The sequence below is a fragment of the Xenopus tropicalis genome, chromosome 1 (assembly GCF_000004195.4).
Source record: "Xenopus tropicalis strain Nigerian chromosome 1, UCB_Xtro_10.0, whole genome shotgun sequence".
NCBI lineage: Eukaryota > Metazoa > Chordata > Amphibia > Anura > Pipidae > Xenopus > Xenopus tropicalis.
In genome coordinates, this window is record NC_030677.2 from 105,526,225 (window position 1) to 105,598,313 (window position 72,089).

A 72,089-nucleotide genomic window follows, 5' to 3' on the forward strand; every position below is an offset into this window, starting at 1 on the left:
ACTATAGTAACTCAGTTGTTGGGATATTCATACAAATATGTCAATATATGAGTTTATTGTGGATGACTGGCTGTTGTAATCAGGGCCGCCGCTCCCTATAAGCAGAGTACTCAGTCTGCATAGGGCACCAACTCCCAGGGGGGCACCATCCCAGCTGCTCCAAAAAAAACAAATCTTTCTATATTATAACATACCCCCCAACACTGTCCCGCCGGTTTTTATAGCACATCCCGCTGTCCCGGATAGTTCAATCAATCTATGGGGGCTATTGGGGGCACTTACTATGGGGGCATTGTCTATGGGGGCAATTGGGGGCACTGTGTGTGGGGCCCCTATAGTAGGTGTTTTTTTTATTATTTTATTTTTACTTCCGTAATATTTGGGGGAGGGGGCACAAAAGTAAATTTCAGCTTAGGGCACCCATTTGGCCAGCAGCTGCCCTGGTTGTAATATTTGTTTAAACCTTAATTTTGATTCATATTCTTGTAAAATAAATCAATATATATAAGATTAATTAAAGCAATTAAAACAAGCTTTGTGGAGTGTGTTATGGATTGAGGATAGATGACAGACCAAGAATTTTTTACTATTTCCACATTTACATGTGAAAGCTAGGGGGACCTTCACTTTGTTTAACACCACCCAGTCTTCCCAAAATTTAACCAAATAAACATTGTTTGTGCTGTTTAGTTGCCCCTCCCAATGCAGTCACCACTCACTCAGACAGCTGCTTTTCATTGCACACTCTTAACATAATTCTATCAAAGCTCATATCAGCGTGGTTGGTTTGGGGTATCAAAACGCATGCAGATAAGCATTAGGTGGTTATTTCATTTGAATACACGCAGGTAGGTATCAAGCGTTTGTTGCTATTCCACCAGTTTAAACAAATATTACAACAGCCAGTCATCTACCATAAACTCACACACATTTTCTCCACATTTTATGTGACTCTTGTGGAAACTATATTATATATAAATTGGTTCTAGCATGACCAGCGCAGTGGTTGGTTTACTACTGGAATTATATAACTTCAAGGTGCAGGGCTCACTCTCTTTCATTTAGCATTTAATAAAGTAAAACAGCAGGCTTTAAAAACTAAATTGGGCAAATGCATAAATAAGAATGGAAAGTCAGGGTTGTGATCAGTGAAATAAAATTTATTTTCCCAGGACCCTAGCAAAATAAACAGTTTCAGGCTTCCTCAACCCTGGCTCAACCTGTTCAACGTGCACTTGGGGACCAGACCCACAACTCTAGGAACCATTGTTCAGCTGGTGCTTGTCAGGCACCTTCTTCCCCTGGGGCCGCCCATAGTCATGGAATCTGTCCTCCCTTCCAGTAGTTACACCACTATTTTTGGTGCACAAAGAGATTAGTGGTAGCATAACGATGGAGAGTCACTGCTGACAGAATCACATGGACACCTATTTTACTTGGTTAGAGAGGTTCTGTGCTAGTCAATCTTTGATTTTTTTTACTGGAGCAGATTTAGCTGCAGTATGCCAGCTCCTAATTGCCAAATATGTAGAGAGGGAATGCACTGCGCACACAATAAGCTTTCCTAGTTAATAACTGAAAGAAAGCACAGTTTATAATTGTGTTTTCCATCAAATTAGCAATTTTATGGCTTCTTCCTACAACACATGCAGCATTGGAGAAAGAACCTGGTGAGATGGGAGTTGCAGGAGGTTAAGCTGGTTTGCTAACTGGGTCATACTCTTGAATTGGTAACAGCTGGAACTACAGTGGTCATGCTGGGAGCTTTAGTTCTGAAACTACTGGAGCACCAAAGACGGCCAATCTCTGTCATCACTGTGTGACTCATTGCAACTTGTGACTCATTGTGAGGATGTTCGCAACAATTCATAATTTATAACACTATTGTCCATGGGACAATTTATGCAACCATCCAGGGAGTTTACAGTGGGGAAGGTTGTATTTGTCATTTTTTTGTGTAAGTGCAGCCAAAGGTCATATTTATTTCTAATTGTTTCTGTTTTCTTAGAGATCACCCTTTGTTATCTAGCCCTTGCTTGCACTATATAACAGCAGGAGGTCCCTGGAGATATGTTTCTCTGTAAGTATAAGAAATAGATCACCCAGCTTCATATATGTTCAGTGTATTTGCCAATACACTCTGCAAAGGATCCAACTTTGTAATTTTAAACCATAAGTACAAATATAATCCAAATTTGTATAACAGAAAACATTATTCTTGGGTCTTAGGGCATGGCATACAAGGGTGCCAGGTTTCATGCTGAAGAGAAGCATGGCCAGCATGCAGCCAGGTATTTTTGCTAATGTTAATGTAATCTGCCTGTCTGTCTCCAGCAATGACAGAAAACAAGGTGATGAAGCGTGAATACTTATTCCTACACTTTTCATCTGACCAAATGAATTTGCCCAAGAGACTGGTACATGGTTTAGGACAAAAAGGGTAAAGGATGCTAAGATGTTTAAATTAGTAATATTTGGTGGTATGCCTTCTTCTAGAGCAGGGGCTCCCCAAATTGTGGAAGGTTTTATCTGAGAACAGTTAAGGTGGGATTTGGGAAGAATGTATTTTTCCTCTGCTATAAACCCATGAAAGTCCAGCCTGAAGGTATATGTGATTCAGGTTGTAAGGATAAAATGGAACCTTGTTATCTAGTTTTTCGGGATAGCTGGGAGATAAAGTGTTCCCTGTTGAGTATGTTACTAAACTGTCATTGATCAGTTGCTGTCTTTGCAAACTTTCGAAAAAAAATGTAGTTATAGGTAAATAGCACACAGCAAAACTCAAATATTAACCGCTTTGCCTCCATGTAAAGCTTGGTCTAATTCCCACCTTTCTTTCTGAAAGCAGTAGCTAGCTTGAAGGTAGCAGACATGGTATTTCTGTGGCAGACAGCATTTATAAAAAGAAAGGATGAGAAAAAAGAAACCATAGTCTCATAACAGATCACAAAATAGAAGTGGATTCACTGAATCATATCCTATGCCTTCATATTCTTAAAACAATGCACCACTCGAGAGGCTCCTCTTTAATAACCAAAATAGAACACGCAGAACTTAAACTTCATGTACAGACAATGCTTAAAAGAGCGTTTATGCATTATACTGAGTAAATCTAAGTTACGTCTTGTATTTTACATTTAACCCTACTTCTGCAAAGTTGGTCTGCAATACATTGTCAGTCCATTGGCTAGAGAGGAAGTTAAAGCAGTCTTCATAAACAAAATAAATCAATAAATGGTTGATCCCAGTCTCGGGTCACTGTAACTTGTCCTGCAAGCTAATTGACACCCCCTTGTGGTGAAATAGAGTAAGGGAGCTGTAGTAGGAATAAGGATCTCCTAGGCCAGGTGGGAGAGTGGGATCCATTTCAGTCTCCTTCCATCAAAGTCTCTGGGGCAGCTCCACTCTTTTTTATCTTATTGTAGGTTCCACTCTGCCATTGGTCTAACCCTGGGTTTTGGAGGGATGAACTGTGTTTTTTTGGGGGGGGGGTTGCATCCCCAAAGTTTCATGAAGAATCAATGGCAGAATCAATGGAGAATATCCCATATTTGGATGGTATTCATGCGATTATCCCACCTTAAAGAGAAAACCAGAAAAATATTTAGCCTATAACTGGCTCTACTGTTTTGAAAGCTGTCATCCAGTACTATTATTTATTATTATTTTCCTTTTACCAACAGAAATTTTTCACAACCCTAGGAAAATACATGTCAGTTAGGGGGTGATCTTATAAATGCTCTAGCACTTACTTCCTCTTCATCACATCTACATTTTAAAGGGGTTCTTCACCTTTAAGTAAACTTTTAGTATTTGGCTGCTAGCGTCCAAGTTACCTTAGCAACCAGGGGGTGGTTAGGACGAGAGACTAATGTATGAATAGGAGAGGGCCTGAATAGAAAATAAAGTTACAAAAAGTAACAATACTAATAAAACTGTAGCCTCACAGAGCGATTGTTTTTTACTGCTGGGGTCAGATAAAAAATGCTAAGAGTTGGAAGAAGAAGGCAAATAATTCAAAAACTATAACAAATAAATAATGAAGAATAATTCAAAAGTTGCTCAGAATTGGGCATTCTATAACATATTAAAAGTTAACTTAAATGTGAACTACCCCTTTAACATTCTTTCTGGTACCATTCATCTTTTCATCTCATGCCCTTTTTGTTTGGAATTTTTGTCTTTTTTTTTTTTTTAAGAGAACTTTTAGTGGAGCAGGATATTTAACTATATAAACATATATGTTTTAGGGCAGGGATCCCCAGCTAGTCACATTCAGATGTAAAAAGTGTTGGGGAGCCACACAAGCATGAAAAATGTTTTTTTGGGTACTCCAAATAGTGATGTGTAAAATTATGAGGCTGCGATTTCCTGGAGATGCTTTATCCAAAAGATTGGTTTGATAATTGTAGCTACTAAAGGTTTCTTGGCAAAAGTTGAAATACGCACCTTTGTTATTTATTTTACGCTCTGTACATCAATTTTTAACATAAATAATTTTACATAGCCTGATATATCCTTATCTAGCTCTTACTAATCTCTAAGTTATATCATTCTGCTTCTCCATATTTAAACCTTCTTCATTCCCACTTACATTAGTGGTGATATTAGCAGCCACAAGTGCACTCCAGTGCAAGTGTGCCCATTGATGCTGAGGAATTCTAGAACTCCCACCACTCTGAACATGGCAGTAATTCCAGGGTTCTAACAGCTGGTTGCATTATTAGGAACAGCAGACTTTCCCCTAAAGAATCATATGCCAATGTCATATTTAAACCTAAAGTGATACTACCTATATTACTACCATGTTCCCAGCATTGATACTGTATCTCACACTACAGCTCTATCTAACCTCCTCTTTTCATACCCCTGACCAACTTACCTTCTTTTGATGCCACTTTACGTGGCACAACCTGCCTTAAGTGCAGTTCACTCTCAGCTGCTAAAATCGGTTGCTGATTGTGCAAATGATAGGAGATCAGGTGACTGATGCTTTCAAATAACACATCTTTTGTCCTTACCTGAAGGGAGGAAATATAAAGATATGTGACAAACTGATGCTGTGCTATAGCAGGGTTTCTTAATTGTTTTTTCTGTGGGGACACAAAGTCTGAGAGTTAACTTTGTAACTCAGAAACTGGTTTAAAACGATTTACTCTGATTGAAATACCATTTGCAGGATATTTCACTGTGTATATGAAAGCAATAAAGAACACAAGGACCCATTTTGGGGACCAGACCTAGCTTTTAAGAATCACTGTGCTATAGCTTTTAAATAAACTGGTTTCCCATATACCTTACCATACCTCTGTGCCACCCTGTAGAGGAAAGAAATACCTGCTTACTTTTTTAATCCTTCTTTTGTGTGAATTACATACAGAATCTATTTGGCAATGTACAGTTGCAGGTAATGATGCAAAATAATGTGTTTGGGGTTGATTTAATTTTAGTGGTATACAAGAAGAGAAGTATTTGTTTGTAATTAAAATGCACACTGATTTTGACCTATTTAGATATCAAATTATTGTGTGCTTAAGCAAATAGTTTCATATTGCCAGCACCAGATTTGTCCGATGAGCGCCCAGAGGCTGCCCCCTGCCAGCCGCCCCACCCCCAGAAGCACATCTTGCACGCAGAGCACTGGGGACAGGACAGGCAGAAATCTCCAGTGCTTAGACCCCAGTACTCCATATGTAAGCGAAATTCAAGCATGGCTGGACAGCATGGCGCCCATAAATTTGTGCACCCTAAGCGAAGGCCTTTGTGGCCTTGCCACAAATCCGGGACTGCATATTGCAGTGCCACTAGCACCAGTAGATGATACTGTTAGTGCACTGCCCTGGTAAGAAATATTGCTTATATGGATACACTGGGGCTCATTTACAGAGACTGAGCAAACTGACAGTAGTAGCAAACAATCTACAATAAGCTTTGAGTTGTGCGCTAAAGATATAAAAATGAAGCAAATCTCTAAATTGTTACTATATGTTACTGTGTAATAGGCAGTTTTCCCAGTGTTTAGTTATTGAGCCCTACTGACCTTCATTACAAATTACCTGCATTGCCTGACTGTGCCTTTTAATGTGTGGAATCTGCCTTGCATTTTGTTCTGACAAGTTAATCAGTGGCTTACGATAATGTGTCTTGATTTAAAAAAAACTTATACAAGCACCAACACCATAACCTTCAAGATTGTACTCCTTTAGTACTTGTATATCTGTAAACACCCATTGATTCTCTGGTTCATTAGGGTAGAGGAAAAATGCAATATACACCAATTCCTCTATATCTGTATAATAATGAAAAAGTCTCTTACCACGCCCTCTGGATCCACCAAGAGAAGATGTTTGGGTTGCCCTTTGTGCATACCCGTCAGGACATACTGCCCAGGGTTTGTTATGCTATCACGCACTAGGAAATCTCCATCTCGCTGTAGCAACTTTTCAGCCTCCCTTCTGCTCATCTTCCCTTGGTACCATGGTTCCCCTCTCAGCTGTTCCTCTGTGGGAGCCACCGGCGCTCTTCTGGTTGGGGGGCTTGGCCACTGATCTTCTAAACTTTGAGATGCTGATAAAGAAGACTCATGCAGCTTTAGAGCATCTTCAAATGGTCCTTAAGCAAATGGAGATAAATAAGAAAACAGGGCTACCATGTTATCTTAACACATCTGATTCAGACACTGGTAAAATCTTAAAGCTAATATTTTACCAATTGGCAACTTTCATAAGCACTTGGTAAGAAATTACAGAGCAATCATAAATCAGCTCAGAATATGAAATATTCTTTTAAGCCCCACACCCCGCCCCAAGCCCATATACAGTATATACATCTTATAATGGTTCTTTATTACAGAGTCAACCATCATTCCCAGTGAACAACCAAGTTTTATTTCAGGTATTGAAAATGCTAATATTCCTCCTTCCCTATATACACTTACTCATGTCAAAGAGATCCTTCTTGGGACTATCCTCTGGAATCATGTATGGTTCCTTGTCAGCAACAAGACCATCAAGGTTCTGTGTATTTACATACATGTGTTCTTCATAATCGCGTACACCAAAGGCCCGACCATTAGTCAGTGGAAACCCTTCGCTGGCCTGTGCTGAGGCAGAAAGAATTCAGTAATGAACAAACTGGTGCTATTCAGGTGCTGTTCAGCCCTGCACTCAGGGCTATTGACAATACACCATTTATACCAGAGATCCCCAACCTTTTTTACTTGTGAGCCACATTCAAATGTTAAAAGACTTGGGGAGCAACACAAGCATAAAACATGTTCCGGGGGTGCCAAATAAGGATTGTTATTGGTTATTTGGTAGCCCCTATGTGGACTAGTAGCCTACAGGAGGTTCTGTTTGGCAGTAAACCTGGTTTTTATGCAACCAAAACTTGCCTCCAAGCAAAGAATTCAAAAATGAGCAATTGCTCTGAGGCCACTGGGAGCAACATCCAAGGGGTTGGAGAGCAACATGTTGCTCACGAGCCACTGGTTGGGGATCACTGATTTATACTATACCTACCTTGGTCCTCAAGGTCCCACTGTGAACAAGAATGTGATACAGCAGGCTTTCTAGCTGGAGATCCAACCTGAAATGGGAGAAATGGCAGATCTTTATATGTAAGCCTTTCAATTTAACTGTTTGTAGTTAATGTAGAAAGGGGGGGAGGGGGGAGAAATAATAAGGAAAAAGGTAAAATACATACCTGGGACCACTGCCCATTTATATTGATTTGGGTGCTAAGCTGTCCAGTGGCTCCTGCTTCCCTTATTCGACTGTCTTGCAGCCCCCCCAGTGGGGGTTCTTTGCCAGGGATGCTGTTGTAATAATTATGTTCTTGCTCTTCTTCTCCACCCCATGCTGGCTCCTCTGTCCCCACAAGCAACCTATGGAGAGTTGTGTGATAGATGAAACATTCTTTATGGAATACCTAGTAACGTAGCAATATTTTCACAACAGTTATTGTTTTTTAGTCATTATAGTAATGAATAAATTAACTTTATTGAACCCTCTGGGTTTCATGTGAACTGAGCTCCCAAGGTAATAAACTGGAGAACTTCCATGTGAATGTGCTTTCTGCTAATAGAAATAAATGCACTTGAGATGACGTTGCTGCCCAGGAGAAGTAGTAATGAATGACGAGGGTAGAGATGAGAAAAACCAGAACACAGTCAAACTAGCTGTTTATTAGATCAGTGTCACATGATTACTGTAAACAGGAGCTATTATAGAAGCAGAGCCCTATTAAATGTACTGTTTAAATATGTAGAGACAATTTTCTCTTTCCAGAATGACTCCCCATAGAAAAGAAACCAACGTGTAACAATGAAAAAGTGTCATTACCTTAAATATCCTATATTACTGTATTTATTAAAAATATATTTTCTAGCTGCACATTAAAGTCTAATTTGCCTTATTGTGTTGTGTATATATATATATCACAGGTCTACAGAATTATGGAACGTTTATAATGAGCGCTAAGGTAGTAACATCATAAATTCAACAGCATGTGTAAAAGACAAAAAATATTTCATATGGAAACATATGAAATGCAACAAAATATTTGCGTTGAACAGCAGACTAGTAAATAGATTCCCCAATAATAAAATAGTAAATTCTAACTTTTCAGAGATTAACTGTACCTTGAATGTTTTGTGCAGAACACTGCACATATGGCAAATGACCATGACAAAGTTACTTCATACCCCTATATACCACTCATTAAAGTAATATCATTACAGGCTAATCAATCTTTGTTTTGCATTCAAATTTCACAGACGTACTACTAAAAGTCACAAAACCTTGTAGAGAGATAGGCTGGCACAAACCAGACTTCGGTAGAAAGAAATGCACTTAAAAGTTTTATTAAAGCTTAATAAATACAGTTAATAAATAGTGTGTGTCATAATTCTCATTAGCCTATGATTAACTGCCCTGTTGTGGCACAAAACATGGTATTTTTTTTTTTTTTGTACCGTGAATAAGATGTAAAAAGTCTTGTAAAACTGTAAAGAAGTATTTTTTTCAACTGAGGTCTGGTTTGTGCCAGCCTGTCTCTCTACAAGGCCTTGTCACCCATCAATCTGCCCACATCGCAATCAGTTTTTCAGCACACAAAACATTTTTGTACACATAGACATCAATACCTGAGAGAGAACTCAGAGAGCTCCTTGCTGAAGTGCATGATATTTAAAGTTCAACAGCTCATGATTAGTTCTTATGATTTTCTTGACAAGAATATTGCATTATTGGAAGCAGAAACAACAGAGTATTTAAGATAAGAAAGGGTGATTGTGAATAATGGGCATATGTTGAGCAAACCAATCTGGAAAATAATGCAGAATATCAGAATATAAAATAGTGAAAAAGAGTGCAAAGGACAAGCAGCTCCATCTGTTGTATCTGGTGAAGCAGATTGCAAGTCCCTATTATCTGCAAATGGTTTCAGCAAAAGATACCATAGAATCTTGCTGATAGTAATGGATATTGTTTAACTGGATGCACAAAAATGAACACCTAATTAAAAATTTGCAAAAAATACGAATATAAAGTGTAAAAAGGATAAGGGAGGTTTTCTGTCATACCTGTCTGGGGGTGCTGCCACTTTTGGGGGACTGTGCAGGAACTGTTTGAACCTCAACTCAAAGGCTTGTCCTACAGTGCTGATCACACTCTGAGCCAGCCCCTCACAACACTCCAGAATGTGACAGGCTGTGAATAATGGTAGGGTGGAATTTGGGATAACAAGGGGACCAATGGGTAGGCAGGATGGTTTAAATAGGAGAGACAAGGGTGGAGTGAGAGACAAGAACAAACATTAACACACTGAAACGATGTCCACAAATGGTGTGGAGTATGGGCGAAGAAGGGAATAGTGAGTAATAATAAGATTTATACCATGAAACATACAAGCGTTGTTTGCTGAATCTTAGAACCCCACAGGATAGCAGTAAAGAAGGTAAGTTTTTAACATATCTGCTTACACACATAATATTTAAATGAATGCCCGAAGTAGTGTAATCAACTGTAGAATAGGGAAAATTGTTACCAAGTCTACTGAGAAGTTCAGTCCAGAAATCTAATAGTCAAATATAACAGCTTTCCTTTGATAACAGGGATTGTGCTCTGCATCATCATCCTTAATTATTTATCTAGGTTTTAAATTTGCCCCCCCCCCCCGAATTCTCAAAGATAACAAATTATTCACTTATGGGGGTATGTAGAATGTATTGCTAACGGGAAAAAAAAGTCGCAATTGGACCAAAATGGTGCTTTACATCAAATTGTGAGCAAAAAAAACCCCATTAGCAAACCCTTTGCATTTCTTGCAACAAGTTTGCGATTCAGAATATTTAACATTGCGCACATCAACAGTGAATGTAATAAAACTTCTTAAAGTGGACCTGTCACTCAGACATAAAAAGCTGTATAATAAAAGTCCTTTTCAAATTAAACAAGAAACCCGAATTCATTTTTATATTAACACATCCAAACCCATTATAAAGGCATTTAAAAATCCCAGCTGTCAATCATATATTGCCTGCTCCGCCTCTATGCCTTAGGCATAGAGGCGCGGCCAGACAAGTACTTTAACTTTCAATTCAGTTATAACTTTCCCCCTCCCTCCTAACCATCTAATTGTGTAGCCAGTGCATGGGCATCTGGTCCCCCGTTCTGGCACATACACAAGATTTTGGGGTAATACCAAGATTGCCTTAATAACAATGTCCACAAAATGGCACCTGCCTATTTGATGTGATTGTGTAATTCCAGGACTGAAGGAAACAAGATTTATATTATTTATATAATGTAAATGAAGTTTATTTTGCTTAACAAACACAGAAGAAAAGAATTTCAGATTATTTCTTAGAGAGACAGGTCCTCTTTAATGAAAAAGTCACGCTTACAATTACGCCATCTTCAAGCAGGTGTTAAATATTTGCAATAAATGTTTAGTGAACAGTAGTAAATTGCAAACAGTGCTAAACATTTGCAAAAATGCCTTTTTTTTAATTTTTATTACAATCCTCCATCAGACTGCTATCTGCCTGAGGGGCTCATCTGAGTAAAGCAATGAGTTGAAAGCTTTCTGCTAGCAATACGCTAAACAGAGCAGTCAGGCGATAATTATAAACCCTTTATTCATTTTATGCAAATGATTTTCCTTTGGGGCTGAGGTTAAGGTATAACAGTAATACACATTGCCTTATAACCACATAAGTGGCAGAGTACTAACATTCTTATAGAGGCCAGTATTGGAAAAATGTTTTTACAGTTGTAGTACTGAATTCAGAAGTGGTCACAGACAATTAATTTGCCATCATTGACAATGACCCTCCTGTTTTCCACTGTCGAGGCCCAATTATAACTCCACATCACTTTGTGACTTAAATGAATATCTATGGCAACAATCAATGTCCTCCATGCAATGTCAGTCTCCAAGACAACTATTAGTAGGCTAGTTTATACCTTAGTATACCATACTCATGATTCTTCATATAAGCACTCACTGTATGCTTACACTTTTTGGTTCATGCCCTTTGTCTTATCCTTTGCATTTTTAACACCCTTAAGCTGGTCAATCATGTACCAATAAAATGTTTTTCAGTACGTGTATTTTGGGCCAAAAGTCCTGAACAATATCCATGTACAGTGGATATTGGTCGATCAGGCAAAAAATGTCATCATTTGATGCACCATGTAGCCCAGTGAGGTGCATGTAGCCCTCTTCCCTTCCTGCTGTTCTGATTATTCTGATTCATAGAATGAGTGACACATTTGAAATGTTGCCATACAGTGAGTGTATAGTTCGTCATTTTATATCTGTCGGTTTGGGCCTCAGAGTCAGCCATGTATGGCTGCCTTTAGACTGAGGAACTCAAAAATACATTTGTTAAATCTATAAACTGAACAAAATATTAAAAACTAATTGTGAAACATTTATTAAATATTCATTTTATAATAGCAACAGTCCCTTTTTAATAGCAAATGACTTGACTGCCCACTGAAGGACTTTGTTCTTATGATGCCCTCAACCTACCCATTTTTTAACTCCTTATCTCCTTCCATTCCAGACAATGCAGTGGGCATGCGAACTGGAGGGTTGTACCAGAATATATAGTGAATAAGTACCCTGCATTGTAAAATACAAGGATATTATAAATTACCAAGGATCTCTATAACCATATGAAGGCACAAGGCTGAGCGCTTTACTAAACATCATGGAATTCCAAGGTGATTTCTAATATACTCATATTTTACAACAGAGGGTACTTTTTTTAGTATAATGCACAATGTTTAGTTTGACACAAATGACTAAGAACCGTTTATAGGGATATAATTTACAGGATATTTATGGCTCTTGTGTATTATAACCACATTAATTCAGAGAGCCACAGCATTAGCAACATGTTTATATTTATGGTGTATTCAGCCATAAATGTTATATTGTGAGCCCCCACCCATGGGCATTTAATTAACTGTATTAGAAATTAGAAGAAACAGTTGGTAACAAACAGCCTGGGAAGGAAACCAAGCTTTTCTTAATTTTTTCTGTTTTCATGGAATAAGCTATAAGATGAAGCCCTAGTGGGGATCCCCTCTTTATTTGTAAAAAGGTGGAATTCTATAAAAATATGAAACTTTTTCAGAAATCTTTGATGCAAAACATGGCTTCCTTTTAGATGTACTGAGATTCAAAATAGGCCTTGGCATTTTATGTACACAGAGGCCCAAACAGCCCCCACAGGTGATATCAATAATGACTTTCTGTGGCATCTTTCAGCAGCCCCTCTGGCATTTGCCAAAATCTACAGATTCCCAGTCCAACCCTGCTTTCTTTTGATGCTATTTTTACAGCTGGAATGTGTTCAGCACCTACTCTGGTTCTGTTTTAAAAACCTATTTTTCATGTTATCTGTTGTTCTGTGAAAATTGAAAACTTGAAGCAAAATTAGGTTTCCTTGCCAGGATTCCTACTTGTGTACAATTGAGGTAGGACTCTTCACTACAATGTTCCCTTCATGGTTAATGTTTTAATTTTAGACCTGGTGTGAAATGGGATTATTTCATTATATCAAAAACATAATAATGGCATCTCATTACCTCGCTGATTTATAGGGTCCTTAGCCACATATGCCACATAATCTGTTGTGTCCTATGGGAGGAAAGAGTTGCGTAAGTACTTAGGATAAGTAGTATAAGAGCCAATTAGAAAACTTCTACTGTACTTACTGCATCTCCACCAGAGGCAAACGATATGGCCTGCATATGGTGATTGGCAATTACCTGTAAAAAATAAAATAAAATTACCTGTAAAAAAAATATATATATATATATTTTTTTATTTTCAGAAACACATATTTATTACTAGGGATGAAGGAACTTTTTCGGCCAGAACAGTTTTGTGGCAAAATTTTCACAAATTGCCTTACAGTCTGTTTTACTGGAGAAATATTGTGGTTTATTGCACAGGGAAAAAAACACAGATGTCATTATCTGCCCCTTGTTTTCTACATTAACTAAAGGGATCAGATCCCTCTCCCTATGGAGCACTCCTGTGGTCTGTGTGTTTGGAAGAAATTAGCAGCATGGAAGCCTCTATATTTTTTGAAGAACAGTTGTAGCATAAGGGCAAAGGAGCTTCTCTAACAAGGTAAGCAATGTATATGCGATTGCAGTGCTAATATTGTCTTAAAGAATACGATACCTTTCTATCTGCATTCAGATTTATTTTGTTTCTCTGTTACAGCCTGTTCCACTACAGTTCTTATAATGACTTCCTTGTCTAGTGTGAATCTCCACCCCTTTTGCTTTCTGAGCACTACTTCTCTCTGACTATGATGACCTCAAAGAGGTGCCTATTGTGCATGCCTGAATCACTTCATTTTAAGCAGAGGCAGCGATGCATGCCTAGTAGGCTCCTCTTTGAGGTCTTTATAGTGGGAGAGAGGAGTGCTTAGAAAACAAAATGAGGTGGCGCTTTATGTTAGACAGTAAGTCAGTAAGAGAGCTGCCGTTGAGCAGCTTGTAATAGAGAAACTAAATAAATCTGCATGCAGAGAGATGCTTATTCCGGGAGCTGTACAGAGTTTTAAATAAAAGGCTTACTTTTCCTTTAACATCAATGTAATTTTGCCTTTCCATTGACTCCAGTGAACCTTGGCACAATTCAGCAGTATTGCAAACTTTTATGCAAAGTAAAACCCTGTAGTTTTACTCATCATTACTTGATACTGTTAAAGGAGAAGGAAAGGTAAAACCTAAGTAAGCTTTAGCAGAAAGAGTCCTCTATCAAAAGAAACATAGGACTTTCGGTATCAGACTTCCTCTCGCAGAAAAATCCTTCATTCCCGACTGGAGTCTGCACAGCTCTCTCCTCTATCCCTTCTCCTGCTCCCCCCTCCCATAAGAATTCATAAAAATTCACTCCCCCTCCCATCAGAATGTGTGATGTGAGCTACCAAAGGCTAGAGCTGCAGCACAGAAGCTACTGAGATCACGCTAAAACGGCAGCTGCTATGCTAAACAAACAGATGGAGTTTCTAGGGCTGATTACTCAGGTATGGTAAAGCTTTCTGCGGAATAAATATAGCATTCTAACTTGCACTAATGTGGCTAATCTATTGGCAGTAAAATGCCTTTCCTTCTTCTTTAAGAACCATAAAAAGAAATACCACCATGGTAATACTGTATTAGTAGTGACATATCAGAAAAGTGCAGAAAGATGAAGCTACAAACAAAGTAAATTAATTATATGTGGGTTGTAGGTCTACTTTATGTTCTGATAACACTTTAAACATTAGGTTTCTGATGATGTACTAAAAATAAAATATGGTAATATTACTCTACTGTGCTTGCCAGTGTAATAAGATAGAACAGCTTAGTTGCCTGCTACTGTAATTTGATATTGGATCAATGGGGCACTATGGAGATGGGATGTTTATAATAAAAACAAAACTCACACAGAGCAATTTCTCTAGATGAATAGGGTTTGACTGTAGGACATTTATGATACAGAGCTGCATAGTCAGATAGTTAAAACGCCACACAATCCTGCACTTGCAGAACAATAACTTATGTACTGCGCCTATTTATTAAGCTATGCACAAAAGAAAACACTTAGTGGTTGTGTTACATAGTATAGCAGTGACATTATGTCCAATACTGTGCAGGAGAACTGATAATCATAGTGATGCAAGGCAATCATGAAAATGGTGTGCATGACTTGCTGCATCTCTGTGGTATAAATACTCTGTGAGTAATGTTGATGGGTCACCAGCTAGCAATATGTACAAAAAAACTTCACCTTAACATTAGTATGTTATAGATACTGTATGTCCTAATCCTAGCAACTTTGCTTTGCTTTGTTTTTTGTTTATTCTTAATAGTTTTCAAATTATTTGCCTTTCACTTCTACATCTTTCCAGCTTTCAAGTGAGGGTCGCTGACCACGACAGCCAAAAACCATTTCTTTGTGAGCTTTCAATTTTAATATTAATGTTACTATTTATTATTTTTTTTCCATTCATTTCAGTCCCTCTCCGATTCATATTCCAGTCTCTCATGTAAACCACTGCCTGGTTGCTAAAACCCTAGTAATCAGCTGCTGAAATTCCAAACTGGAGAGCCGCTGAACAGAAAGCTAAATAACTGAAAAACTACAAAAAAAATAAAACATGAAGACTAACAGCAAATTGTCTCAGAATATCACTGTCTACACCTTACTTAATGTTGATGTAAATATGGACAACCCCTTTAAGTATTACTGAATTCTAGGTTAGGTTATGATGGAGAAGCTGTTTTCTGAGCATCTGGTACACATATCGCTTCATTTAAGTGGTAAAAATAATATGCCCAAATGTGGCAATTAACAATAGTTTATCTTGTCGATCCAAGTCTAATGCTTTGCCTGTGAATATGTATATCCTGTGGCTTCTGTAGATTGTAGTCATTTTAAAATTCTAACAGGTTCTTACCTGCCGGGATGTCGGAATACTTAGATTCAGTCCTTCAGTAGATATATTTACAGCAATACTTATTCCAGCAAAGCGAAGATTACTCCGGCCCAAGATGGATGCCAAGGATTTATTGGGAGCCTGGATTTTAAGAAAAAGAATAAAATATTTTGAGCTTCTAACAGGAGAAGCCATGGAATAATATAGCGCGGAACAACTGAATTCTGTGTGTATTGGACCATACTTTAAACCTTAATTACAGATGGGTTTTTAGGAATCACAAATGAACTAACTCACCTTTTTCTTCCATGTTCCTCTAACACCAGGAACAGTCTCGTACAGTCTGTTGATTGCCTCCCTGTGATGCAGAGCATTGGCATTTAGTAAATGAGACATAGAAGCGTGTCTCTGTAAGAGTTCATATAGATGCGCAAGCATGTTTTATTTACTTGCTTCTGTTTATAGGTTTGAGCTGCACTCATCACTCACCTTGTCACCTGGGTCCGTGTGTTGAAATCCAGAGACCTCATGGATCGCAAAACTTCAATGCAGCCCATGTACTGGAAGGAGGCAGAAAACAAAGTAAGATTAATATCGTTGGATGGTACAGCACAGTACAGCAGTGATGCAGACTGAATACAGAATATATGCAGAATGCAGTAGTGAAATGTTTTAGTCAGTGCTAAATACCGAATTAAAAACAGAAAGAAAAATGTCACAAAGACACAAATACAGACTTTGACTGAATAACAGTGACAGACAGAGACATTGATGCCCACAAAGTGATCAGATGCAGTGACAAGGGCCGACATGTGAAGAGCTCTAGACTGACTAATGGGCAATCATCAAAAAAATCAATGCAGTTGGAAAGGGACCAATTAACTGATGCTATTTAAAGGCAATCTGTGCCCATGAACTGGTGTGGCTCTTGTCTGTGTAGTCAAAATAATTGTGTAGGCATAGGTGGTTTGGTTCTATACAGAAGAAAAACAGCAGGCTTAAAAAATCAACAAGCAAGCATGTTGTTGCAAGATCTAAATAAAATGCTATATCTTTAAATACACCATCATTTTTTGTTGCTTATGCAAATAAAATGTGGCAAGATGACTTACAGAAATACGAAAAAGCATATGTGGTGTCAAATTCATAATATGCAAAATAATTTGTAGTACCTATGATTGCAAAACTTGTCACTGTAGTAAATAAACTTACTGCATCCAGGGACTCATTTACCAAAGAAGTATAAAATGCAAATAATGAGCACAATTAGGTGATTTTTTTAACCACAATGCAATATTCCTTCTCAAAATCTCAATTGTTGAGCCTGATGCTAAAGGTTAGTACCATTTAATCTATTTAGCAGAAAAAGGAAGCCTGCAAAGAAAAAGCCAGCATGCAGGGGAACATAGGTGCCGTTGGGGCATGAAACCCATAAGGCATAGACTGTGGGGTTCGTATATAATTTAAATTATGTTATAGTAAAGACTTTTTGTACTTTTTAATATTTTGGAGTGCAAAATGAATCTTTATATCTGTATGTTGTGACTTGTGTCACTTGCACCACAGTAAGCACAATCAGCAAACTCAAACATATTACCATTACAGACAATCCCAGGTTAGTGCAAGCCAAAAAAAACTATTGCTGTTATTTTAACTTCTAAAAAATGGAAAGGCAATTTTCCCTTGTGCATAATCACCATTGTTAAATAAGTCCCTGAATCTGGTGCTGGTTATTAAACACCCGCAGGTAGTGCTGGGACCCAGGAAAAAAAAGGACAGAGGAGAAAAGAAAGGCAGGGGAACTAGAAAATGAAGAAGAGGGGAGGAAAACTGGAAAGAAGAGAGTAAGCAGAAGGAGAGAGGAATAACAAATAGAAGAGAGATAGTAAGCAATAAGAGTGCCAAAATGCTGATCCTAGAAACATTAAGAGCCTCATTTCTACTTTTTTAACCAGAAATTTGATTGAATGCAGTCGGCAGTAGCCCTAGAACTGCTGTAGTAGCAAGTGACTATGACAATCATATTTTAATGTATCCGTTACCATATTATCAATGAGTGGGGCCTTAAGCAACTTTTTACAAACATGAGTCTGAAAACCTCTGGTCAATATAAATGCTGAGTATTATTTCTATTTTACTTAATAGGGCTCATTTAAAACTGGGAAGGCAGTGTGCAATAAATAGGTGTAATCTGCCATTTTTTCCACTTATCACCTTCCTTGCTGCCTAAATGGATTTCCACATGTCTCTGCACTATGTATGGAAGCACTGAGACTTGCAGTGGCCTGTGAATTCAGTAGTGTCTGCGTTCAACCTGCTTTCTGCATGAGCACTATGGGGCATGCTCTTGCACCTCTTACCAGGGTCATCAACCTCTTACTCAGGGTCATCATAAATTACAACTAATAGTATTACAAAATGATGTAGCAATTGTTTGCAGAGAATGTCAGGAAAGCAATTTCATTTGAAAGTAATATCCTTTGGAAAAGGTTTATATTGGAAGCTAGGCCACCTACATATGCATAGTATATAGTATATAATGTATTAATGCTATATAATGACAGTTACGGAATTTGCAAAACATACAATGAGCTCCAGTGGACTACTGATTCACTCTTTGGCAGTGATCCTACAGACTGGCTGCATATAAACTCTTAATATTAGTTGGCAACTGCAACCTTCCTTCATTTGACCAGTACTATCACAGCAAACTATTAAGCAAGTCCTAACTACATGCTACAAGTATCGTGTAATTATGCAACTATCTGTTTCTGTCCACATAATAAATATTTTTTTTGTGACCTGAGTCAGCCCACATACCCCTTATTAAAGAGGTGGCTCATCTGTAAAGGGATTCTGTCATAATTTTTATGGTGTACTTTCTAATTTCTAAATTACACTGTTTACACAGTATATAATTCAATCTACCATTTAAAAGGAACAGAAACACCAAAATATTAAAGTGTTTTCATGCAATTAAATATAATATGTTACCCTGCACTTATAAAAAATTGTATGTTTGCTCAGAAACAAAGCTATAGTTTATATTAATAAAATGCTGTGTAGACATAGGAGCAGCAATTCAAGCTATATAGGGCAATACAGATAACAGATAAGATATGTAGAATGCAAATGTTTAAGTTTTAGAAAGGAAGACAAATAGGGTCAATGCAATATATGGCTTTTTACAAAACTATAAAATGAAAACCTCTATAATATAAAATAAAGTGGCTTTTGCCAAGAATCAACAGATACAAACATCTTGTATGTTTAGATATAATTATAATTTTTTACATTACTCGTTCTTTTAATGCAATTTCCTACCATAGGCCTTTGTGAAGGACATTGGCAGGCCACTAAGAAAGACCAGCTTCTCAAATTAGACCACTGCTGGTAGAGTTACTGACATTATCATGAAGTTAATAGCAAACTATAAAAGAAAGATTATACATTAATCTTTAAAAAAATTTCTTTAACCATAAAAAATGGAAAATATAAAAAATGTACAGAGGCCCTTTAATACAGAACCTTTTCAATCCACCACTAAGGTTGCTTTTATCAGCTAATGTTATTATCTTCCTAGGTTCTTCTTTATTCATTTAGGGCAGAGATCCACAACCTTTTTTACTTATGAGCCACACTCTGATGTAAACAGTGTTGGGGAGACACACAAGCATGAAACAAGTTCTTGGGGGATGCCAAATAAGGGCTGTGATTGGCTATTTGGTAGCCTCATGTGGACTGTCAGTCTGCAGGAGGCTCTGCTTGGAGTAAAACTGTGTCTCTTTCCTTCCAAAACTTACCTCCAAGCCAGTGATTTAAAAGTGGGCAACTACTTTAAGACCACTGGGAGCAAAATCAAAGGGGGTGGGGAGCAACAGGTTGATCTTGAGATACTGATTGGGGATCATTGATTTAGGTTAATGTCCCACAGAAAGATTACTCACCTGCCATAAATATCTGCTACTGCAGGCAACTAATCTCCCTGAAAAGCCTTTCCACTAGCAAAAAGGGAATCGCCGGTGATATGGCCTACACATCGCTTCAGCTTTCTGATGTAATGCGAAGCTGTCTGCAGGAGGGAACTTTGCGCAACTTTAGAAACCTAAAGTGATGTGTAGGCCTTCCCACCGGCGATTGCCCTTATTGCCGGTGGAAATTTTTTTGGGTCGATTAGTTACCCGCGGCAGCAGAGATAGTATACAAAGTGTTATACAATAGCCTTACCTTTTTAAGTTAACCTTTTGGCCTGCAGATTCATCAGTTCAAAGACCTCCAAGAGGACTTCTATATGGTAAAGTTATACTTCAGCAACAGCTGAAGGGCAGCTTGCTGGGTATTGTTTATATCCATTCTTACAAGTTTAGGTTGTGTGTTCTCCCCAACCTAAATAAGTTGTGTCCATTCTGCGACAAAATTTTGATATACTCTTTTAATTGAAACATCTCAAATGTAAGCAAATAAAAATATTATTTACAAGAAATTTAACTAATGTATTATATCCATTTAACATTATAGGGTACCTTTCAAAACTAAAGGATAATATGATAGCAATTTTGTAAGAACCACAGCCCCCACCCATTTCATATTCACTCTGCTTTTTTTTTAGTCTTCTTATGGAATGGATTTAATTAAGCAGCCAGATTCCAAAGAGGACAGAAGGAGGCCATTCCCTTGGGTTGGATTCTCATCTGAGAATGAGGCTGGAAAGTGGCTCTGATTTTACTTGCTTTATTATTTATGACCATTTCAGCATACACTCCCTTAATAATCTGCACTTGCTGTTAAAAGAACTACTACAACACTGTATCTAATACAATGTACAGGGTATACAAGTTATAAAATATTTTTGCTTCTTTATCTGGGGCTTGTAACTTAAAGCTGAACAAGCCTTTCAACCTACCATATTTCTATTGTACAGCGTTGCATACATAAGTAGAGCTTTATAAATAAATCATTTTCTTATAATAAATATACATACGTACATAAATTATGTCAGCCCCCTGACAAAATGCTGCTTATCTATGACTAAACTGCACCCAGGCAAGATTGACTTACTTTTTTTCTCATTCTACTTGGTGGTAGGACCCTCTGCCTGGGTGGCCAAGTCACCAATGGGTTATTAAATATAAATAAATAATATGTGCACAGATACACATTTTACTGGTTTATATTAATAGGCATTTTCCAAAAAAGATGGCCTTCATCTCATTCCTCCTCAGTTAAGTCAAGTCATTTGTTCTATGCTTCCTAAAAGTAAGGGAGTGGATTAACCGAAGTTTAAATAACATAGAGGTGGGTTTAGACAACATAGTGGACCTCAGTGCTGAGTCAAAGTTGGATTAGGCTATTAATTCTCAGTGTACCAAATTGTGCAAGAAAAACCTGTTTAAATTGAAAATATCAAAACTGAGAGAGATGAAGGGTCCTTGGTTTTCACCTTAAAGGTAAACTATACCCCCAGAATGAATACTTAACCAACAGATAGTTTTTATTAGGTTAAGTGACCTATTGAAAAATCTCGCCAAACTGCAATATATATCACAAAAGAAACGTAAGACTGCAGCACATCCTTGTTGCAAAGAGTGATTTTATTTTCAGGTCTGATGGACAGGCTATGTTTTGGGGATATATATATATCAGTAAATACATTTTACATCTTTTCTTTTGTTCCACCATTTAGTGATGGGCTGTGTGCTCCCTCAGAGATCACATGGCCAGGAATAATGCAGCTCAACCTGTAACAGGAAGAAGAATGGAAGCAAAAGGCAGGACTCTGTCCATTAATTGGCTGATGTGGCCTAGCAGGTATGTGTGCCTTGGCTTATTTGTGTGCACCGTGAATCCTATGATCCCAGGAGGCAGCCCTTAATTCTTAAAATGGCAATATTCCAGTTAGGATTACCCAATAGCACATACTACTAAAAAAAGTAGATTTATATGAAAATGGTTTATTTCGTTGAAGCAGGCTTTTACATATGAGCTGGTTTATGCAATATATTTTATAGAGACCTACATTGTCCGGGGGTATAGTTTTCCCTTTATAGAAGTCATAGCCAAGTAATGCAATACATCCTGTGGGTGGTTCATCTGTTTGCATGGCCACTAGAAAAAGTTAGTATAGTAGTAAAAGTGGGAGAATAAAGAGTTAATACAGAACACTTTAGTAAATGATGAAGTGCATGTACCCATGCTTTCAACAGGGGCACTGTCACTGCAGGGAACCTTGGGAGGTTAGAAATTGCCCTATATGGGTGTTGTCTGAGTCTCTCTAGTGATCCACCTGTCAACACCTGCAATGTTGTTTTGGGATTGTACAGGTCCAGGTCAAACCACCATCCAACATAATGAAGTAGGAAAGTTAAGTAGTATAAATATAGATTGGAAGTCCCAGTCCACAATCTTTGAAAGACATGGTGAGTTTTTGCCACACAATTCTAGGTATCCTTCCCCCCAATATAATGTGCAATACTAGTGATAGTGATATTATTGATCACATATTATAACTGAAGATATCGATAAGCACTGTTTAGAAACAGCTTATTCACAGGTCTTGTGTTTTATACACGTGTGAATTCACCAGTGCACATATGTAGATGAAGTAAGAGTGTATTATATACTGAAACATCACATTCTATTCCTTACATTTATATAAGGAACACCTTTTTTTATTACCTAGACCAGCATCCCCAGTCAGTGGCTCGTGAGCAACATGTTGCTCACCAATCTCCTGGATGTTGCTCCACAGCCCAGGTATTTTGGATAACTGGCCCACTATTGTTTGGCTAACAGCACTGACTCTGCACTAGTTATTGGTTTGCACTGCTGTACATGATTGTACATTGATGCCTACACTCCACATCTATCTATCTATCTATCTATCTATCTATCTATCTATCTCTCTATCTATCTATCATCTATCATTCTATCTATCTTTGTATCTATTTTATACATTTCATGCCTACACTCTACATGCTATCTATCTATCTATCTATCTATCTATCTATCTATCATCTATCATTCTATCTATCTTTGTATCTATTTTATACATTTCAGCCTACGCTCTATGTATGTATGTATCTATCTATCTATCTATCTATCATGAACAACTTTTAATTTGTTAAAAAACTATAAAACTAAAATATAAAAAATATGGTTAGTGATAAATTCAATAAAATGTAAATAAGTATAAATAAAAATGATGTTTACATATTTCCACCTAAATTAGTGCTTATGAAAATGTCAGAGATTTGACCGTATTTTTTATTTATTTATTTTTATATGTTTTTATATCATTTGTCTTTCAGTGAGAACTGCTGGCACCTAATAGTAAAGGACAGTAAAAGAGACAATTAGGTAATTGCATTACACAGCAAAAGTGTTGAAATATTGAAACCAATGGCTTTTATCTGCTTATACTTTTCATTTCTAATTTATGCCATGTACTCTTGCAGGGTATAGAGTAGAACAAAGCTGCATTTTCTTGCATATCTAAAATACTAGATCATTTATGACATCCAATCAAAACAACTCACACATACTATGTTTAAATACTGAATACAGCTCTACAAATCTATCTTTTACATGCAGGGCTTAATCAAGTGCATTAATACAGTGATTATTTTTTGTTCAAAAAAGGAGAAACCCCTTCCTTAAAAACTTAAGCACAGAGAGGAGTTTTTATGTTCCTATCGGGCAGACACTATCACAGATAGGTCAGCTGGATGTATCAACTTTGTTAGTGTGCTGTGTCTGTGAGCTCATACTACAGCTGTTTTTGATGACAGCTTCCAGTATGACAGCAGCCCTACCCTTGGCTTTTCAAAACAAAGGAGTCTTTAGCCAATCAATGAAAGGCAAAACAAAGAAGAAAACATTGCATCAGCATTTCTACCAATCTAATCAAGGAATGGAAGAGTGGGTCAATCAGAAAGCAGAATACAACATCTCTCGCCAGCACTGTTCTCTAAAGACATTAAACCATTAGGGCGTATCACTCTGCAACCTGTGGGCCTTTTTAGGAGAGAAGTTATATCTGGTTATTGAAAGGCTATGACCCGTTTATACATATTCTTCTCAGATTTAAAGCAATATTTCAAAATACCCTTAGATCTTATAAAGCTAACAGGAAGCTCTTTCAAGAACAGCACTTTTTGTTTTTTTAGATTAATGCGTTTGGAATCTTTCAAAGAGGAATTCATCATATAGTAAATCATGATCATTACGTAGCACTTCTGCCTTGCAGCGCTGGGGTCCTGAGTTCAATCCCAGTTAGGGCACTATCTGTAAGGAGTTTGTACCTGTATGTTCTCCCCATATCTGCGTGGGTTTCTTCTGGGTACTCCAGCTTCCTCCCACACTCCAAAAACATACAGGCAGGTTGACTGGCTTCTAACTAAATTAATAATAATATGTGTGTGAATGTGATTGGGACTTTAGATTGTAAATTCATCCGCAGGGACGGATGTGAATTTTGTATAATGTCTGTAAAGCACTGCAGAAATGAGTTGGCGCTACATAAATAACAGGAAATAAAAAAGTATATAAATAAATTACTTGCATCTAAGACCACTTACCCTTACAATATAGGAAACGCCAGGGCCTTGCAGTCGGTCGTCAGGGTGCAGCCAGCCTTGAGCTGGTTTGTTAATAAATGTCCCTTTACGGTTCCATTCCTCCCCTTGGACTTTATATGCTTCTGTCCGTGCAGATTTTCGCGCTCCCCCACTACCACCCCCTCGCAACCGGTTTATCACCTGCAGAGTACAAGGTGTGGAGCATACAGGGTCACAGGCTCCAAACACTGATCCTAATCCCCCTCCTGTCCCAGACTTGTCAACGGTCAGTTCCTTATTGCCTCCAGAGGGGGAACGACTCAGGAAGGCAGTGGGGCTGGAGAATTTCCATTGTCCCATCCTGGGTATCATCATACAGAAGGTGGTAGCCACATCCTGCTCCTCTGGGTACTGCGGCTCTGCAAAAGGCTGGCCTAAGGCAGATGCTCCTGTCGGAGAACTAGGGGCCACCTGTCCACTCATGGCCTCGGCTGACAGTGCTAGTTGCTCCTCTGCCGAAGTTATGGAGTCGTTGCGAAATCGGTCATACCTGGATTCAGCCAGCATGCCGTGTGCTGGGATCCATCCAGAGCTTTTAGAGTGATTGCTCTCCTCTCTAAATCTTTCCTTCTCTCTCACTTTCCCTCCTCCTTCTCTTCCCTTCTCCCTTGGGAGGATCCACTCTCACAAGATGATGTCATTCTCATATTACTCCTTCTCCCCCACCACACACAACATCCCAGCTCAGGTCAGCAGAACCTGCTGTGGTACCATCCCCCCAGCACTCTCCATAAGGGTCCACAGCGAGTGCTATTTTAATGGTGATGTTATAAAATGACCCAGAGTGCACTGATATCCAAAGTAAAACTAGGACTGCAATGTATGTCATTTTCCTTGTGTCTGATTCACATTACTCTGAAATATTCTGTACCACAGACACTTGTGGCAAAGGATGCTTATATAGCTTACTGTCCAATGAGCAAAACGATGTAAGTATTAGATGAACTTAGATGCACATTAACTCATGCCTGTGTATTCAAAAGAGTTACCTTTCACAGAAAGCTGCATATCTGGATTTTTTTTACATTTTGTTTTGTTTTGAAACTGATTCATTTAGAAATGATATACAAATATACCCTATTTTTATTTAGAAGTTATATACAACTATACCCTCTTTGTATGAAAGTTGTTAATACATTGTATATTTTTAAGTTTCATTTCTACTTTAACTTAAAGTTAAAGGGATACCGTCATGATTTTCATGGTATACTTTTTATTTCTAAATTACACTGTTTACATACCAAATAATTCACTCTACCATTTAAAATTTTATTCTTGAACCAAGAAATGTATTTTTTTTTACTTGTAATATTGGTGTGTAGGCAACCATCTCAGTTCATTGTGCCTGAGTCTGAGCTTTCAGAAAGAGCCAGTGCTACACATTAGAACTGCTTTCAGGTAACCTATTGTTTCTCCTACTCCCAAGTAACTGGAGGAGTCCAAAGCCAAACTTGGATTTTTTACTATTGAGTGCTATTCTGATATCTACTGGGAGCTGCTATCTTGCTACCATCCCATTGTTCTGCTGATCGGCTGCTGGGGGGGGGGGTGATATCACTCCAACTTGCAGCTCAGCAGTAAAGTGTGACTGAAGTTTATCAGAGCACAGGTCACATGGCTGTAGCACCCTGGGAAATAAAGAATATGGCTAGCCCCATGTGAAATCTCAAAATTAAATATAAAAAAATATGTTTGTGTTGTGAAAAAAGGATTTTTAATGCAGGATTCTGCTGGAGAAGCTCTATTAACTTATGCGTTTTGAAAAAAATATGTTTTCCCATGGCAGTATTCCATACCTTATTGTACTGGTATGGGATCTGTTATAAAGAAACTCATTATCCAGAAAGCTCTTAATTACTGGAAGGCCTTCTCCCATAGACTCCATTGTAATCATATAATTCAGTTTTTTAATTCTATAATAATAATAAAATAGTACCTTATACTTGATCCCACTGAGATGCAATCAATCCATATTTGAGGCTAAACAATCTTATTGGGTTTATTTAATATTTAAAATAACGTGCCAAATTGCAGAATCTGCAACAGGATCTGCAAACAAAACTCAGTGTGTGCCATAGCCATATCAGTGCAATCTGTTTATGACCACTCAGAGAACTATGCATTTAAAATATGCTATATGCTGTTTTTTTTGGTTTGGGAGCTACTGTTTGAAATTTCTATTTGTTAAGTTATGATGTTTTACTTTTCTCTTTGCAGATATTGATAAAGTAAGCTGTGTAATTATTATGGTTTACATGTATTGTAAAAACTAATAAAAAGTAAGTTGAAAAAAAAATATGCTATAATAGCATAGAATGCTATGTTATACGGCTATACAATATGCCAAATAAAGACAAGCAATATGGCACCTTCTTCTTATACATAATGCAAGTAGACAATTATTATATGTGTGTTATAATCTTAGAAGCCTTGAGAAAGGTGACCTGTATCTAAAAGATATAGTGAAATTACAGTCAGAACACCATATAACCCTCTAAAGACCTGCGCCGTCTGCCCAGAAGTTATGTGGTCAGTTTCTCTTTCCTTTTGTCTCCTGTATCCATCTAATTAGACTAAATAATGGTCCATTCTTGCATTAAAAAGGCTTTTCAAGTTGCAGTGGAACCACATTTAACTTTATTGCCTGCTTCTTCATTTGCTTGCAGGCCAATTACATTGGGGGAAAAGTAATAAAAGTTCCAAAATTTGCACAGAGTCTAATAAATTACTTCTGGTTACTTGGGACATAAATTGTAAAACACGCAAAAAGGTACAGGCTTGAATGCATATTAATTAGAAGAAGACCAAAACAGATTATTATTATAAAAATAATCATAAAACTTAAGACTGATCTACATAATTAATCTGCTTTCTGGTTGCTGACCTAAGGGTAAGGTTGGGTTATAAGCTGTGAGTTTAAAAAAAAAACAAGTGCACTATATGTAAAAAGGAAACCAGTTCCATTAAAGTCAGTGGAGAGTGGTTAGCACCTGTAAACGCAGATATGAAGGTATCTACCGTTACCTTTGATCAAGCAATACTGTTGTGTAAATACACAATAGTGTTGCTTTATCAAAGGCAAGGGTAGATACCTGTGTTAAGTTTGCTGTAGGCCAAACACCGAAACTTCCTTCTCATTTTAAAATGCACAAAGACTGCAAAGAAATTGTGTTTACTGGATTAAGTAAAAACCTACCTTATTGCTAGTTTATCCAGAGTAAGGCAAAAAACCCCTTTTGAAGCCTCTCTAATTTGGGGGAAAAGGGGGAAAAAATCCTTCCTGAATCCAGTCCCTGGATCGGCTTGCAACTATGAGCTATCGTTCTTAACCCTGTATTGTCAGTTTGTCAAGACCCCACTGCAATGATGCCACATCGCAGATAGAATTAATTGGGCTGCATAGTTTTGTGTCATCTGCAAACACTGATACATTACTTACAATACCCTCCCCTAGTTAAATACAGTAGTAGCTTTGGGCCTCTTATTAGTATAGTCTTGCTCAGGGCAACTGTATTGAAAATACCCTATGCTGTTGATGTACAAGCATTGGAGCTAACCATTAACATTCTGCTAAATTGCAGCAAGTTTAGGTACACAGAACAACCGTTCGGATGTTTGCTCTCGTTTTCTAATAAAAAACTGATCAAAACTAATTTGCTGACTGGTTGCTATTGGAAACTGAACCAGTGCAAGTTGGAACATATGTTAGTTAATGAGCCAGCTCTTCCTTTGCTGTTCATTGGTCTTCCCTTTTTGTTAAATATCTAATTGTATGGATGCTATAGAAAATGCAGGATGATGGTAACATTGGTCATAATCTATTTACACTTTGGCTTTCAGGCATCATTCTGTAATCTCCTGGCTTGTGAAGGTGGGTGAAGTAAGTAGGTCAGTGTAGTATGTAAATTAGTTACACATTCAGCATAAAAAATGTAGACACTATGGCCAGTGCCACATTTATTGTAACATCCATTTAAATTCAAACTTGCCAGGCATATCAGCTTAGAAATGACAAATAAAAGCATTTCCTTTACAGACAAACAAGTTACATTCCCACCCTCTCATGACGAATTCATGATGATAATCAACCTTCAACATCAATAATACAAGTATCTTCCAAGTCAAGCTTCCCTATTCAGTTCCCAGCAGCAGCAGCAAGCTAAATGGAGAGTGCAGTTAGCAGTTCTGCAGGCCATCACAGCTTTTTCCTATTAAAGATTCTGAAAGGCATGGTATCTCTCTTTTGGTAGAGAAATGGTTAACAAATGGTTAAGGGTAATATTAGAGGTCTGCGAGGGGTGTGATGGTGAACTGAATAAACCTGATGCTTACTATATCTGATGTCCCATCTTTTTCTCTAACACATACTAAAAAGAGTAGAGAGCATACAAGTCCATGACCAGTATAGCTGTATAATACACATTTATTAATTCAGCCATAAGTGTTAAGCTATGTTACCCAAACAATACTTGCATTTGCCGGTGATCTGGATATAATTGCAGTATTAACAAGATCACTTAGTTGCTGGGATGGCCTGTAACTGTAGATGCTTGAAGCATAAAAGGAGGTGGGTCTGGGTGACAGTGACTGAGTGTCAAAAGGCAAAGTGCCAGCACACAGGCGGAAAATCCAATAATGATTTTTGCAGAGAAGGAGAGATGGGGGGGAGAAGATGCTCGAAAGATAGAGGGGGATGCACAGAAACAGTTGGGAAGGAAGGATTGCAGAGTGAGGGAGAGAGACAATACATAAGAAATATAGTGGAGAAGAGGAAGACAGAAAAAAATCAAAACATGGTTAGGTGCGTGTGGGGGAGAACCCAGAAACAGACCCAGAATGTGGCAAATGTTATCTTGCCTACCTCTCTCATGCAGTGAGGATATTATTAAAATAGACTCTATTAGACTAATTGTGGGTACATGAAAAGCATCAGATAAACATAACAGAATATATCCTGATTAGTTTTCATAATCATCTGCCCTTTCAGTAACAATATGCAGCCCAATTTACCATTTGATGACACACTATCTGTGCCCTTCTTCTTTCAGACACATCTGAGTGTTTAAATTCTTGTTCCTCTTCACCAACTCCTCTCCTTTTTACTGTTAAACACCCCCGCTGCTTTGGCCTCCAATCTCACACACAAGGATCTGTAAAATCTCATTACTGGAGACACTTGTTTGCATAAAACTCAACCAGATTCTGCATAATTTATTCTCTTTATATAACTAGATAGGAAGCTTGGAGACATTTGTGACGTACATTGGGAAGGCAAGGGGAGCAAAGCAAAAAAAGAAGGGGACATGGTGAGAAGGAGCGTAGCATGCAGAGCACTGTGAGAAGAAATAGAGGGCAAAACGACAACTTTGCAAAAGCAGAAAATGTCACTATGTGTGCATTATGGGAGATAGTGTATTGGAATTTACATTGTCTCAGCTTAAATAGGCACCTCTATAATGAGCGGTGCTGTGTATTCAGAGTGACGGATACCCATCGAATAAGCTGGTGCATGCCTTTTATGCTGATTCACTTTCTCCGGGTAGTAGGAACCAGGTCCTGGTGTCTTCTGTTCTGCCTTGGAATTTGGCTGTCTTCCTTGCATAGAGAAAGCTGGCCCCCGCTTCAAATATCTACTCGGGTCAGTTTGCTGGTAGTGAGCTGGACCAGGTGTCCCAGAAAGATCCTCTGAATGACCTCCATGCTGGTATTTCCCAGAGAGGGTGAAGGCAGGAGCACAGACTTTCGCAGTAGCCCTGGGCCCCAACACTGGGGGTAGAGAGTATGAGTTGGGTGCTGGTACACGATCCATGGACCTGTAACGTGTCCGGGATCCCATAGAATAAGATGGGAATTTACGCTGGGTAGGGACCGTGCACTTCTCTGGACTGTATGTTCCAGGGCCAGGGATATCATTCTTCTTGTCTGTCAGAAAACAAATATGCATTAATACCACATTACAGATAGAGTAAGAGCAGAAAAGGCCCCAGAAATGTAGGAAGCTAGGTTTCAAAGTTTCATATACAAATAACAATGAAGCATCATTACCGTAATAAAATTCTTTTGGCCCGTGTTCCCCCCAACTTTACATAGACAAAAAATAAAATAAACAAAATAAAAATACACATATTAAATATAATAAAAGTGTGCAATAAAGGTACAAGTATTTACAATAAAAAATGCAATGAAGTATTTGAGATTGTGCAGGTGCCCTAAACTGAAAAAAAAACTGCATAGCAGGGGTTTTAATCGACTTGATATTGTTAACTACATCTGTTCGCATCCTCTGGCATGCTTCTGCTGAAGGTGAGACCTGTGAGTCGTAGTTTCAGAACAGATAGATGGCCACAGGCTAGACATTTTTAATGGAGAGGAGGATCTAATTATTGCAAAAGCACATAATCAATACTTTAACCAAAGACATTTCAATGGCCAATGGGCTATTTGAGTGTCTACCCTAAATCCTACCATTTAATACTGTATAGTAATATAATAAAGGAAATTATATAATAGCATGGACATGATAGTATAAATAGTAATTCAGTAAATGAGATCATTAGAATCACATTTAGTAGTTCAACAATGTATGTTGTACACCAAAATCATTATATAAATAATACCCAATATGTTCTGCACAATTTACAAATTTATCCTCATCATCTTATACTAGTGGTTAATCATCCATCAGCAATCTATTATTCTATTCAATTCCCAGCAGATATAGGTAAATAAGAGATATAAATTAAACATATTGGTTGAATGTAAAGGGCTGGCATATGACAGATATGATATATGGGCTGATGGAGATGATCCAGTTTACAATTGTGGTTGAATGAAAGTTGAACTATGCTGGGAGAAGATGTAGGGCACATGCAACTTTATGGGCTGGGGTGGGGAGTGATGCACTGGGCTGAGAACACAGTATCTTTATGGGCTGGGAGAGAGATGGACTACGCTAACAGACAGTGGTATACATGTACCCCAGGGGCTTTAGGAGGGCTGTAGCATATATATAAATCTGGGGGCAGGGAATGGGTAGAACTGGGCTAAGGCACCATACTGTATATCTAAGCCTTGGGGCTAGAATAGGGTTAAACTGAGCTAAGAGAGAGAAGTTGAAGTACAGCTACCACTGATTGCTAGCTGAGACCTGTACTCAGCAAAGGCAGAGGAGACAATACACATATACCCGTGGGGGGCAATAAGGGGATGGACTGGACTCATGGTGAGAGGAGGCAGTGTACAAGCAATGTTGGGGGGAGGTTGTTCAGGGTAGAGAAAAAGAGAAAAGTACTGTACACAGTACTGTATACCACAAGTTGCTTAAGGGGTAATGTACTGATTCTAGCATAGTCTGGGCAAAACATAGCACCCACAGCACATAGTATTTACGGGTCTGATGTTTGAAAGCAGGCAATTGATTGCTTTCTGTGGGTTACGAGACCTGACGTAAGCTTTTTACCTACTATTACATTACATCATGTAACCTCTGTGCCTCAGATACCAAGCTTGGCAGGTTCTAATATATATGAATTGAAATTATAGTACAGGTATAGGATTATTATCTCGAAGGCCTGGGACCTGGGGTTTTCTGCATAAGGGGTGTTTCTGTAATTTGTTAAAGAAACGCTGAAACACAAAACATTTTACACCAGATAGTATTGTTTTGCTATCAACATGGATTGACCAAAGCTTACTTAACATCAAGTCTTATTATTATAGATAAAAATAATGAAGAATTGTCTAGTAGGACAATATTGGAAATGGCATTGCCAAATTTCTTAGAATTTTGCAGTTTCTGAATAATAATAAGGGCCCTTATGATAAATGGCTAGAATATCACAAACCCATGATAAACAGCTGTCTATTGAATGCTGACAGTGTTGGTTCAAAAACAGAAGTGGTGGATCTGGAGCAGGCTGGACATTATGCTCTACTCTTAACTTACTAAGGGCTGTGACAGACGGGGAGATTAGTCGCCACACAACAAATCTCCCTTGTCGGGGGCGAAATGCCATCCCACTGGCTAGAATGTAAATTGGCGGTGGGGTGGTATACGCGGCACCGAAATCACCAAAGTTTCCTCTCAAGGCAACTTCGCCGATTTCAGCAAATCTCCGCACCACGTATGCCATCCCACCGGCGATTTAAATTCTAGGCAGTGGGATGGCATTTCGTGGAGATTAGTCGCCCGGCGACTGTCGTCTGTCACAGCCCTTAGGGCCTGCAAAGCACCAGTGGCACTGGTAACCCCCTCATTCATATAGTAATACAACTTTCTCCATACTACATAATTTGTAGAGCCCAGACCATACTGGGCCCATGGCACACAAGGTTAGACTCTGCTGGCTTGTTTCTGCCAGTCGAAAATTCCTGGTATCTGTTCAAGCTTTGTGCCACTGAAGTGACCGGCAACTGCTGGTGACAGGTGGCTTTGCTTGAAAAAGCATTTTGCGTTTTTGAAATTCATCATTTAACTTGGTCAGGCAGTTAAAACAGTTGTGGCTTTTCTGTGCCATAGTATACATTATATGCCAGTGGAGCAAATGTCTGGCTTGCCATGGGCCTATGGATACATTTCCTAGTATCAGAATAAATGGGGTGAAATTATTAAAATAACTGATAATTCTGGTGGAAATGGCTTGAGCATGATACTTCTCAGTGTGCATAATATGTGCAATATCCTCTTTTACATCAAGTGTCTGTGATTGGAATGGTTAACTCCCCATGTGCAATTTTGATTCAAGTGAATGTTAGATTGTGCCATTGAATTATTTACATTACATGCAATATTCTATATTTATTTTATTGTTTTGGTTTCTTACTATCCTAGTAAATACTTAAACCTACTTGGTTGCTAGCACTGTTCATATTAGCTGTTAAAGTAGGCATATAGCATAAGTTAACCCACCCCCAAACTTGTTGCAATCATGAATACTATATGGTGCTAGTTTCACTCTAGGTTAAAAATTATAATTGTCTTTAAAAATGGCCCCTTTCTTGGAGTTCCCCATATATCCTCTCTGGTCCCTGTTTTAAATGAGGGGTGTCCTAATGGTCCCTGCCAGAAGCACTGTATGAGAGAGATAGCCAATTACAGCCCTGCAGTCACACAAGCAGAGATTGACTTCCTTATCAGGTCAGCCTAGCTGCTGATTGGTTCCTATTCTACAGTGCTGTGTGCTGATGGCTTCCCTGCACATGCTGGGAAAGGACACAGTAGGAAGTGGAACAGAAATGAGAAATTCTTAATAAGTCAGAATTACATCTTTTTAAACACATTCTTAATATAGTTAAAAGATAATAATGTACTGGCATTTTCTTGTTCTTCACACCATAGGCCCGATTCACTAAAATGCGATAAAAATTATCGCACGCTTTTTTGCGTTAAATAAGTCGCGATAATTAGCATGCGATTCACCATAGTATTATCGCGTGCGTTAAGTCGCCATTTTCGCATGCGGTATTTTTCGCGCTAGTTTTAACGCATGCGTTAATTTCCGCGCTGAAAAGAATACGATCGCATGATTCACTATAACTTAGGCGCGCTAAATATCGCATTCGGCTATGCGAAAATTAACACCTACTACAGGCAGGTGAAAAATTATAGAAAAGTACAGTAAATGAGTTTTTGCCAATAAAATATGGACTTACAGTGTTATTTATTCAAGTATGGGTCTTTTTACTCAATTTTATTAAAGTCTTGGCATGTATGGAATTTTGCTGCTATTATACAGTACAATAGTGGTAAAAATTTAGTTGCCAAAATATACAGTACAATAGTGGTAAATATTTAGTCGCCAAAATATACAGTACTATAGTGGTGAATATTTAGTCGCCAAAATATACAGTACAGCAAAACAATCCGCCAATGGCAAAACGCATAAAAAAATTTGCCACGCGAAAATTCCCCACACGTCCAAAAATTGACAAAGGCTTCAAAAAATAATAGTCGCGGGCAACAACTTGCGTTAATTAGTACGTAGCGTATTTTCTGCCGAGTGTGATAACTCTAGCACTTCTTTTTTTTTTCTTACTTATATTTTTATTGGTTTTTGGGGTTTTTTTTTTGCAAATAAACATTTATACAGCACCTCTCTAGCACTCTGTGCTCTCCCAGGGCAAAATGTCGCCAATTTTATGCTGCCGATTGACGCGTGCGTAATGTCGCGACAATTAGCGCATGCGATAAATAGCGTGCATGCGAAAAATACCGCACACGCTATTTATCGTGACAAAAATATTGCATGAAATACCGCGCGTAAAATAGCGCAAGTATGCTTATAGTGAATCGTGCGAAAAGTCGCGAAAATTAAGACGCGATAAAAATTTTAACGCGCGCTATAAATAGCACACGTTTTATCGCACTTTAGTGAATCGGGCCCCATATCTCTCCTTCAGGAGATCTGAAGATAGCACACACATGCCTTCCCATAATTAGGAGCTTTCTGGATAATGGGCTTCCGAATGAGAAATCCTATACCTGTAGATATCCTCCTCCATCCTCCTAATCCTCCATGACATAATTTTCCCACCTATTAAACTAAATATTTTTAGTTTTCAGGTTCTAGCGTTATGCTTCCCTCTTGTGGGCACAATGTGAGTTTCAGTACATTCTCCAGACTATTTACTGTAGAAGTATGAACTGATGCTTTTAGGAGACTATTTTAGGTTACTGATTAAGGTTTAGTATTCTTTCTTTGTTTATAGAATAGGCTGTGTTTGTATACACTGTATATTCACAATGACAAGGATAAAGAAAGGCAAGGATGTAAAGTGGGCATAGATATATTCACTGTGTGATAAAAGAGGTTTAGAGCAAATATACACCTATACATTGATATGATATGGTTGGTGTAGCAACTCAATGATCTTGGATTTGTGACTAAAAGCCCTGTTTTTAAAAATGTATGAAAATGTAAAGAATGACTTACTAAAAAAACACAGGCATTGAATCCCCCCCCTTTTTGCAAATAGTTCTGTCATACCTGCAGATCTTCCACGGGCTAACATGGAGTAGGATGGTCCTGCACTGCGGCCAAAGCGGGTGAGACTGGCATCCACATAATATCTAGGCCCAGGGCTAGAATCACTCACATGTGCTAGAAAGATGATAATAAGTGTCAGGCAACTATGAAGGGTAATTGGAGGTTTCAAAGACTTAAGGTGGCCATATACTTTGGGATCTTCTCTCAATATGCACATCTAAGGTGGGCGATATTGGGCTAATTTGATCTAATTAAAACGGTGAGCATAGGTACTGTCGGACCAAAGACCACATTAACGATCCAATGCGGTCCCCCGATAGGACAGAAAATAAAACCCGCCCAATCAAAATCTGGGCAATTTTAGTCCAGACGTCAGTGATGTAGGCTCGTTGGGGTGCCCACTAAAAAATACACTGGGAATCCTTGAAGAGAATACGTACTGAATATACAAATTTATAGCTATGCACAAGTTAATAACTTAATTTACAAAGGTAAATACAACTGTAGGGGTGCAAGTAGAGCTTTTCTAAAGAGAAGCTCACTTAGAAACCTATAGAAAATTAGCTTGTTTCAGTATATCCTTAATATATACATATTGATTGTTAAATTTTATTTTATTGGTTTTTAGTCATATGTACAAATTCCTACCAGAGTTGCTTGGCCTTCCATGGAAAGAATAAGCTGGACTGGAGAACTTTGTGTAATCGTGACTTACAAAACCCACAGTAGGTGGGAGGTTGTAACGACCAGGACCTGGACCTGGAATGAAAAAACAGAAATAATTGGTGCACTAAAACCAACAGCGAAAGATAAGGAATAAGGATAGAAAGGAAATTATTCTAAAAAGTTGTGACTGAAGCAGCAGCAGGCCAATACATAGTCACAACTACTATATATTATTTCACATACCAAACAAGGAAATAATGCATGTAAGCACAGGCTCACAGATACCCAGTGTTTAAGTCAGTTTATCAAGCCCTTTTGATACAAGAAGGTGCCAAGCCTTTTGGACATGCACTCATCATATCACATGATAAGTAATATACAGTAAACGTGCAGTCGATTAACAGGATCATACAAGAGTAAAGCAAATCAAAAGCAGGAAAGAAGATGAATTATGTAGTCAAGGTATCCTTACCAAACAAGGGGAACCCATTTGATATATATAATTATGGCTACATGGAGAGAGGTAAACAAAAGGGACACACTAATGTCAATTTCTTGTAACTCACCAGTCACTTTGGCTGCAATGACAGCAGTCTTTCTGTCTGGGTACTCCTCCATTCTGTGCAAAAAGAAAATCTAGTAGCACACTGTTCTTTTTTTATCATTAATTATCACACCAGTGACTAGGAAATGCTAAAATGCAAGCTCTGTCGCTTATTTAGTACCCTTAGTAGAAACAAGAAAAATAGATGGTGTATCCTAGGTGTTTATTTGGCACTTTGCACGTCACAGCTCTGGTAATGTGACCTGAGGATGTTCTCATACATGTAATCTTATCTAGTAGCTATCTTACCCACTCCCCCCTCCCAAACACCCCCATCATAAACGCATAAACAAAGGTTCCAAGCCACTGGTGCAAGACAAGCTCCATTATCACAATTAGATCTGGATTAGCCTCTCTTGTTGTACTGTATATTGTGCTAGGAGGCCTGTACAATAAAAGTAGAGGTATGAAATATTTAGCATGATAACCTTTGTGGGACAATGAATAGTTGAAACTGAATGCTTCAATCAACGTGCAAATTGTAAGAAATTTTTTAAATGCAACAAACATTACTTATTCTCCTATCTATGATCCTCTAAATTTGCTTGTGTTCCTATGTAAAATCCTTTACGCTTCCTAGAGTCACTGTATTCACCTATTTTGGAGCATTTTCTGCTTTGGTTTCAGGGGTTAATGCAACTCCCGTGTGGTGGTGTAACTTTACAAGGCATTTAGCTAATGTCAGGTCTTGCCAAGTCATTATGTAACATATTATGCAAAGATTTAAAAGAATAAAATAGAAACTTCACACAAATTTAACACAGATCCTTGTTCAATATGGAATCCAGGATGCCAGCAGTGCAAGCCTGCAGTGCTAACCATGGTTACATAGTGAATTATGCAAAACTAAACAAGAAAACAGTACAATAGTGCATTAGGGCAAGATGAATTCTGCTTGCAGAAGAAGGCACATGTTGTGTTGCTTTTGCTAAATGTGGTTACTTTCACATGAGGTTAGCAATATCTAATCTGTAATAGTCAGAGAATAAGTAAGCTAATGAACAACATTCATTTTAGTTCCATTATTTAAGAATCAGAAATTTAACACAGTACAAACGGTTTAGTATATAAGTATATATTATATACAGTGGAGGAAATAATTATTTGACCCCTCACTGATTTTGTAAGTTTGTCCAATGACAAAGAAATGAAAAGTCTCAGAACAGTATCATTTCAATGGTAGGTTTATTTTAACAGTGGCAGATAGCACATCAAAAGGAAAATCGAAAAAATAACTTTAAATAAAAGATAGCAACTGATTTGCATTTCATTGAGTGAAATAAGTTTTTGAACCCTCTAACAAAAAAAGACTTAATACTTAGTGGAAAAACCCTTGTTTGCAAGCACATGGGTCAAACGTTTCTTGTAATTGATGACCAAGTTTGCGCACATTTTAGGAGGAATGTTGGTCCACTCCTCTTTGCAGATCATCTCTAAATCCCTAAGGTTTCGAGGCTGTCTCTGTGCAACTCTGAGCTTGAGCTCCCTCCATAGGTTTTCTATTGGATTAAGGTCCGGAGACTGACTAGGCCACTCCATGACCTTAATGTGCTTCTTCTTGAGCCACTCCTTTGTTGCCTTTGCTGTATGTTTTGGGTCATTGTCGTGCTGGAACACCCATCCACGACCCATTTTCAGTTTCCTGGCAGAGGGAAGGAGGTTGTCGTTCAGGATTTCACGATACATGGCTCCGTCCATTTTCCCGTTAATGCGAATAAGTTGTCCTGTGCCCTTAGCAGAAAAACACCCCCAAAGCAAAATGTTTTCACCCCCATGCTTGACGGCGGGGACGGTGTTTTGGGGGTCATAGGCAGCATTTTTCTTCCTCCAAACACAGCGAGTTGAGTTAATGCCAAAAAGCTCTATTTTGGTCTCATCAGACCACAGCGCCTTCTCCCAGTCACTCACAGAATCATTCAGGTGTTCATTGGCAAACTTCAGACGGGCCTGCACATGTGCCTTCTTGAGCAGGGGGACCTTGCGAGCCCTGCAGGATTTTAATCCATTGCGGTGTAATGTGTTTCCAATGGTTTTCTTGGTGACTGTGGTCCCTGCTAATTTGAGGTCATTAACTAACTCCTCCCGTGTAGTTCTAGGAAGCTTTTTCACCTTTCTCAGAATCATTGACACCCCACGAGGTGAGATCTTGCGTGGAGCCCCAGAGCGAGGTCGATTGATGGTCATTTTGTGCTCCTTCCATTTTCGAACAATCGCACCAACAGTTGTCACCTTCTCTCCCAACTTCTTGCTAATGGTTTTGTAGCCCATTCCAGCCTTGTGCAGGTCTACAATTTTGTCTCTGACATCCTTGGACAGCTCTTTGGTCTTTCCCATGTTGGAGAGTTTGGAGTCTGCTTGATTGATTGATTCTGTGGACAGGTGTCTTTTATACAGGTGACTAGTTAAGACAGGTGTCCTTAATGAGGTGGACTAATTGAGTAGAAGTGTCTAACCACTCTGTGGGAGCCAGAACTCTTAATGGTTGGTAGGGGTTCAAAAACTTATTACACTCAATGAAATGCAAATCAGTTGCTATCTTTTATTTAAAGTTATTTTTTCGATTTTCCTTTTGATGTGCTATCTGCCACTGTTAAAATAAACCTACCATTGAAATGATACTGTTCTGAGACTTTTCATTTCTTTGTCATTGGACAAACTTACAAAATCAGTGAGGGGTCAAATAATTATTTCCTCCACTGTATGTATATAATACCCACACTCATAACATAATCATTTGGTCATTAACAAATTCATTTTTGTACACGTTTAACTGATCAAAAGAGAAAAAATTGTTTACTCACTCTTGCAATTAGTTTTAATTATACACAGAACAGCAAAACTAAATCTAAGGTAGAGATCAATGTAGTCCCTTAGGAGCTAAAAGAAACTTTAGTCTGATCCCCAATGATCCCCAATGTAAAGCCTTTCAGAGTTCACATAATTTTTAAGTAGAGTGCTACACCTTGGTGTTTTTTTTTTTGTTTTTTTTGCTGACAAGCATTATTGTTGTAGGGAGCATAGAAAACTTTCTTTTTTCTTTCACAGGAACAAAGCTTTAGTATAAATTAACTCCTCCTTCCAAAATATAATACCAAAATATTTCCTTAGACAGGGTATTTAGTCACAAGGGATAATTTTTTTCTTTTATGTCTGGAAAATGTCTCTTTTGGAAAAATCTCCCTGGGTGGTTGGAAAGAGTCTGCCATTTTGGATCTCTCTTTGGGTGCCAGTTGTTGGCTGTTCCAGGGTCCTAATAGTAAAAGAAAGAAAAACAATGAGGAGATGTTTCTGGGACCTACAATAAAATGTTTTAGTCACCTACCCTTATTTAACAACACTGATAGTCTTCATAGAGCTATGAGATAATCCAAATATGTGGGGTTACACTGACATGTAGTTTAAAGAAAGGCACCAGTGAATCATCACTTCTGGGTACAGCAAGTAAATGTCCAATCGGTAAGGCTCAACTGGCAATCAACTGTGCCATATTAGTTTAAGACATGTGGTCCACACAGCAATTATTAACCCATTGTTGGTCTGGTAATGGAACCACTTGTGCAGTGTCATCAACCCCATAGTTTAAAAGGTAAAATGTCACTCAAACTGCCCCATCAAGGGAGCCACCATTCAAAAATAGCATCTTTGTATCCTGGGTCCACCCGTAGAGATATTACCATCCTATGTAAAGCATATAGCCAATATGTTGAGACACCTTGCTGGTGTCACACTTAAGCCCAATGTTGGTAGTTTTGGATGGAGAGGCTCTCTACTTCTCTATACATTATGAGGTAGGGCTAATGGAGGCAGAGAAGTTCTTGAATACCAGAGCTTACCAATATCAGGTTAACACAAACCTTGTATGCTATATTTACAATGGTAAACAATTTTTTTACATTTTGTTGCCAATTTTATCATCATGTGCACAGAACGACCATGGGGGTCACCTGTGCCCCCTCATATGCATGCCTACATCTGAGGAATTGGGAGGAGGAAGAGGTGTACCCCAAATGGCACAGGAGGGGCAAGGGTGGCCCTTTAGCTCTGATACATAAATAATATTTTTATACTATGAAAGTGTACCTCGGAGGAGTTGCACTCCTTTGTACAGAAGTTAAATAACAACAATAACAAATAACAAAGAAAAACCTCCTTAGCTTTATTTAAGAAAATTTAAGAAAAAAATTTGTAAAAGAAAAGTTGCACACCAGCAAAAATCATGTTGTTTCATTAAATTTCCATACATCTTGAATGTTTTAATAAACTGGGAAAGTAATTAAAGGTGCTTGAAATAATTTCCATTGATTTAACTTGCAAACTTTTTACAGTTTTTTTTTTTAATAAATTCTAACTATTCAAGGTTTCAGAAAGTATGCCAGCTCAATTTTCGATAAATCTGTTCTGTAAAATACAATTGTTTTCAATAATTTCCTTAAGCCTACGATGGACCTATGAGGATGTGCTGAGCAGGTTTCCTAAAATGTGCAGCACAGAAGATGCACTGGATAGAATAGCTATAAGGCATACTTTGCTATTTTTACACTTTTAAAGAAATAGATTTACTATGCATTGTTCACCATTTTCCTATGGAGTGACATCTGTCCTAATGACATATTTACTTAAAAAAAAAGAAATTCTGTATGCAAAAAAAATCCCCAATATATTTTTGCACACATATGTAATTGTGGCGGTATAAAGTGGCAAGAACTATACAAAATGTATGTTTTTAGTCAACACTGAGAAAAAAAAATGAGAACACCTATATCCTTTATAATAATAACATTGCAAATTGCTTTCTATAAATTAAGAATAAATTAAGTAATTCACGGACCCTGGTGCAGTTAACAAAGTGCATTTTCGGATGCAATAGCCATATTTTCCCCACAATGCTCAGTTTTTCTTCAAAATTCATTCATCATTGTGTGCACAAGGGGGCATTGTGTGCTGCGTCAGATTTTCCAAAATGGACACAATTGCTAGTGCACTTTGCTGTTAATCAAATATTTTCATTGTCTTCCTGGTGTAAGTTCCAGTGTTTGCTCAAGTTAGTTCCAGTGTTCAGCATGTGACGCAGGGCACTGGGGGAACTCAGGAGTTACTTCCTGGTCAGGAGAAGACAGTAGCTCCAGGGTATACTCAGGCCCGGATTTGTGGAAAGGCCCAAAGGCCCGGGCCTAGGGCGGCACAAATTGGGGGGTGGAATGCTGCCCCGCCGTACCAATATGCTGCTCCATTACGAATGGGGGCGGCCTCGGCAGGCAGGACTAAGCACAATTATAAGTAACGACTAACAGAAGGCAGGTAGGACTAAGCACAATTACAAGGAAGTACGTTAATGAAAGTACCTTATGAAAGTACCTTAATGACTTTAATGAAAATCGTTTTAGACGCAACTCACTGGAGAGAAAAGTGCTTATTACTCACAGCGTCAGATGTTAATTAGCCCTATAATCTTGTAAATGATACAACTAACATCTGACTATAATTTTTTAGAATTTAATAACAAAGTAGATGTTTATGACAAAAAGGAATATTTTATATTGAATTTAATTATGTCAACAAAATTAGCAACAAAATTTACACTACTGATTTATAATTCCTCTGGCCTTGAGCAAATGGTTACTGAAGCCATGCGGGAGTTCCTGGGCTCCAATGTGGTTTCTGTGACTGCGGAGACTTGTTCCCTCCCTTCCAACCTTCTCACCCCAATATAAACACATGACACAAGAAAAACACACTGATGCCAAACAAACCGACATTAAATGGCCAAGGACTATCCCCGCCTTTGCTGTGACATACCACAATTTATAAGCATATATCAGATACATTTCCTTTTTATTAAGAATCAGAACCTGAAAGAAAAACATAAACATGTGAATTAAGCGAGCTTACTGGCCTAATAGTTCACTAGCTAGACGCGCTTAAACAGGGAGGGGGGGAGGGAGATGACACTCCGTGCTGCAGAGGAGGTGAGACGCTGCAGAGTGAGCTGGCAGGCAAAGGGGAGGGGGGGGGGTGAGCAGTGACTCTTTTCCCGCCCAGTAACCTGAGCAGTTAACTCTTTGTGCACTGGAGGGAAATAGGCCCTGGCTAGCTCCACAGTCCCTCAGCGCTTTCCTGATTTACTTCAGTGCTGTCCAATCTGATTACCTTGGCTTTTTGCCCTGATTGGGTTTTTGGAAAAAATAAAAAGCTTGGCAGATTTCATGTTATCTTCAAACCTAAACCATCATTACAATAGGCCTAATAAACAAACTGTCAAGTTACGAAAAGGCAAGATCTTTATTGTATCATGTTAAAGTCACCCTAACATTAAAAGCATAACCATTCAAGCCTGGATTTTTACAAAGGAACAGGCCTAGGCCCAGGAGTCCAGTCCCTAGAAGGCTGTTAGGGTATGAAGTCAGGCAGGGGGTTGGGGTGTAAGCAGGCACAGGTCTAGGGGTGCACCACCTTCAAATATGGGCAACTACTCATGGGAGAGGGGCCCCTCTGTATAGTAAAATAAACAGATATTTATAGAGCCAGTGTTAAACTGTGTGACAGGGGCAGGTAGGTGTGAAGTGCGGGGCCTCAGCGGCCGGGTGCCCTAGGCTGCTTCCAGTCAGCGTGCATGCGTGTGTACATTTGCATGCGTGTGTACATTCACGCGCATACATGCTGGCAGCGAGGGGAGGGGGAACGGTCTGAGTGTGCTAGGATAGGCGCGACACTCCAGCTATTACCAGTAAGGAGTGGACTGTGGGGGAACAAGGTCACTGCCTCTTCTGCCTACTAGTTAAAGCCCTGCAGGTGTGTAGGGGTTAAATTTAGGGAAACCTACACTGGCGCGCAAAATATTTACTGACCTATAAGCATATTAACTAATGGAATCATTTATATGACCTGGTTATTATTGAGCAATTTAAACTGTTTAAATGAGTTATCTCCTACATGAACTTTTAAGCAGTGAAATGACTGGTTATTAGGACCCACAGCAAGATCCCTGGGCACCCAAACTTTGGGAACATTCCCTAACATATATTGCAGCTGCTTATCAGTCAGAGTTCTGCTGGGCTCCCTATAGTTCCTGGGTCTGTTTCCTCTATAGTTACATCCCTGGTTTTCAGTAAAATCATGTGTAAATCTGTATCATAGTTACTGTAGCTGAAAACACATCCCTCAAGTTTAGCCTTTTGACCTACTTTTTTAAAAGTCGCAGCCACAAATGTTCCAATGTGTCATCGCCCTTACTTATGTAATCTTCTTGCAGGTATTACATTTTGCTTTTGTTATAAATAAGCACTGCAAATGGTATGTATTAAACATGTAGAGCTATATACAGTGGTGTGAAAAACTATTTGCCCCCTTCCTGATTTCTTATTCTTTTGCATGTTTGTCACACAAAATTTTTCTGATCATCAAAAACCGTTAACTATTAGTCAAAGATAACATAATTGAACACAAAATGCAGTTTTTAAATGAAGGTTTACATTATTAAGGGAGAAAAAAAACTCCAAATCTACATGGCCCTGTGTGAAAAAGTGATTGCCCCCCTTGTTAAAAAATAACTTAACTGCGGTTTATCAATTTAAATTTTCAATTTCAATATCAATTTCTGTAGTCACCCCCAGGCCTGATTACTGCCACACCTGTTTCAATCAAGAAATCACTTAAATAGGAGCTACCTGACACAGAGAAGTAGACCAAAAGCACCTCAAAAGCTAGACATCATGCCAAGATCCAAAGAAATTCAGGAACAAATGAGAACAAAAGTAATTGAGATCTATCAGTCTGGTAAAGGTTATAAAGCCATTTCTAAAGCTTTGGGACTCCAGCGAACCACAGTGAGAGCCATTATCCACAAATGGCAAAAACATGGAACAGTGGTGAACCTTCCCAGGAGTGGCAGGCCGACCAAAATTACCCCAAGAGCGCAGAGACAACTCATCCAAGAGGCCACAAAAGACCCCAGGACAACATCTAAAGAACTGCAGGCCTCACTTGCCTCAATTAAGGTCAGTGTTCACGACTCCACCATAAGAAAGAGACTAGGCAAAAACGGCCTGCATGGCAGATTTCCAAGGCGCAAACCACTTTTAAGCAAAAAGAACATTAAGGCTTGTCTCAATTTTGCTAAAAAACATCTCAATGATTGCCAAGACTTTTGGGAAAATACCTTGTGGACCGACGAGACAAAAGTTGAACTTTTTGGAAGGTGCGTGTCCCGTTACATCTGTCGTAAAAGTAACACAGCATTTCAGAAAAACAACATCATACCAACAGTAAAATATGGTGGTGGTAGTGTGATGGTCTGGGGTTGTTTTGCTGCTTCAGGACCTGGAAGGCTTGCTGTGATAGATGGAACCATGAATTCTACTGTCTACCAAAAAATCCTGAAGGAGAATGTCCGGCCATCTGTTCGTCAACTCAAGCTGAAGCGATCTTGGGTGCTGCAGCAGGACAATGACCCAAAACAAACCAGCAAATCCACCTCTGAATGGCTGAAGAAAAACAAAATGAAGACTTTGGAGTGGCCTAGTCAAAGTCCTGACCTGAATCCTATTGAGATGTTGTGGCATGACCTTAAAACGGCGGTTCATGCTAGAAAACCCTCAAATAAAGCTGAATTACAACAATTCTGCAAAGATGAGTGGGCCAAAATTCCTCCAGAGCGCTGTAAAAGACTCGTTGCAAGTTATCGCAAACGCTTGATTGCAGTTATTGCTGCTAAGGGTGGCCCAACCAGTTATTAGGTTCAGGGGGCAATTACTTTTTCACACAGGGCCATGTAGGTTTGGATTTTTTTTCTCCCTAAATAATAAAAACCCTCATTTAAAAACTGCATTTTGTGTTTACTTGTGTTATCTTTGACTAATAGTTAAATGTGTTTGATGATCAGAAACATTTTGTGTGACAAACATGCAAAAGAATAAGAAATCAGGAAGGGGGCAAATAGTTTTTCACACCACTGTACATTAGCTCAATATAACGGTTTCCGTAAATACATTTATTGTGTATAACAGATGGGCAAGCATCCACTACTCCCAAGCCCCCATGCATTCTAGCAAAAGCTACTGAATGCATACATTTTGTTCTAGAGTGCTGAGAAATTGTAATCTTTTCCATTATTTATTTTTGCATTAAAGTACATTTTCATTTATGCAATTAATGGTAAAAATACAGGTTCACAAAGTTGTTTGTGGGGGGTGACAAGACTTGACAGCAGGAAAATCAAAGTTACCCAGTCCTTTAGCAGCACTGTTGGAGTACATTGTATTAGATACATTATTTGGCAAATTACTAGAAAATAACGTGTATGTCAATCAGCAGAATGGGCTTTACTAGCAGAAGTAATTTTTCATTATTGATGAGTATGAGTCTGACTGATTCTAAGCAGATCTAGGAGAAATCTAAGGGTAGGGTAGATTAGTCGATCCGCCAATCAGAAGGAAGCTTCCTAATAGTCTTACAAGCTGAGCATGTTCACTTGGTCTGGGTGTCTGTGCAGGAATAAGGCATTATGGGAACTTTCTTTACACAGCTCAGCGTTTTTTCTTCCTGTTTGGCTTCTGATCATCTGAACAGGTGAAATATGGGGAGACTTAACCCTTTCACTGCCAGCCGTTTTGAACAAAGCGGAACTTCTACTGCCAGACAGTTTTTGAACATTTTGCACTGTTTCGCTTTAGGGGCCTTTCCTTGGGGGAACTTTTAGTTTACCCAGGAAAACAATATATTGTTTTTTTCAGGACAACCTAAGCTTTTAAAATATGGTAGAATTTTTGTGTAATTCCAATTTTGTAACAAGATATAGGCTTCTAAATGTCTAAAAAATGAAAAAAAATTATATTTTCCATAATATAAACACACATACCAGAAACAAAAATTATTTTATGCATGAAAATACACCTGATTTTGAAAGTCCCATGTCTCCTGAATGTGCCAATACCAAATATATATAGTTTTATGGAGATTTCTCACATGTATAGGTCAAAAACTCCCAGCAGTACATTACCAAATTTCCAAAGCACTGCTCCAGAAAGCTGCATACTTTAGATTTTAAGGCCAAAAATTCCGCTAACAGAAAGTTTATCCCAGAAAATTTTACATTTTTAGAAAGAAGAGATTCTGGGGAATACAGAATAGGCACAACTGTCTGTCTACTCCAAACTATCAAGTCGTAATGCTTTCCTAAAGTTATTGGTTTTTATCAAAATTTGTGAATTTTTTTTAAAATCGCTTCAAAGCTTCCAGTCTATAGTATCTTAACTCCTAAAGGTCATAAAGTAACCAAATAAAACACCCTAAATATGAATGCCAGGGGTCTACTGAACAGTTTGATGCCCAATATGTATAGATTTAGCTAAGTATGTGGCATGTAGGGGCCCCAATGTGAACATACACCCATATGTACTGTCATTTCTGTCATTTCAGCTTCTGCAAAATCAACATTTACATCATTACATGTGGGATAAAGCTAGTAAAAAGTACATTCACCCCAGAAAGCCATATATTTTTGGAAAGTACACATTCCCCCGAATCTAAAATGGGTACCCATGTCTTTCTACTCCACAGTACCAAGCCGCAAAGCTTTCCTAAAGTTGGCAATTTTGATAACATTTCCAAAAATCCACTCAAAGCTTCCAGTTTCCAGCATATTATCTCCCACATAGCATTAGGTACCAAGATAAAACACCCTAAATATGAACGCCAGGGGCCCACTTAACAGTTTGATGCCCAATATGTATAGGTTTACCTAAGTATGTGGCATGTAGGGGCCCCAATGAGAACATACCCCCATATGATCTATCATTTCAGCTTCTGCAAAATAAATACATTTACATCATTATATGTAGGATAATGCTAGTAAAAAGTACATTCACCCCAGAAAGTCATATATTTTTGGAAAGTACACATTCCCCTGAATCTAAAATGGGTACCCATGTCTTTCTACTCCACAGTACCAAGCCATAAAGCTTTCCTAAGTTTGACGATTTTTATGGCATTTCCAAAAATCACCTCAAAACTTCCACTATGCAGCATCTTATTTTCTACAGGTCATTAGGTACCAAGACAAAACACCCTAAATATGAATCCCAGAGGTCTACTGAACAGTTTGATGCCCAATATGTATAGGTTTACCTAAGTATGTGGCATGTAGGGGCCCGAATGTGAACATATACCCATATGTACTGTCATTTCTGTCATTTCAGCTTCTGCAAAATCAACATTTACATCATTACATGTGGGATAAAGCTAGTAAAAAGTACATTCACCCCACAAAGTCATATATTTTTGGAAAGTACACATTCCCCTGAATCTAAAATGGGTACCCATGTCTTTCTACTCCACAGTACCAAGCCATAAAGCTTTCCTAAGTTTGACGATTTTTATGGCATTTCCAAAAATCACCTCAAAACTTCCACTATGCAGCATCTTATTTTCTACAGGTCATTAGGTACCAAGACAAAACACCCTAAATATGAACCCCAGAGGTCTACTGAACAGTTTGATGCCCAATATGTATAGGTTTACCTAAGTATGTGGCATGTAGGGGCCCCAATGTGAACATATACCCTTATGTACTGTCATTTCTGTCATTTCAGCTTCTGCAAAATCAACATTTACATCATTACATGTGGGATAAAGCTAGTAAAAAGTACATTCACCCCAGAAAGTCATATATTTTTGGAAAGTACACATTCCCCTGAATCTAAAATGGGTACCCATGTCTTTCTACTCCACAGTACCAAGCCATAAAGCTTTCCTAAGTTTGACGATTTTTATGGCATTTCCAAAAATCACCTCAAAACTTCCATTATGCAGCATCTTATTTTCTACCGGTCATTAGGTACCAAGACAAAACACCCTAAATATGAACCCCAGAGGTCTACTGAACAGTTTGATGCCAAATATGTATAGGTTTACCTAAGTATGTGGCATGTAGGGGCCCCAATGTGAACATATACCCATATGTACTGTCATTTCTGTCATTTCAGCTTCTGCAAAATCAACATTTACATCATTACATGTGGGATAAAGCTAGTAAAAAGTACATTCACCCCAGAAAGGCATATACTTTTGGAAAGTACACATCCCCCCGAATCTAAAATGGGTACCCATGTCTTTCTACTCCACAGTACCAAGCCATAAAGCTTTCCTAAGTTTGATGATTTTTATGACATTTCTAAAAATCATCTCAAAACTTCCACTACGCAGCATCTTATTTTCTACAGGTCATTAGGTACCAAGACAAAACACCCTAAATATGAACCCCAGAGGTCTACTGAACAGTTTGATGCCCAATATGTATAGGTTTACCTAAGTATGTGGCATGTAGGGGCCCGAATGTGAACATATACCCATATGTACTGTCATTTCTGTCATTTCAGCTTCTGCAAAATCAACATTTACATCATTACATGTGGGATAAAGCTAGTAAAAAGTACATTCACCCCAGAAAGTCATATATTTTTGGAAAGTACACATTCCCCTGAATCTAAAATGGGTACCCATGTCTTTCTACTCCACAGTACCAAGCCATAAAGCTTTCCTAAGTTTGACGATTTTTATGGCATTTCCAAAAATCACCTCAAAACTTCCACTATGCAGCATCTTATTTTCTACAGGTCATTAGGTACCAAGACAAAACACCCTAAATATGAACCCCAGAGGTCTACTGAACAGTTTGATGCCCAATATGTATAGGTTTACCTAAGTATGTGGCATGTAGGGGCCCGAATGTGAACATATACCCATATGTACTGTCATTTCTGTCATTTCAGCTTCTGCAAAATCAACATTTACATCATTACATGTGGGATAAAGCTAGTAAAAAGTACATTCACCCCAGAAAGTCATATATTTTTGGAAAGTACACATTCCCCTGAATCTAAAATGGGTACCCATGTCTTTCTACTCCACAGTACCAAGCCATAAAGCTTTCCTAAGTTTGACGATTTTTATGGCATTTCCAAAAATCACCTCAAAACTTCAATTATGCAGCATCTTATTTTCTACAGGTCATTAGGTACCAAGACAAAACACCCTAAATATGAACCCCAGAGGTCTACTGAACAGTTTGATGCCCAATATGTATAGGTTTACCTAAGTATGTGGCATGTAGGGGCCCGAATGTGAACATATACCCATATGTACTGTCATTTCTGTCATTTCAGCTTCGGCAAAATCAACATTTACATCATTACATGTGGGATAAAGCTAGTAAAAAGTACATTCACCCCAGAAAGTCATATATTTTTGGAAAGTACACATTCCCCCGAATCTAAAATGGGTACCCATCTACTCCAAAGTACCAAGCCGCAAAGCTTTCCTAAAGCTAGCGGTTTTTATGACATTTCAGAAAATCACATAAAATATTGCAGTTTGCCGCATTTATCTCACAGAATTTCTTGCATACCATGGCAAATCACCCCAAATAGGAACACAAGAGGCCTACTGAACAGTTTGATGCCCAATATGCATAGATATACCAAAGTCTGTGGTGTGTACTGAACCCAAAATGAAAATAGCGCATATGGATTTCTCGCCAACTTAGCTTTTGCACACAGAGCCCCCTGACAGCGTATTATGTACCGTAACCCCCCTAACTATACAGAGACCCCCAGAAAACCATATATTTTTCGAAAGTACACATTCTGACAAATCCAACAAGGGTAAAGAGTCCTTTCTACACCAAAGTACCAATCTGCAAAGCTTTCCTAAAGTTAGTGGTTTTTATGACATTTGAGAAAATCGCATAAAAATGTTGCAGTTTGCCGCATTTATCTCACACAATTCCTTGCGTACAAAGGCAACACACCCCAAATAGGAACACCAGAGGCCTACTGAACAGTTTGATGCCCAATATGCATAGATATACCAAAGTCTGCGGTATGTACTGACCCCAAAATGAAAATAGCGCATAAGGATTTCTCGCCTGCCAGCTCATCTTTTGCACACAGAGCCCCCTGACAGCCTATTATATGCAGTAAGACCGCCAAACTACACAGGGACCCCCAGAAAACCATATATTTTTGGAAAGTACACATTCTGACAAATCCAACAAGGGTAAAGAGTCCTTTCTACAGCAAAGTACCAATCTGCAAAGCTTTCCTAAAGTTAGTAGTTTTTATGACATTTGAGAAAATCGCATTAAAATGTTGCAGTTTGCCGCATTTATCTCACACAATTTCTTGCGTACAAAGGCAGCTTACCCCAAATTGGAACACCAGAGGCCTACTGAACAGATTGATGCCCAATATGCATAGATATACCAAAGTCTGCAGTATGTACTGACCCCAAAATGAAAATAGCGCATAAGGATTTCTTGCCTGCCAGCTCAGCTTTTGCACACAGAGCCCCTTGACAGCCTATTATATGCAGTAAGACCCCCAAACTACACAGGGACCCCCAGAAAACCATATATTTTTGGAAAGTACACATTCTGACAAATCCAACAAGGGTAAAGAGTCCTTTCTACACCAAAGTACCAATCTGCAAAGCTTTCCTAAAGTTAGTAGTTTTTATGACATTTGAGAAAATCGCATAAAAATGTTGCAGTTTGCCGCATTTATCTCACACAATTTCTTGCGTACAAAGGCAACTCACCCCAAATAGGAACACCAGAGGCCTACTGAACAGTTTGATGCCCAATATGCATAGATATACCAAAGTCTGCGGTAAGTCTGACCCCAAAATGAAAATAGCGCATAAGGATTTCTCGCCTGCCAGCTCAGCTTTTGCACACAGAGCCCCCTGACAGCCTATTATATGCAGTAAGACCGCCAAACTACACAGGGACCCCCAGAAAACCATATATTTTTGGAAAGTACACATTCTGACAAATCCAACAAGGGTAAAGAGTCCTTTCTACACCAAAATACCCATCTGCAAAGCTTTCCTAAAGTTAGTGGTTTTTATGACATTTGAGAAAATCGCATAAAAATGTTGCAGTTTGCCGCATTTATCTCACACAATTTCTTGCGTACAAAGGCAGCTCACCCCAAATAAGAACACCAGAGGCCTACTGAACAGTTTGATGCCCAATATGCATAGATATACCAAAGTCTGCGGTATGTACTGACCCCAAAATGAAAATAGCGCATAAGGATTTCTTGCCTGCCAGCTCAGCTTTTGCACACAGAGCCCCCTGACAGCCTATTATATGCAGTAAGACCGCCAAACTACACAGGGACCCCCAGAAAACCATATATTTTTGGAAAGTACACATTCTGACAAATCCAACAAGGGTAAAGAGTCCTTTCTACACCAAAGTACCCATCTGCAAAGCTTTCCTAAAGTTAGTGGTTTTTATGACATTTGAGAAAATCGCATAAAAATGTTGCAGTTTGCCGCATTTATCTCACACAATTTCTTGCGTACAAAGGCAGCTCACCCCAAATAAGAACACCAGAGGCCTACTGAACAGATTGATGCCCAATATGCATAGATATACCAAAGTCTGCAGTATGTACTGACCCCAAAATGAAAATAGCGCATAAGGATTTCTCACCTGCCAGCTCAGCTTTTGCACACAGAGCCCCCTGACAGCCTATTATATGCAGTAAGACCCCCAAACTACACAGGGACCCCCAGAAAACCATATATTTTTAGAAAGTACACATTCTGACAAATCCAACAAGGGTAAAGAGTCCTTTCTACACCAAAGTACCCATCTGCAAAGCTTTCCTAAAGTTAGTGGTTTTTATGACATTTGAGAAAATCGCATAAAAATGTTGCAGTTTGCCGCATTTATCTCACACAATTTCTTGCGTACAAAGGCAACTCACCCCAAATAGGAACACCAGAGGCCTACTGAACAGATTGATGCCCAATATGCATAGATATACCAAAGTCTGCGGTATGTACTGACCCCAAAATGAAAATAGCGCATAAGGATTTCTCGCCTGCCAGCTCAGCTTTTGCACACAGAGCCCCCTGACAGCCTATTTTATGCAGTAAGACCCCCAAACTACACAGGGACCCCCAGAAAACCATATATTTTTGGAAAGTACACATTCTGATGAATTCAAAATAGGTAAAGTTATTTTTGTACACCAAAGTTACACATGGCAAAGCTACGCTAAAACAGATCAGGAACACTAATATAGGGATAAAAATGTGCAAATCAATGAAACAACAAAATAAAGTCACACGACAGCATAATTAGTGGTCAGAATATCTGATCCAATAGTCACGCTGTCAAAATAAACAGTTTTTGGGGGAAATAAAAAAAAAAAAAAAAAGAAGTAAAATGAAAAAAAAAAATTTTTTTTTTAAAAAGTTTTTGTGAGTTTGTGTATACATGTGCACATGTAAAAGTTGTGTGACAGTGTGTATATGAGTGTATATGAGTGTATATAAGTGTATATGAGTGTATATGAGTGTGCAAAGTGGAAAAAAAAACAAAAAAAAAAACCCTGTGCTAAATTGTGTTGTATGTGTGTATAAATGTATATAAATGTATATAAATGTGTGTAAGTGTGTGTAAAAGTGTGTATAACAAAAAATAAAGTCACACTTACCTGTCTGAAGGTCAGATCGGTTCCCTGCTTCTCCTTCCTGCAGTCGCCGAGGAAGTAGGTGGGAGGCGGCTCTGGGGGGGGGAAGCAGGAAGCTGTACAAGCAGCAGATGCGATGCGATCGCATCTGCTGCTTGTAGGATGGTCCTGCGACAATCGCATCGCAGGACCATCCCCCCCAACCCCCTCGGCTCGTTGCCGAAGGGGTTGGGGGCACATCTGTCTCTCTGCACCGGCGGCTTCTGCCGCCGGTGCAGAGAGAAGCGCTCAGGCAGGAAGACCGTAGGTACTACGGCGTTGGCAGGCAACTGCTTTTTTTAAAACGACGTAGTACCTACGGTCTTGGCAGGGAAAGGGTTAAGGGCACTACTGAGACAACTGAAGGTATGCCTGCAGCTTGAGATTAATTCTTTATTAGCCTTTCCTTCTCCTTTAAGGCCATAAATATATATATATATATATATATATATATATATAGACAGACAGAGTACCGCACACACAGGGACTTTATAGAAAAAACAAAAAAATTTATTGAAAATTTTTTTGTTTTTTCTATAAAGTCCCTGTGTGTGCGGTACTCTGTCTGTCTATTGAATTGTTTGACCAGCACCAAGGGCATTTGCTTCATTTGAAGGGTGTGCTCCTTTTTGTTTCTGTATATATATATATATATATATATATATATATATATATATATATATATATATATATATATATACCCTGTGAGAAATTGACTTCATTTAGTATATTGTATTGAGGATGTTTGGACAAAATTTACTTGGGACAAAAGGCACCACATATTGTTCCCCTCCATTCCCCTTTTTCATTCTGTGATTTTGCATTTTGCTGTGAGATTGTTTGAATACATATTGGCCTTTGCAACAGATTCTGAACAGAGGTAATGAAAGATAGTTGTCTTTTTGTGTATATTTTGAATAATTTAGTATTTCCAACAAAATTAAAAATAAAGTTTGTTGTGATATTGTAAATTTTCAAAGTGATCAGTGTATGAATCAGAGGATATTGCTATAAAAACAGGTTTTTAAAGTAGCAAGCATTTCACACAATTACCAAGGTGTAGATATAATCAGTCTTCCTTACAAACCTAGTATTCCTTAGTATCAAATAAGTTATTAGAAACCTAGTCTTAAGTACATAAATGTGTTTATTATAAATTGTGTGGTTAAATACACATCCGTACACACAGCTATAACGCTAACAGCTTGTATAACCCTTGCCCCCACGTCTGGGTATTTATTTTCTAACAAGCTCTGTTTGTACAGACTATCACTTTACACAGCTCATCCAAATACAGTCCCTCCTTCCTAATCACACAGGTGCCGGGCACTGGTGACAGCTACTCTGCACGCCACTCTCAAGATGGCAACCCTAATGCTGCTTCATTCTTAAATGCGTCACTGCGTATGACAAATCCGTGTGTACGTTCCTTTTCCCAGAGTCTTGCTATAGCCAATAGCTTGCTCCCGTGAATAGGCGGAAACTAGTCATTGGCCATGGTGCGATTTACCAGGAGGGGCGATTGGCGGAGGCCGGAAGCGGGTGGTGAGAGGTGGGAGAAGATGAGGAGGGGGCCGCCGTTTCCATGGTAGTGTGGCCCGGTGAGCGGTGAGGGCCTCGTAGCTGAAGCGTTCCCGGCGCCGTGATGACGGGCCTGAGCTCACCATGACCGGGGAAAAGAAAAAGAAGAAGAGGCTGAATCGCAGCATCCTCCTGGCTAAGAAAATCATTATTAAAGATGGAGGAACGGTGTGTATATAGTTAACCCATATGTTAGAGCACAGCCTGGGTCTATAGAAAAGGAAAGGTGTTTAGTGAGTGGGAAGGATAGGCTGCAGAAAGTGACAGGGAATTACAATGCATTTTTTTATCCTTTGCATCTTCACATGAAGTGACATCATTGCTACAAGCGCAGGTTAGAACGATGCTGGCCTTTACAATGATGCCATTGCGTCTCCCCATATTTTCTCATATGTGCAGTAAGGATATGCACTGTACAGCCACAGACTGCACACAGCACACATGGGGCCGGAATACGTGGGAATGCTCGGACGGTATCCGAATTGCGGCGTTACATCATAACTTCAAAAAAAGAAATACTTCAGAAGACACGGGTAAATGGGTTCATAAACCAGAAGGGGGCTGCGGGTATCTAATATCTGTAAATCTGCTTGTCCATCTGTCTGAGAGCTCCAGGTGGAGCACAAACACACACACACAAACACACACACACACACACACACACAGCTGTTACACAGGTGAAAGGAACAGGTGGAATAGAGAACATTCCCACAGGGGGAAATAGATGATACAAGAGTGCTGGCACAACATGTAATAAACTCACAACTCCAAGTGCCCCTGAATGGGTTTTTTTATTTTAGCAATGTGTTAAAGGGGTTGTTTACCTTTTATGTTATAGAATTTTGAGCAACTTTTCAATTAGTCTTTATTTGTTTTTAATAGTTTTTGAATTATTTGCGTCTTTCTTTTGATGCTTTCCAGCTTTAGAATGGGGGTCACTGACCCCGACAGCCAAAAAGCTATTGCTCTGTGAGGCTACAATTTTATTGTAACATTCTATTACAATTATTATCTATTCATATTCTTTCCTATCCATATAGCAGTCTCTCATTGAAATTACCCCGGGGATAATATGGACCCCAGCAAACAAATAGCTGCTGAAAATCCAAACTGGAGAACTGCTGGACAAAAAGTGAAATAATTAAAAAAAAAAAAACTATAAAAAATGAAGACCAATTGCAAATTATCTTAGAATATTATTCTCTACATCATACTAAAAGTTAACTCAAAGGTGAACAACCCCTTTTTAGGTCTTCCTATTGTACTTAATGTGTAATTTATCTGCCAACTGGTTTTAAAATAGCTATTTTCTATTGAAAAATGTATTTGTGTTTTAGTTTCTGTCAGGTTCAAATATTTACAGATGATTTTCATGACCCAATTAACCATTATAGTGTGTATATTTTACTCTTGGAATTCCACTGTTTGCTCCTTATGCCTATGGCATGCAGGACGGTTTCCTATTAAATAAAGAAGAGAATTGATATAAAAGTGTTGGATCTGTGGCTATTGGTATATGGGCTTCCTCCAGCTGCAAGTCTTGCTAATGGGCCCAGATGGCTAAATCTTCTTAGCAACACTGGAGTATCAAATTAATATGTTTCCTGGTCAGTACTGATGTGATGAGTGCCAACCTGCTGATTTGCCTGCTACCAGCCCCTCCTCCCCTGGCGTCCTTTTGATAAATCATTTAGGTTACCATTTATAAAATTTCTTCATTACACCTCTAAAGCAGTGTTTGTTCGAAATTGCTTTTAAAAAAGATGGCTTAGAACTCTCTTAAACTTCTCAGTGGCAAGGACATAGGCTTTGCATTGTGGCAAAAAGTGTTAAGTGCCATAAATTATGGGCCAGTTGGTTGTTTTAGGGGCAAGTGTACCTGGACCCTTATGTGAAATAGATTGATAATGGATGTCAAACTGTCCTTCCAGCTGCTCCCATTCATAGATTGTTTTGAAAATAGCAGTGTTATAAATCTCCCAACATCCAGGGAACCAGTCTGGAAAGCAATCCGCCCCCCATCGAGTGGCTTACATCAGGGGAAAAGCCAATACTTGCCTAAGATACCACTTCTGACCACAATGTGACATCACAAGTGATATTACTCAGCCTTATATGACCCTTTGAAGTTTGCATTCAAGATCTGTAGATGTAGATGCTGTAGAATATATGAACTTCCTAAAATATATGCTCACTCTTTTTGTTGCAATAAAATTGTAATGCACTGACAATTACTCTGACAATTCTGGGAAAATCCTTGTGATATTTGCATTTTCCTGCTTTTGTTTACAGAGACATATTTGCTCATTTAGAATACGTTGGAATACGTGTGGTTAGGTTATAATTAGGAGCTTATAAGAAACGTAAAACTCAGGCAGTGTTTTGTTTTTAAACTAAAGAATATGAAGTAGATAAGATGATGTAAAGTAATTTTATTGAATTGAATTTAAGGAGATTTTGTAAACACCACTAATTTTAGTAAAAACATGTAGTTTGCAGTAGAAGGACCTTAACTATTGTAAATTCTTTAAGAATATGTACTTATCAGTAATATCAGGGCCCGTACAACATAATTATCAGGGCCCCCCCCCCACCCCTATGAGTTGTGGGCCGGCTGCACTGGGAGGTTGCTCCTGGTACAGGTTGCCATGTTATATAGTGCACATGTGCATGATGAGCAAGTTTTCCGGCTTGCTCATTATGTGCATGCGCCAGAGGTAGGAGTGGTCGATGTGTCTCACAAACTTATGTCATGCATGCTCATAATGAGCAAGTTGTGTCACTTCCCATAATGCACATGCATGTGGTCCAGCATGGCCATCCAAACCAGGAGCTTCCTTCCAGCACAGATGGCTTTGTACTGGTGAGGGACATGTTTAGTGAAAAAAAAACCATTGTTTATCGGTACCGGTACCTTAATTAGCCTTCACCTCTCCCCTTTAAGGGAGCCCCCTGAGTGGTTCACTTACTTGAATAGCCAGGTCCCTCTTCTGTTGGAGAGCTGCAGACTTGGGAAGGGGGGCAGGAGCTTTGGTGCCTGCACATTCTTTTTTAATACACAGCTTTCTATACTGTAGGTTTGTCACAGAAGTTTAAGTCCTGGTAGAGCCGCACAGGGATTAAATCAGTAAAATTTGAGCTTCCCCTCCAGCCTATCTAATACCTATATGACTTTATCGGGACTTAACCTTTATGGACAAATGAGCAGTATGGAAAGCTGTGTAGGGAAAAGAACACGCAAGCGCCTGAACTCCCACCCTCCTTCCGAAGTCTGCAGCTCACTGGCCACAGGGTAGGCCAGCTAATGCAAGTAAGTGCAGCATGGCCAGGCCCCCCTTCCCCTTGGCATCTATTTTCTGTTCCCCCTTGATGGCGGCCCTGGTGGTGTTTGGCTCTGTTATCACGTTAAGGTCTGTATATGCCACATAGTTTCATATCACATATGCATATGATTATTACTCATTTATTTTGGAAAGATCTATTTACACATATTGATTTTTTCAGAATGTATATTTCCTAAGTATAAATTGTTTTCCAAAATACACAAACTGCAGGCAGTGTAGCTCCATTTATCAAAATTTAACAGAGCAACAGATATTACACTGATTTAGTAGAAAACAGAAAATTAAGGGTTAATGAGTCTAGTAAATCAGTCATATGACTGCCAAAATGTAAGAGCTTCATGCTTAGCAAATATTAATTTAGGCATGATATTGTGTATGTAAACTAAGGTTGTTTTAGAGCGTGACACCATATTCTTAGCATATTCTTTAGATGCAAGGTTCCCAGAAAGTCCACAAGAGCAGGCGTTGGCGGTAAATATGTTTAGCTGGAAGAGTATGGAGTGTAGAAAATAACTGAAAGAACAGTGCCAACAAGGAATGAGCAGGAGAACATTCACAACATAGACCAATATCATATGTGGATAGAGATTTACAAGGTGTGCCAGACAACTATAACACACAACTACAAGACACCCCAGGAAATCTAGGCAAGGAGAAGGGAACCAACCTTAGGAACAGGATTCTGTAGTGGGGTATATACAATAGCAGTCGTCCTCAGCGCTCTAGATGTGGTATAATCTCCAATCTTGTGGAAATCATGTATCAAAACAATGTGTGTGACGTATCTTTTCTGCAGCTCCGCTTCCGATCAACCCCTTTGGCTGGGTCCAAAACGAATCCAATGATGTATATAGCCGGAGCACATATATAAATAAATGAAATATATACACAGTAGAGCAACAACGTATCTGTAAGAAAAAACCCTTATCACCAATCAAAACTATATGTGCTCATTTAATTAACACTCACACCAAAGTGCAGTACTATTAACTGCTTACCAGATGGCAGTGTTGTTGAGGCAAACAGATATACTGTATTCAATTGTAGCATGTAGCTAGATCAGGGATCCCCAACCTTTTATACCCATGAGCCACATTTAAAGGGAAAAAGTGTTGGGGAGCAACACAAGTACGAAGAAGGTTCCTGGGGGTGCCAATAAGAGCTATAATTGGCTACTTTATAGCCCCTATGTGGACTGGCAGCCTACAGAAGGCTCTGTTTGGCATTATACTTGGTTTTTATACAACCAAAACTTGCCTCCTTACCAGAAATTTAAAAATGAGCTCCTGCATTAAGGCCATGGAGAGCAACATCCAAGGGGTAGGTGAGCAACATGTTGCTCACGAGCCACTGGTTGGGGACCACTGAGCTAGATGAACAAATGTTGCATACTTGATGTAACTCGCAACTGTATCCACGTGCAGAATCAGTCTCATGAATCTTATTGCAGTATGTGGCTGTATCCTCAGTGAGGCACAAAAAAGGAAGAACAGCAACTGGTGCAATATTATTTATTATAAGACCAATAATAAAAGAATAAAACTTACAATTTGCAATATAACTCAGGATCTTAAAAATCCCAATGCGTTTCGTGTACTTGGCGGTACACTTCCTCACGAGCAAGAATCAAATGGTTGAAAAGCCTTATATAGCAGTGTTGAAACGATATCCATGCCTGATGACGTCATAAACGTCAGACAGAGGCTGTACACGAGGCATGGATATCGTTTCAACACTGCTATATAAGGCTTTTCATGTGAGGGTTACAACCATTTGATCCTTGCTCCTGAGGAAGTGTACCGCCAAGTACACGAAACGCGTTGGGCTTTTTAAGATCCTGAGTTATATTGCAAATTGTAAGTTTTATTCTTTTATTATTGGTCTTATAATAAATAATATTGCACCAGTTGCTGTTCTTCCTTTTTTGTGCCTCACTGAGGGTACAGCCACATACTGCAATAAGATTCATGAGACTGATTCTGCATGTGGATACAGTTGCGAGTTACATCAAGTATGCAACATTTGTTCATCTAGCTACATGCTACAATTGAATACAGTATATCTGTTTGCCTCAACAACACTGCCATCTGGTAAGCAGTTAATAGTACTGCACTTTGGTGTGAGTGTTAATTAAATGAGCACATATAGTTTTGATTGGTGATAAGGGTTTTTTCTTACACATACGTTGTTGCACTACTGTGTATATTTTTCATTTATTTATATATGCGCTCCGGCTATATACATCATTGGAACCTTAGGAACAGGACTAAGAAAAATCAGATGTGCCAGGAAAGACTTACTGCAGACCTCCTACAGCACTCAATGGAGTACAGAAAAGAGACTCTTCACATCTTCATTTTAGGCTTATTGTTACTGGACTAGCATTTAGACATTCCCTGAAAATGAAGTTTTAGCATGCAAAGCAAAAAGGACACCTGCAAGCCCAGCATGTGGGCACATTTGGGTGAGCTTTGGGTAAACTTGCTCTGCCCACAGGCTGAACAGTTGACGTATGATGGGTCACACATGCCACCTTTGTATTTTTATAATTATTTGTGCAAACTCCACAAACGATCAGGCCAGCAGGAAGTGAAGAGTTGCTGCAACTACTTTTACTTGCTCAGGTGCTAGTACAACCATGAATTTGTCCGACATAGTGCATCAGCAGATTCAATATTCCTGATTACCTGCCTGATTCAGGAACTTCCCAAAATCCACATAGGTGTTGTGTGTATGGCTAGCTTTATTGTCTATCTGAGATGCTCTTTGAAGTACACATGAATAACCGACGGTCGTTTTCTCAATTGTTTGTAACCTTTTTGAGCTAACAAGGGCTCTGACCATATGTTGTCTCTCAAAGAAAGGGGCAATGTGTATATATGCTGTATTTGAACCCAGCTAGTCTGCTAGCCCTGTAGCTGGTTCTTGTGCCTGTTTACTGCTGTATTTGAACCCAATGGCTATAAACAGTAGTATCGTTGTTTTTACTTTATTGTCAATTATTGTCTGTTTTTTATGGTCTTTTACAGAGACTTAATTTTTATTGTAGTAAATATTTTTAATAGCTTTTCACTAACAAGCTTTCTTTTTTTTGTCACAGAGGCAAGGGGTTGGGGAGCCTAGCGTCTACCATGCTGTGGTGGTTATATTTCTGGAGTTTTTTGCATGGGGTCTCCTGACAACACCAATGTTAACGGTGAGTAAGAGGGAAGAAACATATTATTCTCAGCACCTGTTTACAAAAAATTAATGTATGTTCTCCCATTTAAACAGGTGCTGCACCAGACATTCCCACAGCACACTTTTCTGATGAATGGTTTGATTCATGGTGTTAAGGTAAGAAACTAACAGTGTGGGCTGTTTTATGATTGGAAAGTAACTTCAAAATATCATTTAATTGCCTTTGAGCAGTGATCCCCAACTAGTGGCTGACAAGCAACATGTTGCTCACCCAAACCCTTGGATGTTGGCTTACGAGTATTAAAAACACTGCATGATAAATGTAGAAGGCAGGCGAGAGCAAACGATTATCATGGAGGTTGTAAAATGTAACATGAGGTCATGAAACATCTCAGTGACTTCTACTATCCATATATATTAGAATAAGTATACATTATTCTTTATATGATCTATATCTGCTTCATCTTCTAATAGTATAACTGGTTAATAACTAAATCCAAAATCTTCCTTTCAGGGTATTCTCTCTTTTTTAAGTGCCCCCCTTATTGGAGCATTGTCAGATGTCTGGGGAAGAAAATCGTTTCTCCTTCTCACTGTGTTTTTCACCTGTGCTCCTATCCCTCTCCTCAAGATTAGTCCATGGTGAGTGTGGGCATATAAGCTTAACTTGCAAATAAACTATTGTTATCTGAAATGTGATATTTGCTGTCTGGCAGCACTCTTCTCTCTGAGGATATTGCACATCTGATGATTATTTTTGGGGCCTTTTGTAGGTGGTACTTTGCAGTTATTTCCATGTCTGGCGTTTTCGCTGTCACATTTTCTGTAATCTTCGCTTATGTGGCTGATATCACCCAGGAACATGAAAGGAGCACAGCATATGGACTGGTGAGAACACTGTCTATAATATTTGTTTATTAGTTATCAATAACTACCCCCTTCTTATTAATCATTTTTATAAAATAAGATTGACAATAGATTTCTAGATTACTTCCAAAGAATGTGTGATTCTGTAGTTTTCACCACTACATTTTTTTTTTCTGGTCAAAGTGTGGCATAGCATCAAACCATTGCATCCAAAATGCCACTGTTTCCCACTAAAGTCCCTGATGTGTTAAAATATAGCCTTATTACACAGTATGATGGTAGAGAGTAACCGGTATATGGCGTTTTATTATATGGACTCCCTCCAAACAGTCAGCCTTTCTGCCATCTACTGATTGACAGCTCTGTGTGACTTTGGCCAGAAGACTTTATGCATTTTAGGAGGAAATGAATGCCCTATTGGTAAAGTGATTTTTATAGAAACATGTCATTATCACTTTAGAAATCTTCTGTTAATAGTTAGTGATTGCTACTGACACCTCTTCAGCTATATCTGCTTCAGGAACAGGACAACAATTGTAAATAAAAAGGGGTTATATAATAAAATAATAAGTTTGCCTTTTGGTTGCAGTAACCCATAGCAACCAGCAGGTAGCATTTACTTTAAGGGCTCAGGCACACGGGGAGATTAGTCGCCCGCGACAAATCTCCCCGAATTGCCATACCACCGGCGACAATGTAAGTCGCCGGTGGGATGGCACACGGTACGCAAATCGCCGGGAGTTGCCTCGCGAGTCATTTTCGGCGATTTGCTGAAATCGCGCCGCCGCGTGTGCCATCCCACCGGCGAATTACATTGTCGCCGGTGGGATGGCAACTGATGGCAACTCGGGGAGATTTGTCGCGGGCGACTAATCTTCCCGTGTGCCAGAGCCCTTAAAGTAAACATTTTATTGGTTGCTAAGGGTTATTCCTCCAGGGCAAACTTAGTGCTTTTTATTACATATGGGCTTTCAAGCTTAAACCAAGAAGAGAAGGATTCTTATAGATAGTGGGAATACATTTCCAAATTAAGCCACAAATAAGCCAATATATAATGTCAGTCTTTTAAAAGTGTGTCACTGATGAACTGAGCAAGTACTTACTAATTCATTATTTTAATGCAATGCACTGTTTATGACTTTATATGTTTTGTTAGCCCAAAAGAAATTAGAATAATATAGGCCCTTTAATGATGGAAACTTTCGGAAAAAACAGTAAAATAATTTAAATATAAATACCTGTACTTCTGTATCATTCTTTCCTCTGTGTTAAAAAAAATAATACAGATGGGTTTCACCAGCTGAATGTGTTTATGATTAAACTTTTTTTTCTCGTTTTCAGGTCTCAGCCACATTTGCTGCCAGTTTAGTAACAAGTCCAGCCATTGGTGCCTACCTGTCTCGTGCTTATGGTGATACTCTGGTGGTTGTGCTTGCTTCTGGAGTGGCATTACTTGACATAGGTTTTATTTTGCTTGCTGTACCTGAGTCTCTGCCAGAAGAAATGCGGCCAGTGTCCTGGGGTGCACCTATATCTTGGGAGCAAGCAGATCCCTTTGCTGTAAGTATCACATAAGTGGTAGGAGCAGCATGCTTTCCATTATGCTGTGATCTTTGTACAATTGTAGAAATAACAAATTAGAACTATTTGTCTAACACAAGGTTTGCAATTGCAAACAAATGATTTAATTTGTTGTATGTAGTTTTTTAACCGCAGCTACTATGATACAACGTACTTTTTGGTAAATTGATTTTGTAAGTTTGTAACAATAGAGGAAACAGACCCTGCAATTGCTGGAGGCCCAGTGAAACTGATAAATAGCTGCAATATATGTTCATAGAAAATTACTTGTTCCCAAAGTTTAGAGGCCCATTGATCCTGCTGTGGGTCCCAATAACCGGTCATTCCTTTGCTGGAACGTTCATGCAGAATTATTATTATTATTAACATTTATTTATAACGGGCCAATATATTCCGCAGCGCTGTAAAATAAGTGGGTTTCATACATTGGACATACAGAGTAACATATAAAGCAATCAATAACCGATACAAGAGGTGAAGAGAGCCCTGCCCAAAAGAGCTTACAAATCTGCTCATATAATTCAGTAAATAGAACCCAATATTAACAGCTGATACTACTTTGTAATAATTGGTTCATATAAATAGTTCCATTAATTGGCTAATTAACAGTCAGTTCTTTGGGGGGAACTTACTTTAACTTTTTCATTGGGGGTCAGTGGAGCCCTAAGTTAAACCCTACACATCTACCTGCCCCTGTCACACTACTCTGCGCAGTAATTGCTTGATACTTATGTAAAGTAAGTAAGCTATTGCATAAGTCTGGGGGACCCAATGATCCTTCTGTAGGGCAAAGCAACTAGTCCTTCCACTACTGGAAAGTTCATGTAGGTAATATCCCAATATAAACAGCTGATATTACTCTATAATAAGTAATTCATATAAATAGTTAAAAAAAATTATTTATATGCTAGTAAGGCAATTTGGGGGCAGTGGAAGTTACATTAGATTTTTTTTATTCATTGGGGGTGAGTGGAGATTTTCCTTGCCTGCCCCGTTAATCTCCTTTGCATTGCCATTGCTTGATACGAAAGCTTCTATGCAAGTCAGAGCAGGCCGCTGTCTCTTTGGGCTTAAAGTGCTCAAAAAAGAAGGAATGCAACCAAATTCTTACATCGTGAGCCCCGCTGCCACGCTGTATGAAACAAACAGAAGCAGCATTAGAGATTAAAAAAAATAATTAATCTGTAACATTTAGTACCAAGTACAATTTAATAAAATAAAAATTTTGAAGTAACCTCTTTCTATTTCCCTCTCTTCCTTTTAGTCTTTGCGGAAAGTTGGGCAAGACTCCACTGTCCTTTTGATCTGTATTACAGTCTTTTTATCTTACCTCCCTGAGGCTGGACAGTACTCAAGTTTTTTCCTGTACTTAAGACAGGTAAGCGATCGTGTACTAAAGAAAAACATTTTATTACAACTCCTATTTAAATAAAGGTGTGTATGTGTGTGTGTATATATATATATATATATAATATCCTTTTATATATATAAACAGTGCTTAGTTATGTCATCGGTTTTAATTGTTGCTTACTGATCTAAACATTTTGCTTCTGTATGAACTACTGTGGGTTCTATTTTGTTTGTAGTATAAATCTTTTTTTTTAACACCTGATTACATGGATGGAAGGGAAGCCTTGGTAAGAACCATTTTCACCCATTAGGTTCAAAGTATAAATTGACTTCCCCCTCACATTGTTCCATCTTGAAATGATAGATTCTAGGCCTTGAATCTACCTTCTATGGCAGGTGGTACACAGATTCTCTCACAGTGAAACATGGTGAGGGAGTAGTTGGGGTTTGGAAATGGTTTATACAAGCAACAAGGCTTCCTTTTTAATCTATGGAATCAGGTGTAAAAAAAAAATAGATTGCACAGGCAAACTATCATGGTTTCCTTTTGATCTGTAGAAGAACAGGAGACCCTCCCTGCACACCCATAGCTCTCTGAAAATTATAACGCTCTGTACACACTGCTGGAGGGATCGGCACCCTCCCAGGATACAAGTAGCAACGAAAAGCACTGGCACTCAGAGCTATAAATGGGACAAGCCCTTTAAAAATCTTTATTGTGGAGATTTTTAAAGGGCTTGTCCCGTTTATAGCTCTGAGTGCCAGTGCTTTTCGTTGTTCCTTTTGATCTGTGGCATCAGTATGTCTGTGTAAAAAGGCTAGAAATTAAAACTAAATCTGGACGTTCACATATATACTCACAATATTGTCATGATTTTTATGATGTATTTTTTTAATTAATTCACTCTACCAATTAACCCTTTAAGTGCCAGCCGAATTCGTCATTTCGGTTCCCCCAGTGCCAGACGTTTTTTAAGCATTTTGTACTCATTCACTTTAACAATGTTTTTTGGTAGGAAAACCTCCATGAAACTAGGGAAATTATATATCGTTTTTTTCGTCACTAATTGGGCTTCGACATACATACCAAATTTTATAACTTTTCTGGAGATATGATGTGTATTTTGGGTGAAATATGTAAAAAAAAAAAAAAAAAATTTATGAAAAATTTCTGTATATTGTGAGGTTTTTTTCCATAGAAAAGTTAATTTTACATACTTTTTTTTTATTGTTTGTAAAAGCCCTGATACTCCCAAGTCCAACGATACCAAATATGTGGTGGTACCCCACAGTTCCTGTCCAGAAGTAACCCCCAAACTAAAGCAATACTTAGTACAATATCACACCAGAACAAAGCGGAAAAGCGCTTGTAACAGTTAATGCAGCATAACTTATATGTAAATCTAAAATATCCCCTCATGTTTGGTATCTTTAGAAACTACAGACCTTCAGGTTTCTAGGTGCAATGTTGTTTTCACTTAAAAGCCAAATACCTTTTGTCAGTGCATTGTGAAATTTGGAACTTTTTATGACATTTTTTTTTTTTTCTAAAACGTAAACTTGGACGCATGATCAAATGTGGATTTGACAAAAAAAAAATCTCATAAAAATTTTCTAACAGGCAAATTTGAAAGACAAACTTCTCCTGAATAAAATGATGCCCCATATGTATGGGTGCACATAAAGACATGGGCACCAAACACTCCAAAGCAGGGGCAATGCACAAGGGCAATTACAGCTAAAAATGTGGGGGCTGCGCTCTATGTGCACTACCTGCAGTTTTTCAGTGTTAACCCCCCTACCTGTGAAATAACCCCCACAATCTATATATTTACGAAAAGTGCACACCTTCAGCTATTCAGAGACACCACTCTTCTCTTTCTACATGGAAAATTGTGGCTGCAGTCCCTTGCAGAAGTCAGCGCTTTGGTCAGAAATCAAGGAAAAAAACAGATACAAACCTAGATTTCTCCCCAAAATCTCCATGGCAACTACCAAAAACTTACTAAACATCAATCTGCAAGTTCCCCTGAATAAAACGATACCCCATATGTATGGGTGCACATAAAGACGTGGCCACCAAATGCCCCCAAACAGGGGCAATGCATAAGGGGGGGCTGTGCTCTATGTGCTCTACCTGCAGTTATTTAGTCTAAACACCCCCATACCTGTGAAATAACCCCCCGCAAACTATATATTTCCAAAAAGTGCACACCTTCAGCTATTCAGAGACATCACTCTTCTCTTTCTACATGAAAAATTGTGGCCCCAGTCCCTTGAAGAAGTCAGCGCTTTGGTCAGAAATCAAGGAAAAACCAGATACAAACCTAGATTTCTCCCCAAAATCTCCATGGCAACTACCAAAAACTTACTAAACATCAATCTGCAAGTTCCCCTGAATAAAACGATACCTATGTCTGGTTGCACATAAGTACATGGCCGCCAAACCTGAAAATGCATAATATTGGGGCTGCACTCTATGCACCCCTTTTTTTTTTTGCCTGCACCCGAATGAATGGAATACGCTCTGGTGCAGGCACATGTAGCCGATATACGCATGAAAACGCGTGAGAATGCAAAGTCTCGCGTTTTCATGCATATATCGGCTACATGTGCCTGCACCCGAGCGTATTACATTCATTCGGGTGCAGGCACAAGTAGCAGGCGTAGGGCTGAATTTTCGGCAAGCGTTTTTCCACTTGCTGAAAAAATCAGCCCTACGCCATGTGTGGCATCAGCCTAACCCTTGGCAATAGAAACTACCAGAACAATCTTAGCACCTCTGGACCTTTCTAGAACAACTGAAATCAAATGAAGTTAAAATGGAATAAAACCACTAAAAGCAATCAAAGAACAATAATTGCAATGAAATCGGTGGTAAGAGCCCTGGATCCACCAATGTCACTGCAAAAGCAACCTTTTTGGGGGCACTAAACACACAATAAAGAACAATGCAAAGATAAAACACCATAAAATCAGTAAAATCCAATAAAACCACCTAAACCAACAGAAGAACAGTAATTGCAATGAAATCGGTGGTCAGAGCCCTGGATCCACCAACGTCACTGCAAATTCAGCACCCAATAGCAATAAAAAAAGTTACAATAAAATAAATAAAAAACAGAAATCAATTATGAAAATGCCAAAAAAACACTAAAATGCAACCAAATAAATCAGATAATTATAGAGCAAGATCAGAAATAAAGTTTTAGTAAAAAAAAAAAGACTGCCAAAGAAAGCAAAGAAAGAAAAGAAAAGAAAGATAGAAAAAAAAAAAAAAAAAGTGTAAGTGTGTGTGTAAGTGTATGTGTGTGCTTGGGAAAGTTGTAAATAAGTGTGTATGTGTGCAAAAGTGTAATAATGACAAAGATAGAAGAAAAAATGAAAAAAAAAAAAATTTTTAGACAGTTGAGATAGAAATAAGCAAAATAAACAGTGGTAGAGAGTTGTAGTTCAGCTTACCCAAGGCAGGCAGGCGATCAGGGGCGACCAATCTGGCAGGAAGGCAGCAGGGGAGCTCCATCAGGTCCGAAGTGCGCAGCAGGAATGAGGAGCCGACAGTAGGCGGCGATATTTAAAGGGACAGCAGTGGACACGTCATCAACGCGTGTCCACTGCTGTCATTGGCTGGCGACGAGATCGGGGGACCGGATCGGTGAGTATGACCGCTTCTGCTCGTTGCCTAGGGGGTTGTGAAGGGTTTACAAGCGCTGCGCTGCTTTAAAAGCGAGCGCAGCGCTTGTAAACCCGGTAGTGCTGTAGGACGTAGATTCTACGTTCTATGGCACTTTGGTACCTAGGACGTAGAATCTACGTCCTATGGCACTATAAAAAGGTTAAAATGTTATTTTTAAACCAACAAATATATATATTTTTTTTTAGTTGTAATATTGGTGTGTAGGCAGCCATCTCTGTGCATTCTGATTCTGAGCTGTGCCTGATTCTGAGCTTTAAGAAAGAGCCAGCGCTGCACATTAGAACTGCTTTTAGGCAACATATTGTTTATTCTTTTCCCATGTAACTGGAGTCCCAAGCCAGACTTGAATTTCTTACTATTGAGTACTATTCTGATATCTACTGGGAGCTGCTATCTTGCTACCTTCCCATTGTTTTGCTGATTGGCTGCTGGGGGGGAAAGGGAGGGGGGTGATATCACTCCAACTTGCAGCACAGCAGTAAAGTGTGACTGAAGTTTATCAGAGCACAGGTCACATGAATATAGCACCCTGGGAAATGAAGACTATGGCTAGCCCCATGTGAAATTTTACAATTAACTATAAAGAAATCTGTTTGCATTTTTGAAAATGCAGGATTCTGCTGGAGAAGCTCTATTAACTGATGCATTTTTAAAAAAACTTGTTTTCCATGACTGTATTCCTTTAACCCTTTTACTGCCAGCCGTTTTGGTCAAAGTGGAACTTGTATTGCCAGACAGTTTTTGAACATTTTGCACTGTTTCACTTTAGGGGCCTTTCCTTGGGGGGACTTTTAGTTTACCCAGGAAAACAATTTATTGTTTTTTTCAACCTAAGCTTTCAAAATATGGTAGAATTTTTGTGTAATTCCAATTCTGTAACAAGATATAGGCTTCTAAATGTCTAAAAATGCAAAAAAAAAAAAAAATTCCATAATATAAACACACATACTAGAAACAAAAATTATTTTATGCACGAATATACAACTGATTTGGAAAGTCCCGTGTCTCCTGAACGTGCCAATACCAAATATATATAGTTTTATGGAGATTTCTCACTTGTATAGGTCAAAAACTCCCAGCAGTACACTACCAAATTTCCAAAGCACTGCTTCAAAAAGCTGCATACTTTACAAAAATTCCACTAACAGAAGGTTTATCCCAGAAAATTGTACATTTTTGGAAAGAACAGATTCTGGGGAATACAGAATAGGCACAACTGTCTGTCTACTCCAAACTATCAAGTTGCAATGCTTTCCTAAATTATTGGTTTTTATCAAAATTTGTGATTTTTTTTAAAAATCGCTTCAAAGCTTCCAGTCTATAGTATCTTATCTCCTACAGGTCATAAAGTAACCAAATAAAACACCCTAAATTTGAACACCAGGGGTCCACTGAACAGTTTGGTGCTCAATATGTATAGGTTTACTTAAGTATGTGGCATGTAGGGGCCCCAATGTGAACATACCCCCATATGATCAATCATTTCTGTTATTTCAGCTCCAGCAAAATCAACACATTTACATCATTATATGTGGGATAAAGCTAGTAAAAAGTATGCTCACCCCAGAAAGTCATATATTTTTGGAAAGTACACATTCCCCCGAATCTAAAATGGGTACCTGTGTCTTTCTACTCCAAAGTACCAAGCCGCACAGCTTTTCTAAAGTTAGCAATTTTGATGTTATCAAATATTATTATTAAATATCCCCTCAAAGCTTCCAGTTTGCAGCATCTTATCTCCCACATAGCATTAGGTACCAAGATAAAACACCCTGAATTTGAACACCAGGTGTCCACTGAATAATTTAATGCCCAATATGTATAGGTTTACCTAAGTATGTGGCATGTAGGGGCCCCAATGGGAACATACCCCCATATGATCTATCATTTCAGCTCCTGCAAAATCAACACATTTACATCCTTTATGTGGGATAATGCTACAAAAAAGTACATTCACCCCAGAAAGCCATATATTTTTGGAAAGTACACATCCCCCCCGAATCTATAATGTAGTCTGCGGTATGTACTGAACCCAAAATGAAAATAGCGCATAAGGATTTCTCGCCTGCCAGCTCAGCTTTTGCACACAGAGCCCCCTGTCAGTGTATTATGTGTCAAAACTTCCCCTAACTATACAGAGACCCCCACAAAACCATATATTTTTGGAAAGTACACATTCTGACAAATCCAACATGGGTAAAGAGTCCTTTCTACACCAAAGTACCAATCTGCAGAGCTTTCCTAAAGTTATTGGTTTTTATGACATTTCAGAAAATCACCTAAAAATGCTGCAATTTGCCGCATTTATCTCACACAATTTCTTGCGTACAAAGGCAAATCACCCCAAACAGGAACACCTAAGGTCTACTGAACAGTTTGATGCCCAATATGCATAGATATACCAAAGTCTGCGGTAAGTACTGACCCCAAAATGAAAATAGCGCATATGGATTTCTCGCCTGCCAACTCAGCTTTTGCACAGAGCCCCCTGACAGCGTATTATGTGCAGTAACCCCCCCCTAACTATACAGAGACCCCCAGAAAACCATATATTTTTGGAAAGTACACATTCTGATGAATTCAAAATAGGTAAAGTTATTTTCGTACACCAAAGTTACACCTGGCAAAGCTATGCTAAAAACAGATTAGGAACACTTATACAGGGATAAAATGCGATAAAACCACAAAAATTGTGCAAATCCGTGAAACAACAAAATAAGTCACATTACAGTGTAATTAGTGGTCAGAATATCTGATCCAATAGTCATGCTGTCAAAATAAACAGATTTTAGGTAAAAGAAACTAAAAACAAAGTGGTAAAATGTAAAAAAATAAAAGTGTTTGTGTATACATGTGTGTACATGTGTAAAAGTTGTGAGACAATGTGTAAGTGTGTATATGAGTGTAAATAAGTGTATAAAAGTGTGAAAAATAAAACTGCTAAATTGTGTGCTGTAAGTGTGTGTACATGTATGTAAGTGTGTATAAATGTATGTAAGTGTAAGTGCAAAAAAGTGCCAAAAAAAAAAAAAACCCAACACCTTACCTGTCCTGAAGCACCCGATCGCCTCTGTCCTCCAGGCTGCAGTGGGCGGCCGCATTGGGGGGAAGTAGGAAGCCGGATGCGATCGCGTCTGCTGCTTT

At 38.7% G+C, this 72,089-nt stretch overlaps 3 protein-coding genes across 3 annotated transcripts in view; 1 reads left to right on the forward strand and 2 right to left on the reverse strand.

The window, feature by feature from the left end:
- Positions 1–2,877: 2,877 nt before the first annotated feature.
- On the reverse strand, positions 2,878–25,140 carry shc2 (SHC (Src homology 2 domain containing) transforming protein 2). Its single transcript, XM_002939766.5, has 13 exons — positions 24,532–25,140; positions 16,445–16,515; positions 16,253–16,313; positions 15,977–16,096; positions 13,233–13,286; positions 13,104–13,155; positions 9,584–9,710; positions 7,705–7,885; positions 7,521–7,587; positions 6,938–7,102; positions 6,317–6,612; positions 4,883–5,021; positions 2,878–3,579 (listed from the first exon to the last, which is right to left on the reverse strand). The coding sequence occupies exons 1-13, from the start codon at positions 25,075–25,077 to the stop codon at positions 3,563–3,565; spliced, it is 1,896 nt and encodes a 631-aa protein (XP_002939812.3). The 5' UTR covers positions 25,078–25,140; the 3' UTR covers positions 2,878–3,562.
- Positions 25,141–28,520: 3,380 nt separating this feature from the next.
- Positions 28,521–37,011, reverse strand: odf3l1 (outer dense fiber of sperm tails 3-like 1). The gene is made up of 4 exons (XM_018097136.2): positions 36,788–37,011; positions 36,204–36,314; positions 35,556–35,669; positions 28,521–30,492 (listed from the first exon to the last, which is right to left on the reverse strand). Exons 1-4 carry the CDS (start codon positions 36,837–36,839, stop codon positions 30,008–30,010), a joined length of 762 nt encoding a protein of 253 aa, XP_017952625.2. The 5' UTR covers positions 36,840–37,011; the 3' UTR covers positions 28,521–30,007.
- Positions 37,012–54,946: 17,935 nt separating this feature from the next.
- mfsd14b (major facilitator superfamily domain containing 14B) overlaps positions 54,947–72,089 on the forward strand; it is a 24,660-nt gene continuing 7,517 nt past the window's right edge. Inside the window, 7 exon segments of the mRNA NM_001011334.1 lie at positions 54,947–55,094; positions 61,371–61,466; positions 61,544–61,606; positions 61,965–62,092; positions 62,224–62,338; positions 63,659–63,877; positions 65,163–65,276. Coding sequence (NP_001011334.1) covers positions 55,011–55,094; positions 61,371–61,466; positions 61,544–61,606; positions 61,965–62,092; positions 62,224–62,338; positions 63,659–63,877; positions 65,163–65,276 — 819 coding nt within the window. The 5' untranslated portion in view covers positions 54,947–55,010.

Excerpts from the sequence above, each read along its gene's own strand:
- shc2 (XM_002939766.5), bottom strand. The coding sequence starts at position 25,077 with ATGCTGGCTGAATCCAGGTATGACCGATTTCGCAACGACTCCATAACT. Across the intron at positions 16,314-16,444 it reads ACACGGACCCAGGTGACAAG|GGAGGCAATCAACAGACTGT; the intron begins GTGAGTGATGAG and ends TCTGCATCACAG. Across the intron at positions 7,588-7,704 it reads TAAATGGGCAGTGGTCCCAG|GTTGGATCTCCAGCTAGAAA; the intron begins GTATGTATTTTA and ends CTCCCATTTCAG.
- odf3l1 (XM_018097136.2), bottom strand. The coding sequence starts at position 36,839 with ATGGAGGAGTACCCAGACAGAAAGACTGCTGTCATTGCAGCCAAAGTG. Across the intron at positions 36,315-36,787 it reads CATTGCAGCCAAAGTGACTG|GTCCAGGTCCTGGTCGTTAC; the intron begins GTGAGTTACAAG and ends TTTTCATTCCAG. Across the intron at positions 30,493-35,555 it reads AGCCCGTGGAAGATCTGCAG|ACAAGAAGAATGATATCCCT; the intron begins GTATGACAGAAC and ends GTTTTCTGACAG.